We start from the raw sequence: 70,481 nt of genomic DNA, 5'->3' as shown, positions 1-70,481 counted from the left end.
ACTAGTTTAGTCTGCCTTTAAACATCATAAAAATGGAATCATAACATGAACTCTTTTGTCTGTCTTATTTGGCTCAACATAGTGTCTTTGGAAGTGATCTATACTGTTGCATGTAGCAGTCGTTTATTCTTTTACACTGCTGTGTAGTATTCCATTGCATAAATATACCACAGGTTTTGTATTCCTTGTGTTGTTGATGGACATTTGAGCTGTTCTGATTTTTGGAAGAACTGTTATAAACAATCTTTTGCATGTATCTTGAGGGTCATATGCAATTATTTATATTGCAAATATGTAAAACAAAACTGTAAAATCAGTGGATCACTGAGACATATGTTTAGCTCTAGTAGATAATTTCAAATATGAAGACTTCATAATGTTTGCATAGAAAAATCTCTAAAAATCTAAAAAAAAAAAACTCCTAGAAAAATAAGTCATTTAACAGAATCTCAGGATAGAAAAACAGCATGCAAAATCGATAATATTTCTATATGCTAGCAATAAACATTTGCAATTTGAATTTTTTAAAAGTACTAGTGACAATAGAATCAAAGAAATGAAATGCCTCAGAATAAGCTTAGCAAAGGGTGTTTACTTTATAAACAATTACAAAACAACAATGAAAAAACCTAAAGAAGGTCTACATAAATGGAGAGATAAACTGTGTTCATGAACTGGAATATTCCACATTATTAAGATAGCAGTTATTTCAAATTTGATCTGCAGATGCGGTGCAATTCCAATCAAAGACCTACCAGGCATTTATTTGTGGATATTGATGAGCTAATTATAAACTGTACATGAAAGAAAAAGGAACAAGAAAAGTGCTATTAATTATCTATTGCTACTTAACAAATTATCTCCAAAACTTAGAGGTTGAAAAGAGTAAAATATCTATTGCCTTAAAGTTTCTGTGTCAAGAGCATATGAAGACCTTAGCAGCTTTGTTGTGACTCAAAGTCTTTCTTGACTGGAGTGTCAGCACAGACTGGGGTCAGGTCAAGTTCAAGTTGTGGGAGAATCTACTTCCAAACTCACTCACTGGCCGTGGTCAGGCCTCAGAAAATCTACTTCCAAGGTCACTTACGCAGCATATAAGGACTGACCAATGACATTGAAGTTACCTTGTTTCAGAATAAGGAAAGACAAAGAGAGACAGAGTAAGAGAGAGAGAGAGAGAGAGAGAGAGAGAGAGAGAGAGAGAGAGAGGACCTCCAGATAGAAGCTACAGTCTTTTTAATAGTCCCCAAACAGAACAGCACATAATTTCCTTCATATTTTATTCATTTATTTCTCTCCCCTATAAAGATCGCATTTACTCCATACCAAAATTCTCCAAAATTTTATCTCATTATTACATCAGCTCAAAGCCTATAAGCTTATTATATATATATATTGGTCCAGGTGTAGACAAGTCTTCTCAGGCATAGGTTCTTAATTACAGCTTCTTGAGTACAGTTTTTCTCAATCTGTAGAACTGTGAGATTAAAGAAACAAGTGACCTGATCCCCACATCCAACATAACAGTGGTTGGACGGGCACAGAATAACATCGATAGGCATTCCTGTTCAGAGTGCGGATGGTGGGGAGAACGGGGGGGCACAGAGGGGCCGCTGGACCATAGCAATGTTGAAATCCAGGTAGAAAATGTTGGACAGTCCTTATGACTCAAGGTCTTGAGACATAGTTTTGAGAGAATTCTCACACCAGAAGCCTCAGTCTTTACCTAACCAAGCTAATCTTGGGAGAGACACACCATCACCTTTGCCATATTCTATTTATTACAGGAAAATAACTAACTCCAGCCCCACTTTTAGGAGAGTGGACCAAACAACAGTGGGAATGCCGGGAGGCAGGGATCCCAGGGCCGCACTGGGAGCTGTCAGTCTATCACACGAGTCACCAATGGGAAGAGAAGATTTGTAAATCTGTAAATTATATATTTGACAAAGGACTTACATCATATATATATATTTCACAGTCCTCCTCCCTTGATGGATGGGATATTTTGGCATTCCCTGCTCTCTCTCTCTCTCTCTCTCTCTCTCTCTCTCTCTCTCTCTCTCTGTGTGTGTGTGTGTGTGTGTGTGTGTGTGTGTGTGTATATATATATATATACATAGACATAGACATAGATAGATATATGTATGCAATATATATTGAAATAAGAAAACAAATAAATGGACAAATAATTTTAACATACATTTAATCAAAAGAAGGAATATAGACAGCAAATGAGCACCTAACAGTACTCTTAGCATTGTTAGTAATCAGGAAATACAAATTGAAACCACAATAAGATGTCATAACATGCTAACTAAAATGGTTACAACATGAAAGTCTGATCACAGAGAGCGACTAGAACTCTCATGGACTGCTGATGAGAATGTAAAGTGAACAGTTTCTTTGGGAAACAGTTTGGCAGTCTATTTTAAAAGTTATAAATCTGCGGCCGGGCGTGGTGGCTCAAGCGTGTAATCCCAGTACTTTGGGAGGCCGAGGCGGGTGGATCACAAGGTTGAGAGATCGAGACCATCCTGGTCAACATGGTGAAACCCCGTCTCTACTAAAAATACAAAAAGTTAGCTGGGCATGGTGGCGTGTGCCTGTAATCCCAGCTACTCAGGAGGCTGAGGCAGGAGAATTGCCTGAACCCAGGAGGCGGAGGTTGCCGTGAGCCGAGATCGCGCCATTGCACTCCAGCCTGGGTAACAAGAGCGAAACTCCGTCTCAAAAAAAAAAAAAAAAGTTATAAATCTGCCGTGTGACCCAGCCAGTCCATTTCCGGGTATTTACCCAAGAGAAATGAAAGTGTATGTCTGTACAAGGACTTGTGCATAAGTGGTCATAGCATCTGTAATTACCAAAGCCCTGGCAACCTGCATTCGTCCGCTAAGGCTGCCGTAATAACAGAGTAGGTGCAGGGACTGAGCGGCTTACACAGCGCCAATTTATCTTCTCACAGTTCCGAAGGCTGGAAGTCTAAGGTCAGGGCGTCAGTAGAGCTGGTTTCTTCCGAGGCTTCTCTCCTTGGCTGGCAGATGGCTACCCCTCAGTTTGTGTGTTGTCTGGGTCCTAACTGCCTCTTCAGGTGAGAACAGCCCATTCATATAACCTGATTTTACCCCCTTTTTTTTTTTGAGACAGAGTTTCGCTCGTTGCCCAGGCTGGAGTGCGGTGGTGCAATCTCGGCCACTGCAACCTTTACCTCCTGGGTTCAAGCGATTCTCCTGCCTCAGCCTCCCGAGTAGCTGGGATTACAGGCACGCGCCACCACGCCCAGGTAATTTTTTGTGTTTTTAGTAGAAATGGGTTTTCAGCATGTTGGCCAGGCCGGTCTTGAACTGCTGACCTCAGGTGATCCACTCGCCTCAGTGTCTCAAAGTGCTGGGATTTCAGGCGTGAGCCACCATGCCCAGCTTCATTTTACCTTAATTGCTTCATTAAGGTCCTAACTCCAAATACAGTCCTCTCTGAGGTACTGGGGATTAAGACTTGAAAATATAAATTTTGGGGAAAGACAGTTCAGTCCATAACACTCCACTCTGGTCCCATTCTGAAACTGATGCCCTTCTTACATTCAAAATATATGAACCCCATCCAAACAGTCTTAAAAGCTTAACTACATCTAACATCAACTCTAAGTCCAAACTTTAGGTATGTATCATCTATGTCAGGTATAGTTAAGAATCAAAGTATAATTTACTATGAAGAAAAATTTCTCTCCTGCTGTAAAGCCAGACACATTATCTGCTTCCAAAATACCATGCTTGGATAAGTATAGGACAAACATCCCCATTCCCCATTCCAAAAGGGACAAATCAGAAAGAAGAAAGAAGTGACAGGTCTCAATCAAGTCTGAAGCCTAGCCAAAAAAAAAAAAAAAAAAAAAAAAAAACAAAATCATTAGAGTTTAAAACCCAAGAATAATTCTCTTTGACTCTGTTCCCTGACCTCCGGGCCCACTGTGTCTGGCTATTTTGCTGAGATCGTGTTTTAGAGAATTGTCCTTGTCAATATTTACATCGGTAGTTAACTTTATTATTGCTGTGTACTATTCCATTGGAAAGAGATACTATACTTTTTAAATCCATTCTATCTGCTGATGGACATTTGATTACCAGCTTTTTTCAGCTATGAACATTGTGCGTAAGATTTTATCGTGACATGTTTTTATTTCTCTTAAATAAATGCCTAGAAGTGAAATTGTTAGGTCATGCTGGAAGACTATGTCTGGCTTGATAAGAACCTGGTAAATGTTTTTCATGTAGCTGTCCAACACACACCTCCCAGCAGCATGTCAGTCACAGCAGCTTCATGTACTGCTCCACAGTTGGGATTGTCGGGCTTTTTAAATTTTAGCCCAGTGGGTGTGTGATAGTAGGCTTCACATTGCAGTGTTACTTGTGATGAGTTTCTGGTGTGGAGTAGCTTGTTATGTGTTAATTGGACACCTCTACATCTTCTCGGGTACCGTGTCGATTCAATGTTGGAGCAATTTGAGGTGGAGATGTTTGTCTTCTTACAGTTTTGAGTTCTTTATATATAGTCAGATATATATATATATATATATATATATATATATATATATATATATATTAAAAATACATTCTCCCTAGCTGTGGTTTGCCTTTCCATTTTATCTAGCGTTTTTGGAAGAGAAGTTTTTAACTTTGATGGGATCTAATTTGTTTTTCTCCCTTTCTTTTCGACGTTCATGCTGTTGGTTCTTGAAGCCTTTGCTTTCTGCAAGGCTCTGACGATTGGCAGCTCGTTTGTTTTTAAGAAGCTCTGCAGCTCTCCAACTGTGATCCATTTCAAATTAACATGTACTACAGGGTAAGGTCAGCACCGGATCACTTTATGTTTCCACAGAACACCTGGTTCTTCCAGTACCATTTATTGAAGGCTCTCCCTATTGAATTTCCTTAGCCCCTCTGTCAAAATTCATCTGACCAGGCATGTACGGGTTTATTTCTGGACTTGATATTCTGTTTTGGTGTCCAGTTTGGAGCTATCATGAATAAGGCCACTAGACATTATTGGACAAATCTTTGCGTGGGGTGTGTGTACATAGGCCCCCATTTACCTTAGGCAGATATCTAAGAGCGGGAACTGGGGAGGGGTGTTCCACAGCATAGACACAGGTTTAACTTCAGAAACCGCCGAGCTTCTCCCCAGTACCGACGCCACTCACACCCCCACCCACAGCCCGCGCTCAAGGAGCGGCTCTCTATCCGATGACACAGAGCAGTACTTTTCATTTGGGACTTTAGCTGTGGACAGAAATGTGAAATGACATCTCACTGTGGTTTCGATTTGCATGTCTGACACGTGAGGATATTGCCATCCTTTTTTTTTTTTTTTTTTTTTTTTTGAGACGGAGTTTCACTCTTGTTACCCAGGCTGGAGTGCCATGGGGCAATCTCGGCTCACCGCAACCTCCGCCTCCTGGGTTCAGGCAATTCTCCTGCCTCAGCCTCCTGAGGAGCTGGGATTACAGGCACGCGCCACCATGCCCAGCTAATTTTTTTTTTTTTTTTTTTTTTTTTTTTTTTTTTTTTTTTTTTTTTTTTTAAGTAGAGACAGGGTTTCACCACGTTGACCAGGATGGTCTCGATCTCTTGACCTCGTGATCCACCCGCCTCGGCCTCCCAAAGTGCTGGGATTACAGACGTGAGCCACCGCGCCCGGCTGCTGCCATCCTTTTAAGGTGCTTATTAATCATTTGCATACATTCATTTGTAAATGAGTTATCAATAAAACACATTTTGCCCGCTTTTTCATTAGTCTGTCCATGTTTTTATTGTTGGTTTGTGGTAATTCTTGTTACAGGCAACATGTTCTTGACCGAGCGAGTCCCCCGTCAGATTCCTGTACTATGCGGATCCCACCGTCTGCTGCTTCACGCCTGTGTTTTTTGCTGAGCAGGCACTTCTAACTTTTTGAGGTAGGTATTGTCATAATCCTCATTTTTGCAAATGGAAAACCCAGGCAAAGAAGTGCAAGGACTCGCTCCAGGTCACACCTCGAGGGCGGTGGTCCTGTGAGCTGAGTCTGTGCGTCCCGGCCGTGGAGCCCGCAGTGCGCGGCCGCTCCTCCCGCGGCCAGGCCAGGTTGCACGGGTCACCCTGTTGCAGGCAGCTTGGGTTTGTTTATCTGCAGAGTGAGCGCACCACAGCCGTCCTGGGAATTTCTGAGGGTGGAATGTTAGAATTTGGATGCTGGGCTCAATGCTGGCTTTCAGTGAATGGCATCTTTTGAGATTGTTGTGATCAGTGGCAAGATACTAAATACATAAAAAACACAACGAACTGTTCCAAATGCTACTTCATTGCAGGGCTGGTGGTTTTCCTGCCTCAGCAAGACTGCTGGCAGGCGCTTCCAACGTGCCCTCAGCTGTCCTGGGCACAGCTGGGGACACGGAGGTGAGTCTGCCAAGCGACAGGATAAATGGAGTCTCAGCGAATAAATTTCAAAGTTAAAATAGCCAAAGGGGAAAAAAATAAAAAACAAAACAAAACCACCACCAGCCCACCCGAGGACTGCTGGCTGGAACAAATCATCTGGGCCTTCTGCCCGGCGGGGAGCCTCCATCTGCAGATCCACAAGAGGCTTCCAAACTGTGTCAGTTCATTTCCACACTGCCATGATGTACCCACTTCTCAGCTAAGCAGAAAGCACTGATGTCTGCGGCAGATTGCAGTGAGGAGACCGGCCCCTGTCCAGGACAGCACGGACACTCTACCCCATCCATGGCCTCACCGGGGCCGGACACCAGCCAGGCTTTGTCCAGCTCGGAGGACTGAGCCCTGAAGTCGGCCCCCGTCTCCAGGCCCGCGCTGATGAACAGCCCAGGACCTTGAAGGCCAGGCTTTCCTTCTCTGCTTCAGCTGCAAACAGGGGGCCTAAGGAAATGGAGAGACCCCTGCTGGGGGCAGCCCCCAGGGCTGGGGAGAAAAGCCCTGTGAGTTCCGCCCTCCACCCAGGCCCTCACTGGCGCTCAGGCCCCAGGCCCACCCCGGGCGGCCCTCCTCTCCTTCGGGACTGTGCCTCCTCTCCCAACCCTCTCCACCCACACTCCCCCAGGCCCCTCCAGCGTGGGGTCTGGGGCCTGCACCCACCCACGGACACCCGCCCCGCCTTTGCGCTTTACGGTGGGTTCTCACAGGGGCCTGAGTGTTCGTCTTTCCCCACAGGGCTGTAAGCGCAGCCTTTCGTGAGACTTTCATGCACACATGCGTGCATGTGCAGTCAGACGCACGGGGCGTGCTCACAGCCTGGGGGCCCAGGTGAGCGGCACAGTGCAAGAGTGTGGCGTTTTGAACAGATTGACGCACATGTCACATTTACTCTCATCTAAAAACTGTCTACCTATGCACACACAAACGTCGATTTTACGTGTATGTAAACAAGTGTGAATATGTAAGATAACACATACCTCTCCACATCCCACCTCCCCATCCACACGGCCTATGGAATCCCCTTCACACCAGCGGTTGAGGCTCCAGCCCCCTCTGCCCAGTGGGTGCAGGACCCCACAGAAGGGACACTCTGCCCAGTAGACGCGGGACCCCATGATAGGGACGCTCTGCCCGGCAGGTGCGGGACCTCACGGTAGGGACACTCTGTCCAGTGGGTGTGGGACCCCATGGTAGGGATGCACCGTCATTTCCTTCATGAACGAGCATTCATTTTGTTTCCATGTTTTTTGTTATGGAAAGCATGCTGCAAACCCACTTCCCCGTGTATCTTCAGTCTCACCACCATTACCATATTGCTCTCAAGAAGCTGGTGGCGGAGCACAGGCGGGGGAGAACATTTGTCGGGTCCGCTGGGTCTGCAGCGGTGTAAGGTGGCGTTTTTCCTCATTGTATTTCTGTCCAGACGGTGTGCCTGTGGTCGTAGTGGGGTCTGGCGTCTCCTACCTGGTAATTGCTATTCCTCCCTCTGGATCCATCAATGTTTGCTTCACACAGTCCTGCACCACAGGATGCCATTTTGGGCAAAGACAGATGGCATACGCAACGATGGCCTCCTAAGATTATAACACCGCACCTCCAGCATGCCTTCCTATGCTTAGACGTACTTAGATGCTGCTGATGGAAGAAGAGAAGTCCAGCTTTAAGGCATCTGAACCAGTTTTATTCAGAAGTCTTTCTGAGGACTCTAGACCAAGGCCTCCAGCCTGGAAGCAGCCCCTACGAGATGTCCTGCCAGCCCGGCACAGGTGCCAGCCCACTGTGGAGACGCAGGTGGCGGGTTCAGGACACACACAGTTGCGTCGAACTTGCTCAGAAGTCCCCTGAGAGCAGAATCCCATCGAGGTTCGTGTGCAGGAGGACACCAGGTTGCAGATGACAGCGGCACGATCACTAAGTCGCAGGCGGCTTTACTTTACGCGTAGGAAAGACCAGGAAGGCACTGACTGGGGTGGCAGACGGTGGGTGACGTGTGCTCTGTCCTGTGTTGCCTTCGAAGCATCTCTGGAGCGCGGCACATAGGGGCTTTGCGAAATGACGCTGGCAAGCAGACAGGAGCCAGTGAGGCTCCTGGGGTTTGCTACTTTGTCTCCGTACACACAAATAGCATTGTGCTCCAGCTGTCTACAGGATGCAGCTGTCACAGCTGCGCAGGTGTGCGGCTTGGGAGCAGCAGCGCCGCCATCCAGCCTGGTGAGGCTGGCTGAGCCGTCTAGGTGCGCGTCAGTGCACTCCACGACGCTGGAACAAGGACATTCACCTAACGATGCGTTTCTCAGGACGGACCACCGTCGGTAAGTGACACATGACTCTAGGCGGGTGCTCGGACGTTGGGTGCATACAGATGGGGCACACACCACATTTATACTCACCTCTGCAAATGCACAAACACAATGGCTTTTACATGTATGTAAATGTCAGAAACACATCCCTCTGTGCGCCCCTCCTTCCATCCGCACATGGCCGTGTCTTCTTCCCTTCTTCTCCCCCAGCCACGGTGGTGCTTCATCACTCTGCAAACATCCACCCCAGTGATAACATCATGCCCTGCTGTCTTAGTTGACATTTCGCTGCCTCTTGTGATTTTGAGCACCTTACATAACTTCCTAGACAGCTGGATTGGGTCTCCTGTGAACTGAGATTTTGCTGTCCTGTGCCCGTTTTTCCCTAACTTGTTGCTTTGTTTGTGCCACTTAGCGGCTATTCTCTGCACCTGGGAAACGGGAGCACTTCCGCCCTCTCCCCATGGCCGGTGCTCTCAAACACTCTGTCCAAAGCCGACGCGTGTCTCCCGTTTAGTTCACCATCTCCAGGGAGAGAGAAGGAAGTTCCTGACACTAGAAGGAGGCCTTGTACCTGTTTGCCATGGGAATTCCGAGTGACCTAGACAAGTCACTCTGTCCAATGAGAGACAAGTATCTCCACAAGGTATAGGAACTTAGGACAGAGAGGGGAAGGCCACGTACAGGGACACAGGGCTCCGAGACCACAGCCTTGCTAATAACACAAATACTCATGTGCGGGGTGCCACTGGAGCATTTCCCACGGGAGCTCACTAACCACCCCCCCACTCCCACCCCCTCCCTGCCTCCCTCCGTCTCACATACTTTCCTCATCAGGTGGCACACCCCAGATGTGTTCAGGCTCCTGCCTCTGGGTGGTGTGGCACTGCCCAAACTGGGCCATGTTTGCTCACCCTCCGATTCTGAGATGCTACTGTCCAGAAATTTGTGTCCCCTGAAAAATTCATGCTGAATCCTCAACTCCCATCCCCAGGTGATGGTGTTAGGAGGTGGGACCTTTGGAGGGCGATTAGGTTGTGGGGGTGGAGCCCTCACAAGTGCCATCAGAGTCACTGTAGGAGAGCTCTGAGAGACCCCCCATGCCTCTTCCACAGCGAGGCGCTATCCATGAGTCACATGCGCTCAGCACCCTCCGGGTGGCTTTCTCTCCTCTCCAGAGGAGCAGAGGGTCTGGTCATTTTCAGAGTCCCTCTGTTGCTGCTTGTTTACACATGACACATACCCGCTGAGCACCTTGACAAAGGGACCTCAGACATGAGGTCCTCAGAGGTGGCTGACGCTAGGGCACTCACACCCCCTCAAAAATCACGCAGGAACCATTAAAAGCCATTCAATACATACTTGAGAGTAGTATTTGGGGACCAATCGGAGGCGACGATTATTCACACAAAACCTGCGCTGTGTGGCCAAGACTGGGGGACGCTGCCGTGCTGGGAGCCCGCGTGCGGCTCCAGGGCTGGCAGCGGGGACGGCACACGGCGGCGGCAGGTGGGACAGACGCCCTCCTCGAGCCTTTCCCTCGCGACATGGTCCCCTCCACCCCAGAAGGCGTGTTACTGGAGATGGAGTCTGGAAACTGAGAAACTGATGTGGAGCAAGCTTTCCTGAGCCCACGAAGCCAGCGGCCAGGGAGAAACAGGGAGTGTGGAGTCCAGGGACCTTCGAGCCTGGGGCCAGCTGTCCTCCTGTGAGCCTTCCGACAAATTCCTCTCGCATGGATTTTAACACACAGTGCTTCCTCCTTCTCTCATGGAAGGGTGTTCATCAAGACCCTAGAAGGCTCCCTCGCCCTTGGCCGAATCTGCCCCATTCCAGCAGAGCTGTGCCACCTTGCTGAGGTTTAACATCTGGCTGGCACTGAGCCTGCGGTTCCCCGCCAGCTTTCTAACTGCGGCAGGGATGGGTATAGAGGTCTCTGATTAAGGCAATCAGGTATAGAAACTGAGAAAAGACGTGTGTGTCAGTGCAGGTGAACACGTATCACTGACAATGGCTGGCATTTTGCCGCGGGAGTGGGCATGGCTGGCATCAGCTGCTGTCCCACCACCTGGGCAATCACCCTTCCTCACAGCCTCACGGTGACAGCTGAGTGATGGGGAGATGAGGAAGCCAAACAGGTGGCAATGCTGGTGGCGTCATGGCGCCGAGGAAGCTGCCAGGACTGGGAAGGTGATGGGAGGCTTCCTAGAGCCCACAGTCTAAATACATGCAGAAGACACTGACATGCACACACCTGCAGACTGCTACTCACAAAGCGGCTGGGACCAGGCGAGCCCACGGAGGGGCGCTGGGGCTGGAGGTCTAGAAGAGCGTGCCAGTCTCTACTCTGCCCAAGCTCCTGTGTGGCAGCTGTCTTCTTCACCTGGGACTGTTCCTTCCTGCTGAAGACCAGAGGCTGATGTCCCCACTCACCAGTAAGGAAACAGGCCCAAAGAAACGGTTTTGGTTTTGTTTAGAGACAGGGTCTCTGGCCCAGGCTGGAGCGCAGCGGTGCAATTATAGCTACGCAATCTTTAACTCCTGGGCTGAAATGAGCCTCCTGCCTCAGCCTCCCATATAGCTAGGACTATAGGCATGTGCCACCATGCTCAGCTAATTTTTTTATTTTTTTATTTTTTTTGTATAGAGGGGGGTCTTGTTCTGTTGCCCAGGCTGGTCTCAAACTGCTGGCCTCAAGTGATCTTCCCGCCTCACCCTCCCAAAGAGATGGGATTACAGGAGTGAGCCACTGTGCCCAGCTCCCCAAAGAAAGGGACTGATTCAGCCGGACCCTCCAGAATGCAACAGCTCACCGGCCGGGGTGTTTGCTACTGGCCAGTCTGAGCTGCAGCCACAGCACTGAGCACCGTGTGTTGCAAGCCCCGTGGGACTGCAATAAACCCTACCTGAGGGGGACTGCAGGGAACCACCCGATCACCAGAATTCACCCAAATACCGAACTGCCCCACAGCTTCCTCGAGGCCTGCTTTGAGGAACCCACTTAGGAAACTAGAAAGACTCTCACGAAGGGACGGCATGGCCCAGAGGAGCCCCGCCCTCTCAGGATGCAGACGGCACGCAGCTGGCTGCCGGGAACCCTGCCACTCGCCTGCAGATACGCCACGAGCGCCTGAAACAAAGCAGCAGCCTCAGCGTGCAGCCCAGGGCAGAGCCGGAGACGGACGGTCTTCTGTCGCTGCAGCGCGCCTCTCTCCTGCCTCCCACGGGCCCCGGGCTCAGACGGCCCTCACTGCAGCGTGGGAACCATGGAGGACAGCGGGTTTGTCCCAGGCAGGCCGCAGCCAAGACCAGGAGCTCCATCAGGATGACAGGCTGAAAATCCACACACCACTCACGAGAAAACGAGGCGGAGCTGACATTCGGTTCTGCTTCAGACCTCACCTGGCCTCTGTGAGCATGCCAACGAGGTGACGTCCACCTTTCAGCAGGTTCTCAGCGGTGGGGGCAGCAGGTCCCTCATCTACTGAGGGGCTTTAACTCTGAAAATGGGAACAGCTGAAGTCCTGGGCCTGGGCATCTCCTGGTCTGAGAAATACTCTTCCCTTGGAGATGGATATGAAATAGGAACTTCGCTGTTTTACAGCCATTATCGGTTACTGAGCTGGGCCCACAGGACACAAACCCCTTCCCACGTGGGTCCCATTCTCCACTGAAATGGACCAGTGTGCACTGCTCTCGTAGAAGGCGCCTCCTGCAGAGTCACCGCCTGCTGTCCGAGCTCTTACGCCTTGGATCTGTGGGGAGCTGCCCTGACGTGGAGGCCGAGGACAGCACGAGGCCCGCTTCCCTGACAGACACACACAGTGCGAACTGGCCCAGGGACCAGAGGGGCGGCCCCGGGGGAGGTCCCCCAAGTGCTGCCAGCAGGCCCAGCTGTGCGTGGCCTCCTACTCCGGCAGACAGCGGCTGAACACATGCTGTTTGCTATCAGACAAGCGTGGTTCTCTCAGCACGCTGACACAGGCACACACAACACACATACAGAGATCTGAGGGACTGCAACATTTACCCAAAACTGCAGGAATGAGATCACTCTGCATGTGATGTTGCTTTCTTTTAATTGAAGTGAGGGCACAACCTGGTCACGTCAGAGACGAACAGCCTCGTCCAGGTGGCTGAGCACATTATTGTCTTTCTTGGTTAACCAGGTCCTCATTTCAAGGGACTTCCAGGTTCTTTAAAACCACCTGAATCGGTCCTGAGCAGCCTCATGCGAGGCTCTGCACCAAGGGCTGGGCCTGCAGCAGACGGCATCTCACTGGATGTCATCATCATCAAAGAGATCTTCAAAATCTAGGGAAATAAGCAGAACCACATATTTACACACACAAGAGTAAGCAGTGGAGAGATCACTTCAAAATGGATTCTATGGTAGTTAAAAATGCAGAGTCCACAGTCAATGATCCATGAAACAAAAGACTTTCTCATTCAGACTTTCGGTTTTATCCAACCGGGCTGGTGGATGTAGTCGGAGGGTGGAGTGTGAGTGGGACAGTCCTAAGAAAACGCAGGCAGGGCTGTCTTGGGTCCCACGGACGTCATCTCACAGCCACAGCTCAGCACTCAGGACACGCCAATGCCGCGTCTGCACCCGCACAGTGGCCCAGGTGCCGCCCTCGCTGCCGGGCTGGGGAGACACCAAGCTGGGAAGCACGTGCTGGGGCCCTGGGAGCGGAGGGAAACCTGCCGCCGCCGCCGTGAGAATGAGAAAGCCGGGCTGGGGTGCGGAAAGCCGGAGCCTCCAGTAAGGCAGTGGGAAGACAGTGAAGCCCGAAAAACACCGTGAAGGCCGCTCCCGCCGGAAGAAACGCAGCAAACACGTGTGCACTGCCCTGGGTGATCAACATCAGCGTCCCCCACCCCCAGGAAAGATTCTGTCCTTCTGTCTAGTTTTCTGCGTTTTCCAAATTTCCTTCTACAAGCAATGATTATTTTCACAATGGGAGGAGACGATAAAGCTAAAAACCCACCCACATGTACTGTACTGAAAATGTGCAGTACGAATTATGAACTAGAAAAAGGATGTTCAACTCCTGGATAGTTAGACAGAGCAACGAGGCAGGAGCCTGCTGGTACCAGCCTTCCTGGGGAGGGTGGCGTCCCTGCGGCATCTCTGGCCACCGCAGAGGGTCCGGCTCTCCCCAGCCACACTGACCTGCCCCACGTCCTCACTGCCTCCTGACTGCTGTTTGTGGCTGTCGCAGTTCCCAGCCCGGGCTGACTCCACCCCTCCCAACCTCTGCTCTGCTGTCACTCCGGAGAAACCTCCCTCTGCTGTCCTCCCGGAAACACGGCCGTCCACACATCGCCAGGGCTCTCGTCACGGTCCTGACCCTGCCTGCTGGCTTGTCCGGACTCACCGCGATTTTGTAAAACACAGCAAAGGAGAAAGTGAATCTTGTTCATGGCTAGAACCCCGGTGCCCAGCAAAACCCAACCGTCTGACGACAAAAAGGACATGGCAGAAGCCCTCTCCAAAGCCCACAGAAGTCTCTCAAAGAAACGGCTCCTTCAACACATGGGGCTGTCACAACCCGACAGGACAGTGAGTACTTTGTGAACTGAGCAGGTGGGCGGCAGGGGACAAGAGCTCTCCCGCGTTCCCCTCCTGGCCAGCCGTGGCGCGAGGAGACGCGTGCTCACACTGCTCAGGATGCCGGGCGCTCACCCCACAGGTCGGGCCTGGGTCCCTCTCAGAGATGCTTTCCCGCCAGGATTCAGGGGCTGACTCTGAAGTCACGTGAACTCAAACACTAGAACACAGTGATCGCCTCTAAACCAGTGGACTGGCAGGGGATGAATGGGGCTTTGAAAGAGATCATCAAAATGCACGCGGGTTGTGCCAGCATCAGCAACTGCCCAGTCCTGCCCAAGTGCAGAAGCTTCAAAGGCGCCTGGTGAGCTCGTGTTTTCACAAAGCAGCTCTGGGGAGCACCCCGTGGCTTCGCACAACTGGTTCCCTCTGATGGCAACACCCTTCTCCGCCCTTGCTCTGGCACAAAGAATGGAAAGAAATGCTATTCAGGTCTCCAGGCTCACCTCCAATGTCACCTGCCCCAGTTGACTCCAGCTGGTGGCAGCCGGAATGCTGCCTCAGGGGCATGACCAGGCACCCTAGGGGAGCCTGCACCCCCACTCAGCAGCCTGGCCGCTCCCCTCAGACCATGGCTGCCGACGACCTGACGAAGCAGCAGGGATGTGGGATGATGGGGGCCTCTGGTAAGATAAGAAACCAGTGTGGCAAGCTCAAGCCTAACTGTGAACTAGTAGCAGGAGCGTTTTGTGGAGGTAAGCACCATGGATGAAAACAGGATGGAAAATGCCACCTCACCCTCCGGAGTAAGAAACCTATCTTGTTTACTTACTATTTGAACCCTTAGTAAAGCTTAATATAATCCATAGGAACAGGCCTTAGGAAATCAGAAGAGAATGAGAGCAATGTCCCCTCTAGCAGGTCTGAAGATCTTACAGAAACTTTGCTTTTCACTGTTTATCTGGTTCAAGCATGTTCTGGGTGACTAGCACTGAGGCCCTGAAGTCACAAGGGAAGTGCGTCGTGGCTCCTGATTTCAGACGCACTGGGGAAGGACAGGAGCTGCAGGGTGGCTATCCCTCTGCAAGGGCAGCTGAGAGCGCCAGAACCCAGGCCGGCGAACACAGGTGGCCTGGGAGAAGAAAGGAAACCACCACCCAGAGAGGGCAGACAGGGAGACAGACCGGGTTGCCATGGCCACGTCTGGGGCAAGGGGCCAGACCCGGCTAGTCTGAGGTGTCTGCAGGCACGTGTTACCACGCTCAACCTCAATTACTGGGCTGCAGGCTGGGAACAATTTCATGCTACTTTTCTCCTGAAAAATAGTGCTGCCTGCCAGTGCGCCCAGCCCACGTCCTTCCACAGAGACTACACTGCCTTCTGAGAGTGGCGCGGGGCCTTTACTGTCTTATGATCCAAATTATTCATGTCACCAAGTTGCTTCACTGCCTCCACCTGGAGAAGAAACATTTAGATTAAACCTGGCGTCCCCATCCCAAGCATCCTTACCATTAAAAAAGTCTGCGTGAACAGCCTTTTCATTGGCTGCCAAGTCCATCAGGAGCCCGGTGCTGCCTCCCGCCTGGGGATGGAAAGGCAAGGTCACGTCAGTTGTGTTTTCTGAAAGAGTGGCCGGTGCATTGCAGTGCCCGCCACCCCCACAGAAACGGAAGAAGGGTGAAGGAAAACAGGCTCCACTTGGAGTCAACATTTTCTTTCCAGACAAAGGAATGTGTACGAGGGGAGGGGGAACAAGAGGGAGGAATTCAAAGGAATTATTTTTATGGTTTCTCAAGGGCTTCTGTTCCTTGATTCCTCCTTGCCTTTAAAAAAGAAACCTACCATTGCCCTAAGCACCACGACTTCTCTGTAACCACAGAAGTTTCTGATCCCCGCTGGACGTCGCCACAGAGGCCACAAACATGCGAAACTGAGCCCATCACCTCAGCTCAGGATCCCTTCCCGCTCCTGTCTGGAAATGGAAGCACTTCTGCGAGGAAACTGACCTGCTCTGCCTCTGAGGTCCCGGTGCCCGCTGCCATCAGAGACCGTCCACTGCCACAACTCCACGGCAGTGAAAAAACCATGTCACAACCCAAACTGGACAATCTGAAGCCCTCAGCATTTTGGATCCTGTTTAGAGTCACCGGGCGACAGAGCAGAGTCCTCTGACGGCAGCACCCTGGACAGCTGGCCCCAGGTCCTGCTGCTGCCCTGACCCGGCATTCACAAGGCCGCTTGGTCCACCGTGCCCTGGTCCCCACGTGGCTGAATGCTCCTGTTCCCTTTCACTGCTGCTCTCAGAAAAGCCAGGAAGCTCAACTTCCTCCCCTGGCATCTCAGCCTCCTCCCCGCCCCCATCACCACAGGTAGCCGAGCGCTTTCTACCACTTAAACACCGGGCTGAGCTTGTCCCTGCCAGCATCTGCCTCACTGACACCTCCTCAACTCTCGTGTTCTCCCTGCTCCCTCTCACCGCGACAGAGCAAGTGGGAGCCTCTCCCTCCCCACTGTAAAGCCCTCTGGTGGCTCCACAGGGCTTAGGGCTGTGACTTTCAAACAGGACTGAAGCTTGGGTTTACTGCAGGCGCTTGGGGAGCGGGGCGCACAGAGCCACCCTCTTCAGCGTAGTTCCAGACAGTGTCATGACCCGGCCCCGGCCCACCGCCTGCGCCCTCCCCGGCACTGCACGCTCAACCACGTTAAAGAACACGCTATTCCCTTCCCCTGGTGAGCCGGTGGGCGGCCCCCGACACCGGCCTCTGCTCCCGCCGGCCTTCATCCCCGCCTGCCTGGCAAACACCAGTGTGTCCCACCACCCGGCCAGAGTCCGCGCCTCGGCTGCGGCTTTGCTGAGCCCCTCCAAGCCCTGAGAGCGGTGCGCCCCGGCCTCCGATGACACCTGGTATCTGCGATCAGCCTCCCCGCCACGCTGCTATCTCCACAGGCACAGGGGCTGCCTCTGACCATCTCCGCACCCGCTACGTCTTGAGAAAGAGCCCACGAGGCCCTGCCACGCAGGAGCCGGCCTGCCACTCCGAGCTGGGCCGTGGCGCTCTCCTGCCGCCCACACACCATCTCAGGGAACGCTCGCATCAGACGAGGCCACGCTGCGCCCACGACCGACCGCCGCGCAGAGCACACCATGCCGGACGTGCCCTTTCCGCTCCGACAGGAACGGCGGCTACGAGCGGCTTCTCGACCCAGTCGGCGCCCGGGCCCGGCTCAGCCCTGCCGCACTCCGGTCAGACGGGGAGGCCCGGTCGGAGAACCACCGTCGCTCCCGGGCGGCACCACGGCCCGGCGAGGCCCGCTTCCTTCCCAAACCGCACACGAGGGGCGCCCCGCGGGCCCCGTGGGTGCTGCCGCCACCGAGGAGCCGAGAACGCAACTCCTGGGACCACAGGGTGCTGCCCGGGGCCCTGGGGCACCCAGCGGGCACTCGGCCCTCCGGCCGCCGCCTGACCCCGGTGCTCGCAGAAGCCGGGACCCGCGCTCCGCGGGGCCGGGGGCCTCGGAGCCGCGCCATCGCCCGCCCGCCCGCCCGACCTCCCTTCCCCGCTCCCCGCGCTCGAAGACGCCCGCCCGGCCCGCGACACCTCGTCCAGGTCCACGTAGGGCCCGGCGCCCTCGGGGAACATCTCGTCCACCGCCGGCTTCATCGCGGGCCCGCGGCGCTCTGGGCTCACTTCCGGCCGCGGGGCCGCTTCCGGCGCGCGCCACGCGGCAGGTCTAGACGCCGGAGGACCGCGCCTCTGTGGTGCCCGCCCGCGCGCATTGCCGTCCGCGGTCTCGCGTCCCGGGTGCTCGGGGCCACTGGCGCGCGCGCGGCCTCCGGCGTCCGTCTCTGCCCTGCCGAGGGCGGCGTCTGCAGCACCTCGGACGGGCGGCCGCGGAGAGAAGAGGCCGCCGGCCGCGGGAGCAGCGCCCGCAGAGCAGGCCTCAGCCACGCAGCCGGAGCCAGAATAAACAGGGAGGCAGGCTCCGCCGCAGAGACGGCCGGGGTCACAGGAGTCACGGGGACCACAGGAGTCACGGGGGTCACAGGAGTCACGGGGACCACAGGAGGCACGGGGACCACAGGAGTCACGGGGGTCACAGGAGTCACGGGGACCACAGGAGGCACGGGGACCACAGGAGTCACGGGGGTCACAGGAGGCACGGGGGTCACAGGAGTCACGGGGGTCACAGGAGTCACGGGGACCACAGGAGGCACGGGGACCACAGGAGTCACGGGGGTCACAGGAGTCATGGGGGTCACAGGGGCCACAGCAGTCACGGGGGTCACAGGAGTCACGGGGACCACAGGAGGCACGGGGGTCACAGGAGTCACGGGGGTCACAGGAGTCACGGGGACCACAGGAGGCACGGGGACCACAGGAGTCACGGGGGTCACAGGAGTCATGGGGGTCACAGGGGCCACAGCAGTCACGGGGGTCACAGGAGTCATGGGGGTCACAGGGGCCACAGCAGTCACGGAGGTCACAGGAGTCACGGGGACCACAGGAGGCACGGGGGTCACAGGAGTCACGGGGGTCACAGGAGTCACGGGGACCACAGGAGGCACGGGGACCACAGGAGTCACGGGGGTCACAGGAGTCATGGGGGTCACAGGGGCCACAGCAGTCACGGGGGTCACAGGAGTCACGGGGGTCACAGGGGCCACAGCAGTCACGGGGGTCACAGGAGGCACGGGGACCACAGGAGGCACGGGGGTCACAGGAGTCACGGGGGTCACAGGAGTCACAGGGACCACAGGAGGCACGGGGGCCACAGGAGGCATGGGGGTCACAGGAGTCACGGGGACCACAGGAGTCACGGGGGTCACAGGAGTCACGGGGACCACAGGAGGCACGGGGACCACAGGAGTCACGGGGGTCACAGGAGTCACGGGGACCACAGGAGGCACGGGGACCACAGGAGTCACGGGGGTCACAGGAGGCACGGGGGTCACAGGAGTCACGGGGGTCACAGGAGTCACGGGGACCACAGGAGGCACGGGGACCACAGGAGTCACGGGGGTCACAGGAGTCATGGGGGTCACAGGGGCCACAGCAGTCACGGGGGTCACAGGAGTCACGGGGACCACAGGAGGCACGGGGGTCACAGGAGTCACGGGGGTCACAGGAGTCACGGGGACCACAGGAGGCACGGGGACCACAGGAGTCACGGGGGTCACAGGAGTCATGGGGGTCACAGGGGCCACAGCAGTCACGGGGGTCACAGGAGTCATGGGGGTCACAGGGGCCACAGCAGTCACGGGGGTCACAGGAGGCACGGGGACCACAGGAGTCACGGGGGTCACAGGAGTCACCGGGGTCACAGGAGTCACGGGGACCACAGGAGTCACGGGGGTCACAGGAGTCACGGGGTCACAGGAGTCACGGGGACCACAGGAGTCACGGGGGTCACAGGAGTCACGGGGGTCACAGGAGTCACGGGGACCACAGGAGGCACGGGGACCACAGGAGTCACGGGGGTCACAGGAGTCACGGGGACCACAGGAGTCACGGGGACCACAGGAGGCACGGGGGTCACAGGAGTCACGGGGGTCACAGGAGTCACGGGGACCACAGGAGGCACGGGGACCACAGGAGTCACGGGGGTCACAGGAGTCATGGGGGTCACAGGGGCCACAGCAGTCACGGGGGTCACAGGAGTCACGGGGACCACAGGAGGCACGGGGGTCACAGGAGTCACGGGGGTCACAGGAGTCACGGGGACCACAGGAGGCACGGGGACCACAGGAGTCACGGGGGTCACAGGAGTCATGGGGGTCACAGGGGCCACAGCAGTCACGGGGGTCACAGGAGTCATGGGGGTCACAGGGGCCACAGCAGTCACGGGGGTCACAGGAGGCACGGGGACCACAGGAGTCACGGGGGTCACAGGAGTCACCGGGGTCACAGGAGTCACGGGGACCACAGGAGTCACGGGGGTCACAGGAGTCACGGGGTCACAGGAGTCACGGGGACCACAGGAGTCACGGGGGTCACAGGAGTCACGGGGGTCACAGGAGGCACGGGGGTCACGGAGGCCACGGGGGCCAAGGGCTGCGCCTTCGGACGTGCGTCTGGAGAAGACACCCACCTGGCCAGTGCGCAGACGAGCAGCCGCGATGCAAACCAAGCCCCCTGAGGGGCCGCTGCGCGTCGGGGGCGGGAGGTGCAGCCGGGCGGCCCCGAACCCGCAGCCCGGGCGCCCGCGTGGCCCAGCACTCGCTTCCGGGCGCAGGCCCAGAGGGCGGAAAGCAGAGGCTCCCAGAGGCGTCCGGACCCCACGTGCACAGCAGCGTTATTTCTAATCAGTGGAAGAGGGGCCGCGGCCGCCCGCTGTGGGTGAGCGCGAACGTGGCCCGCGCGCCCCGGGGGCACTACGCCGCCTTTAGAAAGAGGGGAGCGCCCACCCCTGCCGCCACGCACGTGGACGTGGGGGACGCGGCGCCGGTGAATGAACCACTGCCGACCACGCTGCGCGATTCCGCCCCGCAGAGGCCCCTCCGGGAGTCAGGGCCGGGGAGACAGAGGCGTAGAGGCGGGCGTCGGGGTCCGGGGAGGGGAGACGCGGGGTCTGTGCTTAGTGGGGACGGAGTTTCAGCCTTGACAGATGAAAACGGTCTGCAGAGGGAGGTGGTGATGGCCGCACAGCCCCGCGAAGGTGCTTAACGCCGCTCAAACATGGTTAAGATGGAAACAATTCGTGAAGTTTTACCATAATTTTAAAAAAGACTGTGAATGAGAGAAATGGGAGGAAAAGCAGAAGGAAGGGGAAAGAGGAGGGACACGCTGGAGGGAGGGGGGGAGAGGGCAGCGGGTGCTCCCACGAGACTTTGTCAGAGATTCTTTGCTCAGCCGGACTCCGGACTCCGGTGGCCCCAGAACCGCCTCCCAGGCCCATCTGTGCACGTCGTTGTCGGTTCCGTTTCCGCAGAGAGCCCTGCTAGGTGGGTTCAGTCAGTCCCCACCCTGGATATGGGATCCGGCTCCTGGCCCCGCAGCACCCCAGGGGGATATCTGATCACCCAGGCCTGTCTTCGGCGAGAGCCCTGCGGGGTCGGTAGTCCAGGCCAGCATCCCCCTACTGCACTGGGTTCGTCCCGGTGATTTCCCATCCCCGACCCCACCTGCTGCTCAGCCGCAAACCCCCTCTGCCTGTGCTGTTCTGAGTTGAGCCCGGTCCCCCTCCCCTACTGCAAGACCCCGTGGCAGTGGTCCCCACACCCATCTCCAGGGTTCAGAATAACTTCTGAAAGTTTCCAATAATGTTTTCTTCAACGGGTCTGAAAGGCGGTGGGGCTGGGGGTTAGATTGTAGAGAACAGGAGGGGCCAGCACGGGGGTTCCAGGGACAGGGATGGTTGAGCTGAGTTGTGCGAGGGAGGGTGGCCCGGGAAGGGGCTGCCCGGTCTGAGTGGACATTTTGGGGTGTGGGGAGAAGCAGGAGTGGACATCGGGTGAGGCTCGTGCCTGCCAGTGTGCGCCTCCCTGAAGGACCCAGGTGAAAGCCAGTCGGGTGGAACCGGGACTGGGCAGTGGCCAGCAGGAGTGACCAGTAAGTGGAGGTCTTTACTAGCGAAGGGGTGGGGCCGTGGGTCTCCGGGGTCCGCTTGTACACCCTGCAGGGATGGGGGGCTCACCACCTGCGCAGAGGCCATCCCATTGCTGGTGGCGCATCCCTGAGACGCCATCCTTGCTGCCTGCCCAGCCTTCCAGTGCCCCAGGGTGCCCAGGTGACGCCCCTTCCAGCATCCTTAAAGCCTTGCCGCTGCCCCTGACGATGACAGATACAGGTGGAGCCTCTCACTTCTGTGTTTCCTGCTGCCTCCTGGGCACTCCTCGCAGGGCGCGTTGTGGTGTGGGTTCACCTGCTGCCCAGCTTAGTGGCCTGGAGCAAGGGTGCCTGGAACTGGAGTCTGGCTCCCCTCTAACCAGCTGTGTGACCTTCACAAGTCAGGCAGTGACTGGAGGTCTCTGCCTCAGCTTCCTCACCTGTAATCTGGGGGAACTGCAGCACCCTTCAGGGTCCCTGTGGGAAATGGATGAGACCCAGAAAGCCAGTCCTGGGTCTTGAGCCTGCTGAAGATATAAGATCCCTGGTGTGGACGGAAATAGTGCACGCATTTACAAGAGTTCATGAAAGTGCTCCCTGGGAACCCAAATAAGGCCAGCTTCGTTTGTGAAGTCAAGTAAACGGGAACTGAGCGCAGCTGTCCTGGAAAGAAAACCCGCAATGCTGGCTGTGCGTCCTCAGTCCGGAGTTTATTGAGAACAGGCCTGACCCCCCGCCGGAGCCAGAGCTTTACGGGGACTCCATGCCTGCGGAGGCCTGACCTACGGCAGCCTGGCGGGGCGGGCGGGCACCAGGCTGGACACCAGTCAGTCCTCCTGATAGGGGACGTGGAAGCCCAGGGTGCTCCCCAGGGGGAAGTGCGCGAAGAAGGTGCGTGCCATGTCCTCGATCTGGGGGTAAGCCCCCAGGGCCTGGAAGTGCTGCACGTAGTTCCAGAAGTCAGAGGTGGAGAAAGGCCAGTAGGGCATGGGCGGCAGCTCCGCGTAGGGCTCTGAAAGACACATGACACCTGCCTCGGGGGCTGTCCCCGTGGCCCTGCCTGGAGACATCGTCCTTGGAGGCCTCAAGGCAGGTGATGGTGCCCAGCTGTGCCCACAGTGATATGACATTCCCAGAGTGGGGGCCCGTCCCCTCGCAGCAGTGGGGTGGTGACCTGGGTCCTTGGGACGCCTGGTCTGGGAGATGGAGGAAGAGGAAGAAGGGGAAGGGTGGGGAGGCCTGTCTTGTTTGAGGAGGGGGTCGCGTGGGGAGGGCGTGGGGCACCGTCAGCAACCTGGTGGGATTTCAGAGGGAAGCACAGACGCTTGCCTCTGCCTCCCCGGACACAGGCTGTCCTAGAGCCCAGCCAAGGGCGGCCCTGAAGATACGGGACTGACTCGGGGCTCAGGGCTGGGAGGGCCTGGGGGCTGGAGCCCAGGATGAGGGTGGGAATGTCAGAGGGTCAGGGGGCCCCAGCTCCCCTGCCCAGTGTGTTCCCAGGTGGCTGGAGGGCAGGGTGCCCGCTGGAAGACCCTCTGCTCGCACAGCTCCAGGCTGGCTCTCCGGGGCGTGTTTTCCACGCTCAGGCCCGAGCTGAGCCAGGGCTCTTGATGCGCCTGCCCGGGGTAAGAAGCCTCTTGCTCTCCCAAGCAGTCTCTCCCCGCGCACGCCAATTACTCATGCAAATGAAAGGAAAGACATTGGAGAAGTTACCTCCTTCCTCCTGCACAGGCTTGGTCCCTGCAAAGGAAGAAGAGCTGTCACCCAAGAGGAGCCCCCAAGTGCCGGCTGGGCCCACCCCACCCCATCTGCAGGGCTCGGGGGTTTTGCAGCGGCCCGGCAGGAGGGGAGAGAACCGGAGGGCTGTCCGGGGTGGGTCCAGGTGGCTGGGTCCCTCCAGAGCGGCCCCTCACCTGCGAGAGGCCCCAGCAGCAGGCAGAGTGCCAGCCCCAGCGCCACACGGGCCCGCATCTTCCCAGCGCTTCCTGCTCTGCGACGCAGCCCACCTGCGGCAGGAGGAACCCAGGAGGGGCGAGACCACCCGGCTTCCTCCACCAGCCCCGGTACAGGCGGCCCTGGCGAAAATGGCAATGGATAAAAAAATAATCTTACTGTTTTCCTAGCAGTTTCAGTTTCTGTGGTTTCAAACCACTATTTGGAGATGAACTCCCTGCCTCAGTTGGCCTTAATTTCCACGACTTAAGAAATTGCCCCCCCATCCCCCACCCCGCCTGGCCTCTGCGGAGCTCACCTCGTCTATCCGCTCAGCGGCCGTGCTGCCTGCTCAGGGGTCCTCTTTATAGAAGGACTGGGGATGAGGAAGGACACGTCACCTGCCCGAACAATCACACTGAGTATTTCATCCCCAGTGGGACTGTGGGCCTCTGCCACCCTGCTGGCAGGCAGATCAGAGCGCCAGCTTCTGGGAATCTGATCCAAAGATCAAATCAAGAGAAAAACATCTTGGCTAGGCCGTTTCTGTAATTGTTAGGACTGAATTCAGCATTGGCACTTGAAACAAAGCCAGCTTCCTCTCCACAAGGAGAGAACCTTCATCCAATATCAGGGCTGGCTGAGGTTTCCTCTCTCATGAGAAGGAGCTGAATAATTCCAGCACTGCCCCTGCTTAGAGCCACAGGCAGGAAGAGCCCCAGGTCAGGGGGACCTGCCTGCGGGACGTCCATTGAGCAGAGCCTGGGGTCAAGATGGACTTCCGTCTCCAGGTGGAAGCTCCTCTGCCATCCAAAGCATCAGCCTGCAGCTGGGCAGGAGGCTGTCCCCACCCCGGGACACCAGCAACTGGCACCAGGGGTCTCTGCGGGTCAGGCCACTCTGACTACACAGCAGCCCCACTGACCACGTGGGTCCCGGAGCTCACCTGTCTCTCCTCCTGGTCCCACCCTGTGGGGTCCCACCACCCCACTGAATTCCGGGGGCAAATGTGGTGTGGCAGCTTCCTCTGTCATTCCTGGTCACCCTGGGGGCTCCACCCTAGGGAAGCTCCTCACCCACGTGTCCCTCGGTTCTGGAATTCAGGGTCCCCAGCATTATCACATGCTGCCCACATATCCCACAAATGATTAAGGACTCATTTTCTTCCCAAACAATGCCATACATTTAACCAAAGATACCCAGAGAAGTGGTTAATTTAATTCAGACTGTAAGGCAGCTGCCCGCAGACTCGACTTTGAGTTTCATTTTCAGAAATCTGGAGCCTGTGGCTGCAGGAGGTAATGGACTCTTTCAGGACAGTTATGCTGGGAGGTTTCAGATGCCCCAGGAGGACTCGGGGCTCAGCATGCTCTCCCTCGGAGCCCACGGGAGGCACCCACTCCCCAGCGATGGTCCTCAAACTGTAAAAATGGCCCAGGGATCCTGTTAAAATGCAGCTTTTATTCACCAGGGGGTCTGGGACTCTGATCCCTGACCGGCTCCCGGGAGCTGCAATGTTGCTGGTCCCCAGCACACTTTGGGCAGAGGCAGGGGCAGCGGTCTCAGCCTGAGGGGGTTAGAATCCCCTGGGGGCCTGGCCTCGGAGTCCCTGGAGTGCTTGATAAGATGCAGGTCTCTGGCCCCCCTCCCACTCAGAGTTCTGATTCAAGGCGTGGGGGCCTGGGAATCTGCATTTCTAACACGTCTCTAGGTGGCCCTGGGCACGTCCAGGGCCGCCATCTCAAGCAGTGGCTCTTAACCCTGGCGCCACATTGAGGCCACCTGGGAGCTTCTGAAGAGTCGGGATTTCCAGCCCCTGAAGGTGAGATTCTGATTCAGTGGGTCCAGGTCTCCGCGGTTCTGAAATCTCTCCCGGTGACTCTGCAGGGTCCCTGCTCCCCGACCCCGGCCCCTGCCCCGCACAGTCCTACCCATCGTGGATGCATCGGGGGCCTCTGGAAGTCTCACGGGGCGGAGTGAGACGAGGCTGCCACACACACGTGGCCTTGGTGGGTCCCGGGCCAACCAGGCAGCCGCCAGGCGGTCAGGCGGTCTCTGCTGCCCCCTGCTGTCCATTTTGGGAACACCAAGCCTGGGCTAGGCGCGGATGTCACGGGGGCAGGGGTGCCCAGGCCTGTGCCCAGCCCGCCTCTGTTTCCTGGAGGAACAGACCAGGCACAGACACTTGTTCATGCTTTGAAGTCCTAAAGCCACGGTCTCCCCGGACGTGGGCTGCGGAGGGCTGTGCCTCCTGCCTGCTCCTCCCTGTCCCCTGGTCTTGGTCTTCACGGAGTGCCACAGCTGGGGCGTTTATAAAAGACAGGGTTTGTCCAGCTCACGCTTCTGGAGGCTGCGGAGTCCCAGACCAGGCAGCCACCCCGGGGCAGGGGGCTCGTGCTGCTCCACAGCACGGCTGGGAGTTGAAGGGCCCCGGGCGAGGGGGAGCGTTGCTTGCTTCATAACAGCTGCACTCCCAGGAGGGTCGACCCACTCGTGACAGGAAGCAGCAACCCCTCCTCACCCACAAATCCCTCCCGAAGGCCCCATCACGACACCACCATGATGATAACCAGATTTTGATGAGTGTCTGCAGCAGACAGACCTTATTCAAACCACCCTCCTCCCCTCAGCTGCCCACGAGGCTTCCGTGAGCTACTGGAAAGTCCAGGCTGCTCACGCATCTGGGCTCAGAGCCTGGGCTCTGTCCTCGGACTCGCTCCCAGGTCCCCTCTCGCCATCAGGGCTGAGGAACGTGCCCTTGCTTCGGTGCTAGGGCCCTTCCCAGTGCCTGGAGCCTGCCCTCCTCTCCCAGAGCCCAGGACCCTCAGCCAACCTCCTTGGCAGCCCACCCTACCCCTATCCCCCTGGCCCATGTCCTCTGTCCGAGGAGGGGACGAAGCCTCCTTGCAGCCCGCCCCACCCCGTGCCCCTGGCTTGTGTCCTCCATGCCCTCGGTCTCAGCAGGGGCCTTGGCCTCCTGCCTGGCTGTGCCCGCCTGCTTCCTCTCCAAGCCTGGGTTAGTGCCTGGTCCGGGTCCACCCAACCAGTCCGTGCCAGCGCCTCCGTGTCCTGCAGGCCAGCCACCCCGCTGTCCTCGCTGAGCCACAGGGAACATGCCCTCCCCACACTCACTTTGCCCACTCGCTTCTCAGCTGCTGCCTTCTGCCCCCTCCATAAACCCGAGGACAAAGCCCAGGTACCAAGGAGTGAGGGTGAGGGTGCCCTCCGAAGTGTCCTGTGCCAGTCCCACCCCACCAGTGACGACTGTCCTCGTTATTTTAATAAAATAGCTAAATGTCTTGAATTCTAGTGAACTTGAAAAGAAAGAGCTTTTTTGGATTAAAACTAAGCTGGCTTGGAAAGGGCTGCTTACAACGAAAAGCACTAAAAACTGTCACATTAGCTATGGGGGTGACAGCTTTGAAAGATCAGAACCGAAACCGTGAAAACCCAGCCTGACCTGACGGGATTGCAGATCATGGGGTGTTGGCAGGATCTTCTCAGGAAACAAAGCTGGGGGTGGTGGGATTTCAGAGGTGTGCTCCCGGGGCGCTGTTCTCAACGGAGTCCGCACAGCGGGGCCTCCTGGGGGACCACGTGGGCCGGGAGATGGTCAGAGCAAAGCTGCCCCACCATGTCACAAGACTGTCCTGTAAGTGTGGCAGGTTTGAAAGCTAAATTGTTTAAGGCCCATTTGAGTCTTATGTTAAAGAAAGATACAATTCCTTCCTTTAAGCGACCCGGAATTTCTGGCCCGGCCCCAGTGCAGGCTGTGAGAGGCTTCTCCTGAGACAGGGGATCCTGACCTGGGGCCGAGTGGGGGTGGGGCTGGGGGACCCCTGGGGACCCTAGCTGTCCTGAAAAATACAGGATGCCATGTTAGATGTAAGTTTCAAATAATCAATGAACACTTTTTTTAGTATAAGTGTGTCCCAGATATTGCCAGGGGCATACTTCTGACAAGTGCCCTTGTCTAACTGAAATTCCGATTTTACCTGTTTTTCGTTTCTCTTTTTTTGTGTGAAATCTGGCAACCCTGTGCAGGACAGAACCTTGTGGCCCCGCCTGGCCGCTGGCTCCATGCCCAGGTCCAGCCGGAAGCCAGGCTTTGAGCACAGGCTGCTGGGGAGAAGGGACTCCAGGCTCCCCGTGCCCACGAGGGTCTTTTCTGAGATGCTTCCCCCTGGAACTGGAGCGTTACGGTCACTGCACGAGGTGAGAAGATGGGCTGCAGCCTGAACCTCCCTGTCAGCTGAACCCCCTGGCCCAGGACTCCCAGGGACTCTCGGCTGTCTGGAGCCGGCCTGAGCTGGGTTTGTCACAGAGAGAAGTGGACAGAGCCAGAAAGGCAGGCAGGCCACACTGCTCAGAGCCTCCCTCTTTCGGGCCTGGAGCCAAGGATGGGGACACCGGGTGGGGGAGCCCCAGCGGCCCATGACTCAGGGGGAGAAGCACCCACTTTCCACGTGGGCTGTGACAGGTGCCTGCATCCTGTGACACAGGACCCGAGGGCTGGCGCTTCTTGGTGGAAACAGCACCTGGGGGGCCAGCCAGGGCCTCGGCGCCTTGGTGGTGAGGCAGGAATGATCCCCTAGGCACGGGGCTGGGCGGGGGTGGCCTGGCCGGGCTGCACTGGAGGAACGAGCCCCGGGAACCAGAGAGTCCCTCGGCCCCACACCCTCAGAGCAACAGAAGGTGAGGTGCTCCCGCTCCTCCGCCCCTTTCCAGAGGACTCCGAGCCTCCAACGGCCACACGCGGCACACGTCGGCATTCAGCCAGTGTTGTCTTAGCCTGAAGAATGTGTGTGTGTGCAGTGTGTGTGTGTATACATATGCATGCATGTGCATGTTCCTGTGTGGCGTGGTGTGTGGGTGTGGCATGCGCATGAGTCCATGCCTGTGTATTGTGTGTGTATGGGGCCCTGCATGTGTGTGCTGTGTGCTGTGTGTGTGGGGGGGTTGTGGGGTGTGTGTGTGTGTGTGTGTGTGTGTGTGCATGCCTGTGTGCTGTGTCCATGTGCATATGTGTGTATGGGTGTGGGTGGTGTGCGAATGTGTGCATGTGTGTGAATGTGTGTGCTGTGTGCTATGTGGTGGTGTGTGAATGTGTGTGCCTTGTGTGTGGTGTGTGTGTGGGATGTGTGCATGGCCACGTGCTCTATCTGGAAAGTGACCCCAGGCAGTGGGAAGCTGGGACCGGGAGGAAGAGGGTGAGCCGTGGTCTCGGTGCTGCTGCGGGCGGCGGGGCACATGGGGGGCGTCTGACTCTCAGCCTAGAAAGAGGCTCTTCTCCACTGCACAGTCCTCCATCTCCACTGGCTGGGGGGTCGCCCCATGAGATAAACTCCCCACTTCAGGTCTGGGGTGCTCACTGGGCTCCCGCAGGCTTCCAGAGCAGTGACCTCGGAGAAGGGAGGAGGCAGACGTCGGAGCAGGGGCCGCGGGGGAGGCCAGGCCTGGGCGGAGCTGCTGCTACAGCTGAGACTGGAGTGAGAGGGACCATGAGGAGTGAGCCGGACGGGGGCCACCGCTGACCCGCGCCTCCCTCAGTCCTCCTGACAGATGGTCTCTGGGGACACAGGGGCCAGCCCCAAGGGGGACCCGGCGCCAAGCCAAAGACAGACCACAGGAGAGCTGCCTGCCAGAAGGCACCGCGTGACCCTCGGAAGGCCATCAGTTACCTCCTTGTTTGATAAAATACGCGGATGCTTGCTTCAGGCGACCTGTCCCCCCTGGGGGTCTCTTCCCACCACAGCATCCACCTCTTGGTGAGAAAGGTCTGCACCAATCCACCTCACGTCCCCAGCAGCTGCTCTGTCCATGGACTGTCCCCTGAAATCCTTGGTTTTCAGCAGGGTCCGCGCTGTTCTCATCATCCACATTTCCCTGCAGAGGAAGCAGGTTCTCTAAGCAAAGCCACCTGCCCAGAGACGCCCAGCAAAGGCTGGGGTGGGAAAACGAGCATGTGAGGGTCGGACCACCTGCCTGGCCTCTTCCAGGACACTCCAGGTGTGCCCTCTGTCACCTGCACAGAGGCCCACTCAGATGCCCTGGTCCGCCAGAGCCCCGGGACTGCAGGCCGCTGACGTCCCCAGACGCCTCCCAAACAGACCGTGTGGCCCATCCTGTGAGGCCACCTCTGCCAGCGCCGCTGCCTCCCCGACAGGGCAGGTGTCCGTCCGTAGGAACGGAGCAGCTCTCTAAGCTGTGGCCCTCAAGGATGAGCAGCGGTGAGACGTCTGGACAGCTTCCGGGGTGCGCGGCTCCAAACTTGCTCACGCCCTGGGTCCTTGACCATGGGCCTGGATGCCGCCTTCCAGGAGAGGAGAAGGCAGAGGAGCCCGTGGGACTCCTCGTCGGAAGGGAAGGGAGCTGCTGTCTTCCCAGCTCTTGCTTCCTTCACAGCTGGCCAAGCACACGGCCGAGGCTCCCGGGCAGCCCTTGGGGTGGGACCACCCACCCCTGGACGTTTAGCAAATGGGCATTTGGGATCTCCAAAAAGGAAGGAATTCCTATCACACAGCCCGTACGGATTTGTCCGAGAGGACCTTTTCTCCCTGCGGGAGTTACCACCCAGAAGAAGATTCCGGAGGAACACAGTGAGGAAGGGCTAGTGCCAACCCGCAGTCCAGGACACTGTCATCCTCTGCCACTGGACACGTGTCCCCTGCCCACGACACATTCGCCCCCTGTGCCCACTGGCTCTCACCATCCTCTCCTGAACCTGCAGATACAGGTCCCAGTCCAGGGCAGGATGCCGGGAGGTGCAGAGAACCGGGGTGCGTGGGGGAGGCGGCCCCTGCCTGGTGACATCCAGGCCCTGCTCGCTGGACAGGGGCCGGCCAGAGGCCTGTCCACAGACCACGACGCTCCCTGTGGCCCGCCTCCCTGAGTGAGGCACATTGAGATCTGTTGAATGTCAACCCAGCCTTTCACACACTCCCATGAACCCCAAGTTCCCTACAGGGACATTTCCCCAGAAACACAGTGGGGAAGGGCAAAAGGCGGAAAACGGTTTGGCTGTTTGCCAGGTGGGGGGTGCCCAGGTTCCTCCCCGGGGCCCTGGATCCCTCTGGGCCTGGCTGGGGTGGGGGCCTCAGCGGGGATCAGAGGAGCAGCAGGGGCCCTGGGAGCAGGGAGGAAGACCACAGCTCGTAACCGCTCCCTGGCTGGAGGGAGGCGGCCAGTCCTGTTTTTCTTGGGAGGGAGACTCTCCTGCCCATGGAGACAAAAATGGATGAATTGGGAATTATAAAGCGGGGGCTGGGGGGCTGGGGGCGTTCAGAGCTTCTGCTACTTTCTTTCGTTACCTTCCTATCCATGCACAGGACACAGGACAGTCACCATCTCAAGTGCACAGCTCACTGAATTCCACTCTGTGCACGCGGTCACCAGCACCTGACCGTGGTTTGGGCCATTTCCAGTGCCCAGCGTGCCCTTGACTTTTACTGAGAAAGCCGCGCCCCACACGCAGACCCTTCCCTCTAGTCTGGTGCCTGCATCTCTGCCTTTGGAGAGAGCTCAGTGGACTCGCAGTCAGCGGACGCCCGGACCAAAGGAGACCTCCTCCACCCCTCCCTGTCTCCGCGGGCGGGGAACAGGGGCTGGGTCAGACCCTTGCTGAGGTCTTTCCAAGTTCTGATTATAGGGGCTTTCAGGGAAACAAAGTCAGAAAGGGGAAGGAAGCGCACTGGCACGCCAGAACCAGGAGAGGGCAGCCCTGGGCCGGCAGCCTCTGCACCAAACCACAGGTCCCCGTCGGGGGGCAGGTGAGGCGGGAGGCGGCGCTGCCTGCGGGGCAGGGGGCGGGCCCAGGCGTCCCTGTCCGGATCTGCTGCCCAGCTCCAGCGGCTGTGCACTGACAGGTCCCCGCTTGCAGATGAGAATGGAGGCTCAGAGGTGAGACCCGATGGAGGAGAGCTGTGGAGGCCCCCAGCTAGGTCCCTCCTCTGGGAGACGCACTCTCCCACTCTGACCCCAGTCCCTGAAACACAGCCCACCGCTTTCCCGCCAGGGTAACTCAGCCAGACCCAAAGAGGCTCCTGTCGGCTCTGCACCGTTTCCAGTTCAGGATAGTGGGGTGTCCTGGTTTCTTGTGAGATCTCCGGCCAGCTCCTGGGGTCTGGCAAGCAAGTGACAAATAGCCGGGCTCACCCCAGCCAGGCTGCGTCACTCCTGCCCACCCAGAGCCTGCATCCTGTAAAACCGCACCCGCCTCCCAGGCCCCGGAACGTGGGGGTGAAGGAGCCGTGGGCTGGGGCTCTGTCAGAGCACCCTCCCGCCTCTGGCCTGGCCAGCTCCATCCCAGACACTGCCTCTTCAGCTCCTGAGCTGCGCTGAGGCCACAGATGTCTTGTGTGAGAGCGTCATGGCTTCTGGCTCTGCCTCTTACGAGCTGTGGGACCCTGGGCAAGTTACTTGACACCTCTGTGCCTCAGTGCCTCATCTGTGTTAGGTGGCAGTGACCCTGGGTTGTGCCTGGCACACAGGAAGCCCCCAACAAAGATTTGCCTCATCGTCGGCAGAGCTCACCACCTGCAGCTCACGCATCTCCCTGGCAGTGACACGCAGGCCCTGCAGTGGCCGGTGGAGACTGGGACTCCGGGGTTCTTCCCAGCTCTGTGACGCTTCTCAGAGGAATCACTGCCACCTCTCAGAGGCCTGAGACACTCCCATGGGTCACAGCTCGAGCCTGCCCCTAGCTGGGGTGGGTAGAAGGACTTGTCCAGTGGGGTGATGGAGTGGGGAGGGGGAGGGAGTCTCGAGGAGGGAGGGGCTGAGAAGGAGCCGTGCTGGGAGAAATGCAACGGTTCTTGGTTCTTCTTCTTTTTTTTTTTTTTTTTGAGACGGAGTTTCGCTCTTGTTACCCAGGCTGGAGTGCAATGGCGCGATCTCGGCTCACCACAACCTCCGCCTCCTGGGTTCAGGCAATTCTCCTGCCTCAGCCTCCTGAGTAGCTGGGATTACAGGCACGAGCCACCAAGCCCAGCTAATTTTTTGTATTTTTAGTAGAGACGGGGTTTCACCATGTTGACCAGGATGGTCTCGATCTCTCGACCTCGTGATCCACCCGCCTCAGCCTCCCAAAGTGCTGGGATTACAGGCTTGAGCCACCGCGCCCGGCCCCAACAACGGTTCTTCCACTCTGCCAAGAAGACACTTGGAGACACCAGGCCGACTGCAGGGAGGGAGGGGCTGAGCCTCCTTGGCTGGCTCACGCCCCAGGCTTGGAAAGGATCCCTGCCCGTGCGTCTGGCCCAGGCTGTGACAGGCTGTGCGACCGGGCAGGGCACTCACCATCCCCACACCTCAGCTTCTGTATCTGAGAAGAGGGTAAAATGACAGGTTTGTGTCTGGGAAGCTCCCGGCATCTGCTGCCAGCGCTCAGTGAGAGCCACAAGGTTCGCGACACAAGCCTGCACTCAGGGAGCACGGGGAGCCCTGTGGCAGGATCGGGGTTAGAAAGCACGGGCGCTGGATGGCATCGGCTCAGACGGTCCTGGGGTAGACAGACGTCTGTCCATGAAACAAGCAGGAGGCCACAATGGGAGCCGCGTTCTGAAACAAGGAACGTTACTGGTGATCAGAAATACAATAATCAAAAGTTTAAAAATTAGCAGAAAGGTAAGAAGATAACATAACTCTCTCATAAAACGGAACAAAAGGACAAAACTGTGGAAAGTTGCTCAGGAAAACAGGAGCGCCGGAGGCTGAACTCAGCAGAGTGGACGTCCACAGTGACCGTGAAGGTGCAGCCGGCTCCTCCCGCGGAGGGAGAAGAGCGTCCCGAGGACCGGCTCACTCTCCGCCCTTTCCTCTCTTCCTTTTCTCTTGCTCTGTCTCTCAAGTCAGAACGCTCACTCTGGGAGAGGCCAGACCCACCAGGAGGCACAGCTTTGGACATTTCAGGACACTGGACACCAAATAAAAGCCTGCAGGTGTCCAGCCTGCAAGGGCAGATTGCATAGAAAGGACAGGACCTCAGAAGGCATCGGGCCCCTCTGTGGTCACTCTGGCAGCTGCGACGTATGGCAAGATACCCCGAGTACTTCAGGGGGAACCTAGAATGTCACACCTAAAAAGTGACCTGCCAATCGTTAGGAGTGGAAAGGGAATTTTCAGACCTACCAGGAGTCAGCGTATTATTTCCACGTCCCTTTCCTAAGATTCTGCTGTGTTTCGGAGACACAGTGTACAGGGAAACTCTGGATACAGAAAACAGGTTGTGCAACTGGGCAGAGGGGTGAAAGGAGACCCCCAGAGCGGCAGGAGCACCTCGAGTCCGGAGAATTGAGACTCCAGAGCAAGGGGCAAAGGTCCGAACGGGGAAACTGCCAGGGAAAAGGAAAACGGAAACGGGATTATCTGGGGTACCTGAGCACCTGAAAATGCATTGCTAGCACTGAGAATTCTGTTAGGACATTTGGATTATACATAGGCATGTGGAAAGCTAACGTTTTATTTGTTTTTAAATAAAAGCAAGGCAATAACTAACTCCAGGAAAATAAAAACGTGCAGAGAAAGAAATACCGTTAGAATGCACTACCTAGCTCAGTGTTCTATTTTACTTACATGATCATGATCCCATGAGGCATGAATATTTATTTAACCTGAATTGTGATATGGCTGTGTTGGCAGGAAGAGGAAAGGAAGCTCAGAGTGGGACAGCAGCAACTGAACAGATAAGGTCTAAGACGGCTGAGAGAGTGCGGCATCATTTACCTATTCCAGAGTGACAGATGACTCCCAGAGCACACTGGCTCACATAACAGACCCCAAATAACAAATGTGTACTATTTCCTGAGCGAGTCAGGAATCCAGGCACAGCACCGCTGGGTCTTCTGACTCAGTGTCCCTTGCAAGTTATCAGCTGGAGGACAGTCACCTGAGGGCTGGGGAAAGAGCGCTTGGCTCACCCGCCTGTCACCAGGATTCAGATCCCTAATGGCTGGGGTCTCCTTGCCACATGGCCTCTTACCGTAGGGAAGCTCCTGTTGGGGTCACTGGCCTCTCCCAGAGCAAGGGTTCTGACTTCAGAGAGAGACAAGAGAGAGAGAGCAAGATGGAAGTCTTTTTGTAACCCATTACATTTACCATACGCCACATGATTGATCCACCGTGAGGCCGCGCCCCCACTTAAGGGGAGAGAATTACACCAGGAGCCAGAGGCCAGTGGGGACCATCACGGACGCTCCTTCACCAGAGATGAGTCCATGCTGTCCGGAGAAACAGAACAAGTAGCGTATCAATAGGGTGTGTGTGTGTGTGTGTGTGTGTGTGTGTGTGTGTGTGTGTAGAGACTTATTTAAGGAACTGATCCACGCAATTGTGGAGGCTGCAAACTCAACGTCCACAGAGCAGGCAGCAGGCTGGAGACCCAGGCAGAGCTGATGCTGCCATCTTGGGTCTAGAGCCTGTTTGGAGGCAGGATTCCTTCTCTGGGGAAACTCAGCCTTTTCTCTTAGAGCCTTCAACCGACTGCATGAGGGCCGCTCCCATTATAAAGATTGATTTGTTGTAATGTAAATACTAATCTCACTTTTTTTTTTTTTTTTTTTTTGAGACAGTCTCGCTCTTTTGATAGGCACCAGGCTGGAGTGCAGTGGCGCGATCTCAGCTCACTGCAACCTCCGCCTCCCGGCATCAAGCAATTCTCCTGCCTCAGCCTGCTGAGTAGCTGGGACTGCAGGCGCACGCTACCACACCCAGCTAATTTTTGTATTTTAGTAGAGATGGGGTTTCACTACATTGGCCAGGATGGTCTTGATCTCTTGACCTCACGATCTGCACGCCTCGGCCTCCCAAAGTGCTGGGATTACAGGCTTGGGCCACCGCACCTGGCCGTTAACCTCATTTTTAAAATGCCTTCACATTGACATCTAGACAGGGGTTTGACCAGACAACTGGGTACCACAGACTTGCCCAGGTGACACTTAAAACTAGTGCCAGTAAACCTGTTCTTTGGAAATACTGTACGTAGGTGGAGGCAGGAGAGCAGCTAGCAGAAGGCGGGTGGGTGCTTCTAGGAGGTGGCGTGGGCATTGTGGAGGGTAGGACTCTGTGCTGTGGGTGCAGGGGCTGAGTGGGCACAGACGAGCTGGTGAGGCCCTGGGCTCAGGAAGTGCAGGGTGGGGCTGAGATTCCTCTGTATGCCCAGCCCCTGCGCAAGTGCTCACCTGGATGTGATGCCTGGATGCCTGCAGGGGTGGGCTGGCTTCCGCAGAAGGGGAAGGGCTCGAACAGCGGGAGCCACAGCGTGGAAGGAGACTGAGAGAAACAAGGAGGCAGGACCCGAAGCTGCGGGCCGAGCCTGAGCCCACAGCCATGGGAACGGTGCAGTAACCACCATCTGGGTTGCAGGCAGCTGGGGAGGCCAGAGAGCTTCCCCCTGTGCCAGGGAGGGGGTCTGGCCAGAAACAGACCCCAGGGGATGGTGAAATCTCCTCCCCCAAATTCAAGCAGGCGCTGGTGTTTAGGAGGCTTACAGGCAGGCCGGGGGCTCCAGAACCCTGCCATGCCAAGGCTCCTAACTGCGGGAGGGAGACCCAGGCTGGGCCAGTTCTGTGCAGCCTGCAATAGATCCATTGTTCACCCCTATTCACAGCCACATAAAAGCCGAATTTATGGGAACCAGGGCTCAGCGTGTTTCTCAGCCTGGCTGAGGCATCCGGGGGGCGGTGTGGCCCCGTCAGAGGCCGTTGGGGGCCCCCTGGGCTCTGCGGGCTTTGAGGGTCTCTGCCGGGGGTCGGGCACCAGCCCATTGCCCTCCTCCCTCTGACTCTTTGGCTCTCGGTCCCTGGTGTTGTTGGAAACTCGGAGATGAAAGAGCAGGTTGCCTGTTTCACTTCTGGCTCCTTGTCCTAGATTCGTTGATTCATCCCAGAAGCAGGTATTGTGAGCCCACAGGGTGGGAGTCAGAGGCTCGGAATTAAAGGGCTGGGGATGTCTTTGAAATGTGTGCTGAGCGCTCTGGATGGCTGGGAGGCTGCCCTCAGGCCCAGGAGCCTTGAAGGCAGAGCGTCCACCCTGCTCTGCTCTAGGGAGACGCGGCCGCTCGCCCCACAGGCAGGCCAGATGATGTGCGGGCTGCAAAGGGAGACGTCGGGGTTTTTTGTAATAGAAAAAAGAAACCAAAGACAACTGCCCCTCCTGTCCCCTCCAGCTCCCCTCTCTGAGCAAACGTTCAGTGTTACTGGCCCTGTGTGGACAGACCCTGTCCCTCCCCGTCCCTCCCTGTCCCTGTCCCCCTGAGGCCGGGCTGAGCGCTGCAGGCTGATGAGACCACACGCATTCATCCACCCTGCATCTTCCCATTCAAGGATACATTCTGGGCCTCTGCCAGGTCGATATATATTAGACTCATGCATTATTTTTGTTAGGAAAAAATTGGGGTAGGGTTTTTCATTTTGGACGGAGTGCCCACAGGAGGTCTCGACAGACCGGGTCAAACCAAAACGAAGGCACCCGTGCTAAACGCCACATAATGAAACGAACACTTGAAAGTCACAGCGAGATCCCAAAACAGACCAGTATTTCCTGAAAGCCGGAGACTCCGGTCCACCTGAGCCAACCGATACGCACGCCTCCTCCGCTGTAACCCTTACACGAAAGCTGTGGCCGTCCGCCTCTCGTTCTGATTCTCTGTCCCACCTTACCAACCCTGCTGCTCTGCCATCGCCCAGCGGGAGCTCTTATTCTGTCTTGTAGAAGGGAGGCTGCCCCGATTCACGAAGAGTGAATAAAAGCCAATTAGATCCATGAGCAGATGTGTTGTCATTGTGTGTTCTGACATCCTCACAGCTGAGAACCCTAGTATGGGGCTGCTCAGCCTCACCCCGTAGACAGCCGGTGGGACAAGCCTCCGTGCCCCGCAGGCTTTCAGCAGCACGTCCGGCCTCCGCCCACGTGGTCCAGGAGCCTCTTCAGTCCAGAAAACCCAAACCGTCTCAGCCACCGCCGCACCCCGCTGGGGCCGTGCACAATTGCGTGCACACACCCATGTGCATTGGGCAATCTCCCGCGGACGCCTGGCCAGGTGACTTCCGGGACCTCACCGCTCTCAGCGGCGATGCTGCAGACTCCTTGAAATATACTTGACACTCGTGATTTTGCTGTTATACCGTTGGCTCCTCCCAGTGGACCTGCTGCGGAAAGCCAGGCTTGCCTGGTCCGGGTGCCGAAGCCGTGGGACTTGTGCAGACCTGCCACCGTGATCGAGAAAGCCCAGCGGTGTGTTCACAGCCACGTGATTTTTGCAAAACAAATGAAATAAAACCAAACCTTGATGTTTTCCGGCAACCCGTCAAGCCCGTCGTCTTTGCTCTGCCTGCCCCGGCGTGGCTATGTAGTGGGCTGGCTGTGGGCATCTGGGGACCGCGTTGGCTCTTTACCACGGGGTTGGTGGGACATCCTTATGAGGTTTGCAGTCACTTCTGAGCAGAGCTAAGCCACTGCAAGCTGTCCCAGGCCGTGCTCCCGCCCACCGTGCTGGCTGGCTGGGGACAAGGACAGGAAGGAGCGGGCCCGAGGCCACGTCACGCTGTGAAGGTGTTCCACAGCTCGTGGTACCAGATGTGTACACGTAAGGAGGGTGGGCTGTGTGTACAGGAGCCAGAAGCCACTCTGAAAAGCGTCTGCAGAGGAGGGAGCCTCATGCAGTTCTTATCAGCCCGTTAGCACAAGGCAGCCGGCTCCTGCCACAGGTCAGGTGCACAATTAGAAACTCACCATACGCTTTTCCCCATCATTTGCAAAATGAGAAATGGGCAAAATAGAATCCCTGTGTGTGGGGCAGAAAAGTCCAGGACGTCTGAATGTGAGGTACATGTCACATGCGCCCTCCCGCAGCACCACATCTTGACATGTCTGGGGCTTCCAACGCAACAGAAGCGAAGTTCACGGAGTGGTGTGGGGTCCCTGATTAGGCCGCACGAGGCGCACCCTGACGGGGAGCCTGCGAGGCTTCTTGCAGAGGCACGCAGCCGAGCCCCGCCGTTCCACCTGCTCACCGCCCTGCTGCTGCCGCGGCACCTCATCCCCACCCAGGAGCGCCCAGATCTATGCGGCCAGCAGCCACTGGGTGACAGACGCTCCCGCCCTTCCCTGAACCCCTGCGGGGTTTCTGATGGGGCTTCTGACGGCCTGGGACAAAACCCCGAGCCTCAGTCCTGCCTATCTCTAGGGCCTCCCTGGTCTCCCCTCAGTCCCTCAGCGCCAGAGTCCTTTCCTGCTCCCCAGCCTTGGTCTGGCGGTTCTGTCTGCACGCTCCTCCGCCCGCCCCTGCCTGATGCCCGCCTGCCTGATACTCAGCTGAAGCATCAGAAACCCAGGGCTGGCCGGGCGTGGTGGCTCAAGCCTGTAATCCCAGCACTTTGGGAGGCCGAGGTGGGTGGATCACGAGGTCGAGAGATCGAGACCATCCTGGTCAACATGGTGAAACCCCGTCTCTACTAAAAGTGCAAAAAATTAGCTGGGCATGGTGGCACGTGCCTGTAATCCCAGCTACTCAGGAGGCTGAGGCAGGAGAATTGCCTGAGCCCAGGAGGTGGAGGTTGCGGTGAGCCGAGATCGCGCCATTGCACTCCAGCCTGGGTAACAAGGGCGAAACTCCGTCTCAAAAAAAAAAAAAAAAAAAAGAAACCCAGGGCTAATTTCATCAGGTCTGCTGGCTCTGCTTGCTTTTTAAAATTATTTGTTTGTTTGTTTGTTTTTGAGACAGAGTCTCACTCTATCAACCAGGTTAGAGTGAAACGGCGCGATCTCGGCTCACTCCAACCTCCGCCTCATGGGTTCAAGCGATTCTCCTGCCTCAGCCTACTGTGCAGCTGGGATTACAGGTCTGCACCGTCACACCTGGCTAATTTTTGTATTTTTAGTAGAGATGAGGCTTCACCATGTTGGCCAGGCTGTTCTCAAACTCCTGACCTCAGGTGATCTGACCACCTCAGCCTCCCAAAATGCTGGGATTAGAGGCTTGAGCCTCCACGCCCAGCCTCTGCTTGCTGTTGATCACTGGATTTTGTTTTGTTTTGTTTTTCCTTCCCTTTTTCCATGAAGCTGAAATCCACAGTAGTTGAAGTTGACGCCCTCGGACACTGAAACTCACCCTTCACTGGCCACTTTAGAGATAACGTTCATAGGACACCATGGTAACCACTGCTTCTGCTGCTTTTTGGGAACTTGGGCCAGCTTCAGTTCCGTTCAAGCCAGGCGAGACCACCAAACCTTCCACAGTGCAGAGACCATGGACAGCTACAAAAGTGTGGTGTTTACCAAGGACTCTGCCTCCGGCCCTGGCTGAGCCACCTGTGGTCCTGTGTGGCCTCGTGGTCCCATACGTGGTCCTGTGTGGCCTCATGGTCCTGTACGTTGTCCTGTGTGGCCTCGTGGTCCTGTGCTGTCTCTATTCCCCCTGTTCACATTTGTCCACTGTCTGACCTCCCACTGGAGTGTCTGCTCCAGGAGCAGGACGGGGTCTGGCCAGTGTCCTGTGTTGGACTTGGCACCTGGCTCACTACAGTGACCGGGGGCAGGGTGGCGTGGGTGGATGGGTTGCTGCAGAGATGGCCACCTGGGTGGACCCGGGTGATGGGACGCAGGAGCAGCAGGCAACGCTGGCATGGGTCTGTGACGTCATGTGTGTGATGTCATCCTGCGTGAGGGAGGAGGACTGTGACCCATGCACCACCGCCAGGCTTCTAAGGAGGCCGGACCCTCAGGCACCACAAGGACACAGAAGCTGCAACCCACAGGGACACAGGGGTGCGACCCATGGACCTCCTGGGAACTCGGCGCCAGCCACCCCTGCTGCCTGTGTGCACATCAGAGGGAGGGTCTACTCTTCACCCTTGACCCCTGAAAAACACCTTCATGCTGCCAAGGAATGCGTCTGAATTCATGTCCCGAGCTGCCATGGCAAAGGGCTGCAGGCCAGGCAGTGTAGACAGCAGAAGGACTCCCTCAGCTCCGGAGGCTGCAAGTCTGGGATCAAGTGTGGGTGGGAAGGGCCGGCTGCTTCCGCGGCTGAGGGAGGACCTGTCCCGGGTCCCCCTCCTCGGCTTGTAGATGGCCGTCTCCTCCCTGCGTCTCTTCACAGCGTCTTCCCTCGGTGTTTTTCTCTGTGTCTAAAAAGGGGACATTTGGATTAGGGCTCATTCACCCCGATGACGTCACCTTTACCTTTACCTCTTTACCTCTGTAAAGATCTCGTCTCCAAATAAGGTCAGTAGATGATGCGCTGGGGATCAGGACCTCAGCATATGAATTTTGGGGACACATCAGCCCAGAACACAGCATCTGGCCCACCTTGCGGGGTGCAGAGTAACAGGCTCCATCGTCCGAAGGCCGGTGCTTTCTCTCCCCTGCCTCACGCGACGGGCTGAAGCACAGCCCTGAGGTCCACATCCTCACCCCTGGAGCCTGTGGTCACCACTTTAGATGGCAAAGAGGACTTTGTGACTGAGTTAGTGATTTCCAGGTGGGAGGTGAGGCTGGACTAGTTAGTTGGGTGGGCTCTAGATGCCATCACGGGTGTTCCTGTAGGAGAGACACAGAGGGAGAGCAGACACACAGGAGGCCACGTGCCACAGAGCCCAGGGTTGGGACAATGGGGCCACCAGCCAAGAGCCGGCCACCACCTGATGCTCTGGGTCGAGCGTGGCCCTGCAGGCCCCTCACTCTGCCTGCTGGTCTGAAGGGCGTGAGGAGGAGGATAAAGAGCGTGGGTAACTATGAGTAACATTAGTGATAATATTGGCATTACTATTTTGACATTTTTGTATGTATGTTGTGGGACAATTATGTTAACATTGTCAGGAACCAAGATTTCCCACAAAGGATAAAAGAGATGCGGGCACAGAAGGACATTCATGTCATCAACAATTTGAATTGGAAATATCGAGATGAACTCAGGACCTAGGTGGGACAGGCAGCGTCTCGGGTGGACGGAGGCCACAGCAGCACCCAGAGTCCTCTGCCCGCGGCTCCTTCCTGGGAGCGCCTCCCGGCCAGGATTCCCTGAGCACCCGCTTTGTGCCAGCCCTGGCTTCTGGAACCACTCTGGACCCACACGCAGGCGTCTGTGGAGGGTGTTGCCCATCTGTCAATGCCCGGGCTCCTGCTGGGCAGATGTACTTCTTCCCACACTCCAGGGCCTCGGCCCATGAGACCAAGCTGCCTCCTCCCGCCGCCTCCTCCCTCCCCGCTCCTCTCCTGCGCAGCGATGCTGCCTGCCCCACCTCCCCACGCCTTGCCCACCGCCCCCGCCCCCGCCCCCCGCTCCGCTCCCCGCTCTTCTCCTGCGCTGGGCCGGTGTTTGCCTTGGTTCCAGAATCGGCTGCTCCTCTCCCCAGAATCACCCTGCCCGCTCTCCTGTCCATCCACAGCACATCCAGATTTCCAGGCCCGGAGAACTCCTTCCTCTGTGAGCGAGCCCAGCATTGCTCACTTCTCCTCCCATGCCATCCCCTCCTTGCGTGCGTGCCCCCAGTGGGGGCGTAGGGGCTGGCGCGGGTGTGGGAGGGGTCACAGGGAGGGAGCCAGCCTTGTCTCTCTGTCGCATCCCCAGACACCCCGCATAGGGCTGTGCAGTGCCCGGGCCCAGCCTTCCATCGCATTCTAAATGTGACATCTGGGTAATGACCCTTTACTTCTCAGACACATCATTTTTTCCTGCCCTTGGGGGTGGGGGAAGCAAGTGTCGGTTCCAGAAAATGACGAGGTTACAAGGAAGCAACAGGAAACCGCCAGCACGTTCCCCCGCGGGCCCTGCAGGCTGGACTGCCTGACTCCTCATCTGGTTACGGCTGTGAGCATGAGGTTTCCTGTGCCTGGTGAAAACCAGCGTCTCTCTTGCGCTCATCTCCCGGCATCCCAGACCCCCGGGGCAGCTGGGGTGGCAAAGCAGCACAGAGGCCCAGGAGTGTTCTGCTGAGACTGCAGCTGGGCAAGGAAGAGCCTGGCCCTGGACTGAGCGGAGAAGCCCGGGGTGGGCCTCGAGGCCACGGGAAAGAGGTGGCTGCTGTGTCAGCGTTGGCACGGGGGAGCAGCCCTGGAAGGTGAGGCCACTGGGGGGATGGCATGTGAGCCTGGCTCATGGGTTCATGGGTGAGCGGCAGGGGCCCGCCTGTCTGGTGGAGGAGCCCCAAGTCCACAGGGGTGTGGCTTTGGGAATTGAGTTCTCCCCTCAGGGCACTGGGTTGAGTTGAGCAGCACTGCCAGGCACGGACCACAGAAGTCACAGGCTCGCCCTCAGCTGGTTCTCTGCGGATCCTCACGTGGGCCTCTTAGCTGAGACTGATCAATTCCTCCGCACCTGCCGTCTGCTTTTTCGCCAGCTCTGGGCAGTGGGTCTCACGGGAGCAAGGCTCAGAGCATGGTGCTGAAGCCCGAGCCGGCTTGCTTATGTCCACACAGCTTTCCTTCGGCCACTCCTGCCTTCTGCAGGGCAGGCTCTCTCTATGCTCCTCTGGTCAGTAACGCCCATGAGAACAAATGTTCAAGAAATGCTACACGCATGAGCTATGGCCACAAAGGGGCCATTTCTTAATCTTCAGAAGGAAAATACCACCTCCTGGCCGCCATGCTGATGGGACGAGCACTTGGGCAGGTCCCTGAGAGGTAAAGGCGGTGCGGTCATCATGAGCCTGCGTGTTCGTACGTGCTGGACTCTTCCGGAGCAGGGGCTCACACAGGGCAAGGAAACGAGTTCTCGCTGGCCACGGCTGGAGATCTTCCCTTCCCCGAGTCAGCCTGCCCGCCAAAGGGGGTGCACACGTGCACACATACCTATGCACAGCCAGACACATACATGCTGAGATATACACACACACACCACACACCTACACACATTCGTGCCTGCATGCACACACACATGCATGCACACATAACCATGCACATGTACACACCTACGTATTTGTGCACTTGTGCATGCATGCACATAACTTGTACATATGCACATGCACAAATGCATGCACACCCATATATATACACACACGTACACACATGCACACATACACACATACACATGCACACCCATATACACACACACGCACACATATGCACACGTACACACATACACATGCACACACACATGAGCACATACATACACATGCACACCCATATACACACATACACATGCACACACACATACATACACATGCACACCCATACACACACATACACATGCACACACACATGAACACATACACACATACACATGCACACCCATATACACACATACACATGCACACACACACATACACATGCACACCCATATACACACATACACATGCACACACACACATGCACACCCATACACATATACACATGCACACACATACACACATACACATGCACACCCATATACATACATATGCATACATATACACACATATGCATGCCCACACATATACACATATGCACACACATGCATACATACACATGTACACATGTGTACACACATGCACACAATGCATACACATGCACACACATACACATGCATGCATATACACACATGTGTACACACGCACACAATGCATGGATACACGTGCACACACATACATATACACACATGCACACAATGCATGGATACACATGCACGCACATATACACACATACATGCACACACGTGCACACAATGTGTGCATACACATGCACACACGTACACACATGTGCACACACATGTACACACATTCGCACATACACACGCACACATATGTGCACACACATGCACACACTGCATGCATGCACATGCATACAAGTACACATATACATGAACATACATGTATACACATGCACATACATGCACACAATGCATGCATACACATGCACACACATGCACACGTGTGTACACACGCATACAATGTATGCATACACAGGCACACACATGCACACGATATACATGCACACACATACATATATACACATGCACATATGTGTACACACATGCATACAATGCATGCATACACATGCACACATACATACAAATGCACACATGCACACAATGCATGCATACATGCATGACTATACATGCTTGCACACATACATGCATATGCACACACATACACACGTACACATGCACACACATACATGCATACACGTGCACACACACATGCACATACACACATACTCCCATCACACCTGTCCCTCAAGGTGAGTTGACTGTATTCCTGCATCAGCCTTCCAGGGCTGCTGTCCCCTGTGCCAGTGCTGACACAGCCACCACCTCTTTCGGTGGCCTTGGGGCCCATCCTTGGGGTTCTCCACTCAGCCCAGGGTCAGGTTCATCCTTGCTCAGCCACAGACATGCACACACACATGCACACACACACACACACACACACACAAACACACACACATACACACTCCCATCATGCATGTCCCTCAAGGTGAGTTGACCTGCATCTGTCATCTGACGGTGGCTCTTCGTTCATCCGTCACCCACAATGTGCCTGGCCCTCTTTTTAAGCAAAGAACAAAACAAAGGCTCTGCTCTTCCATGTGGTGGGAGCCAGGCACTGTCTTAGCTACAGCCTCCAGTGTGAGCACGGCCCACTCGGGGCTGCAGGGCCTCCCCAGCACAGGGCACAGGGCGCAGGGCACAGGGCAGGGCCCACTTGGGGCTGCAGGGCCTCCCCAGCACAGGGCTGGGTGTGAGACACAGGGCAGGGCCCACTCGGAGCTGCAGGGCCTCCCCAGCACAGGGCACAGGGCGCAGGGCACAGGGCAGGGCCCACTCGGAGCTGCAGGGCCTCCCCAGCACAGGGCACAGGGCGCAGGGCACAGGCCAGGGCCCACTCGGGGCTGCAGGGCCTCCCCGGCACAGGGCTGGGCGCGGGGCACAGGGCAGGGCCCACTCGGCTGTGGTTCCACGAGTGGACAAATGACTTGGGTTTCCCCGGACAGAGAAAGAAGGGAGCTGTGGCCCAAAGGCGGTGTCAAGTTTAAAGAAAGAAAAACAAATCTGGGGAGCTTGAGCCTGTGCGTGTCCACACCCCGCCCCCTGCACCCCCACTGGTGCAGAGGCTCAGCTGAGGTGGTGCTTGAGTCTTGGGTTTTCAGGCAGGTGGGTCTCAGCACTGAGGAAGGTCCCAGCTGGAAGGACAGGACAGTAGTGGAACCGGGCAGGGACCAGGGTGGGTCCGCTGGCTCAGGGTCAGGGTACTGAGGCCTCTGCATGCCCCTCTGCCAAGCCCCAACCCCGTTCCACACCTGCCTGCAGCCCTTGGACCCTGTGTCAGGGCTGTGCAGTTGGTCTGGACCAGCCCTGCTGCTTGCTGGGTGGAGCAGCTGATGCCCAGGCTGTGCCGCCGGGAGGGGGATGCCCAGGCCCTCCCACGTTGTCGGCACCGGCGCCCAGAGCAGGGTCCACCATTGGAGCACGGGCCCTGCTTGGGAAGGTGCTGCCCCTGAAGCTCAGCTCCCTGCAGAAGAAACCGGGAGGGGGTCCCAGGCCTGAGGGAGACTAGGGGTCTCAGCCTGTACGGAGCTTTCCTGGGAAGGGGAGGGAGGGCCAGGCTGCGGAGGGGTCCCCGAGGCAGCGGCCTTGAGGGTCCAGTGAGGGCAAAGGAAGGGGCTGTGGAGAGGAAAGGGGCATCCAAGGAGGGGCCCTCGGCTCTGGGACCAGTTCAAGGAGCAGAGCAGGCAGCAGGCAGGACGATGTGCCAGGGGCGAAGCTACAGGGAGGCCCCAGGATCCCCCCTTCCCAATGTGGGGGTTGAGAGAGGGTGGGAGTTGGGAGGTGGACATGGTGCAGGGACTGTCTAGGAGACAGGGGGCTCAGAGTCATGCAGGAAGTGTCACGGGAATGGGGGTGACATGCTTTGGCTCTGTCTCCCACCCAAATCTCATCTCAAAGTGTAATCCCCATGTGTCAAGGAGGGACGTGTAATCCCCACCTGTGGAGGGAGGAGGTGGCTGGGTCGTGGGGGTGGTATTCCCATGCTGTGTGCGTGTGTGTGTGTGTGTGTGTGTGTGTGTGTGTGTGTGTGAGAGACCAGCTCCAGGCAGGGCCAGGTGGGGACAGGTTTTCCTCCCTCCTGCGTGCAGCTGCCTCCTTGCTGAGGGGCTGAAATTCCCAGGCCTCTAAGGGCAGCGTCTTCACTGCCCTGGGGCTTTTCTCATCCAGGCTCACGCCGGTGCCCCGATCCTCCCTACCTGTGCGTGGTGGGCGGGCTTTACCTGCAGCTGGCCTCCTGCCCTCGTCTTCCTCTGACCCCTGTCCCCCACCCCCTTCCATGGAATCGCAGAGCAGGGTCTCAGCAAACTGGCTTTCTGGGAATGGATTTTTGGAGGATTTGCCCAGAGTTGCTGGGTGGCCCGATGGCTGACAGTCTCTTTCTGATGCAGTGTGAGGCCAAGCTTTCTCCTGGGGAGGCCACGCAGGGAGGAAGAAGAGGGCAGGCAGGGACATCTATGCAAAGGTCCCTTGCCCAGGCTGCCATCAGCCCAGCCATGCTGTGGGCGCCGCCCTACCCCACCCACCCCGGGGGTGCCCTTTCCCTGATGGGAGTCACAGACAAACACCAAGTCCAGTCTAGGGGCCGGGAGGGAGGACGAAGCCAGGAGGGGTCTGTAGCCCGGCTTCAGACCATCAGAGGGGAAACTGTGGGCACGGCCGAGGGAAGGGGGCAGGAGGGAAGGGTCAGACGTGGGAGGCCCGGGGTTTCTAAAAGAGGAAGCCACCATCTTGGACTCCTCGGGGGCCAGCCTCCATAGGTAAGAGGCTGAGCAGGACCCTGGAGGAAGATGGGGGTGCCAAGGGCGGGTGCAGGGGGCTGTGGCTCAGGCCAAGCACCTGCCTCATATTCCTGGGGGTTAAGTGTCCCTGAGGCCCCGGGCAGGGACAGAAGGACCAGGGCTGAGCACAGGGTGGAGAGAGGGCCTCCTTGCCACATGTGAATCGTGTCCCTATAAAGGTTTGTTCAACCACCTCCAGAACTGCAGTGAGTCACCATATTTGGGGATGAGACGTCGCAGGTGTTGATAGTTAGGCTCAATGAGGCCACAGTGGAGTGGGGAGGGCCTTACTTCACTATGACCAGTGTCCTTAGGGGAGGCAGGCCGGAGACACACTGCGGAGGCTGGGTGAAGACGGAGGCAGAGGGTGCAGTGATGTGGCCACAATCCGAGGAGCCCAGGGTCACCAGCAGCTGAAGAGACAAGCCAGGACCCTCCCCTGCTGCTTCGGAGGGAGGGCAGCCCTGCAGCACCTGGATCGTGGACTTCCGGCCTCAGGAACCAAGAGGGAACCAGCTTCTGCTGCTCCAAGGCTGTCCCCAAAAGCTCTCGAAACACGAGCTACTTTCCCCAAGAGTGCACAGCTGCAGCGTCTGGAGAGCCTCCTGGCATTTGCAGGGACCCTCATGTGGCTGCAGTTTTCCGGGAGTGGGAAGCATTCTCAGGGATGACTGGTGGGGAGTTGGGAGGTTCTTGGCCTTGAGAGCCTTTCCAATAGTTGGGGTGTGCAGGGGCCGGTGCCCAGAGACCCTGAGGTGTACAGACATCGCCACCATCCCCTGACCCCGAGGCAGGAGACTCAGCCCCAGAACCCTCCTGTCTGCTCCTGGCTCCAGCTGTCCCCCTTAGACCTCTCCGGGAAGGGACAGTGACAAGGCTCCATCAGGGACAGCCCCTCTGGATCCCTCCTTGGCTTCCTGAACCCCAGGGCATCCTCACCCTGGACTTCCTCACCCTGGGCAGTGGTGGCCTCCATGCTGACCAAGCTGCAGGCTCCAGGAAACCAGTCAGGGTGAGCCCCAGCTGTGTGGCCAGAGGCAGGCCTGGGCTCACGGACCTCAGTCACCCCTGGGCTGCCCCCTTTTCCCACCATTCTAGAGCCCCTGGGCAGCCTCTGCAGCAGCTGAGAAACACGCTGGGGCTGAGAATGCGCGTCTCCGAAGCTTCCGCCAGCCTTGACAATGCCGCCACGGTGAAACTGCTCTCACGGCCCCCGTCCAGCGCGGGGAAGAAGCCCATAAATCCAGAGTTCAGGGGCGGGAGGCTCTGCGGAGGGACGAGGGCCGAGGGCTGCTCCCTCCTCACGGCTGGGCGGCTGCGTGGCACGGGCCTCTCCCGCCGGCCGTGATGCCCGGGTGACGGGTGGGAGACCCAGGATGCATCAAGTGGGTGCTGCTGGCACAGCTGGCACCAAGCCTCACAGAGCACCTTCCTGCTTTCCTCTACTCATGACTGTCCACCTCCACCTGCGGCACTCACAGGACGTAAGCAGAGGCCACAGGGCACCCAGGCACTTGGGGTCAGCTGTTCCCACAGGGTCAGTCCCTGCCGATCCACTGCACAGGGATGGCAAATAGGGCAAGGCCGGGCCATGACCAGCGAGGGAGGGGCCTGCACGGGGTGGCCGGCACAACCGTGCCCAGAGTCTGAGGCTGCGGCCCCAGCACTGGCCACGGACTGCCCGAGGGGCAGGTCCAGCATCTCAAAGCGAGTCAGGGCTGCCCCTCCACCTGGCCGGACCCCTCGGTGTCAATACCCGACAGATAGTGGCCTCCATGGAGGCGATCTCGCCTCGTGTGACTGCCGCAGCCCCCGGGCCAGAAGCTGCCAGCCCATTCACAGCCACAGTTGCCCACCTTCTCGGCACCAGGGACCGGGTTCACGGAAGACAATCTGTCCGTGGATGGCGGAGTGGGGAAGGCTCTAGAACACCAATGTCCCGCCTGCTCCGGACCATCAGGCATGAGTTAGATTCCCACGGGAGCAGGCAGCTGAGACCCCACGTGCGCAGTCCACGGCAGGGTGTGCGTGCCTGTGAGAATCTAATGCGGCCGATGATCTTGCCGGAGACGGGGCTCAGGTGGTGACACTCAGCCACCCGCTGCTCACCTGCTATGAGGCTCAGCTCCTAATGGGCCAGGGACTCACACTGGTCATCAGCCCGGGGGTTGGGGAGCCCTGCTTTACAGGATCTAGTGCTTAGCCAGCCCCACCCCTTCTGGTCCTTGGAGCCCAGAGCACAGCCCCAGGGGCCCGAGCAGGGCTCCTTCTAGTTACTTCTTCAGCTGTGGGGGTCATGGGGTCAGAAGCAGCTTGGGGCCAAGGCAGCCCTTGAGGCCCACAGGGGCATTGTGATGTGGGCACCCCAGGACTGCAGTCCACACGCAGTTCCGGCACCCCACATCAGGCCTGGCCTCTCACGTAGGCAGCTCCCAGCATGGCCTCTCGAGCATGGTCTGGACCTCTGATGGGGTCCTGTGGATGCGGGGCTTTTGGGGACTGAGTCCCTGGCACAGCTGGGGTGCAGCAGAAGCTGACCCTGAGGGGATCAGCCGACGGGCCTGCTGGTGACTTACCTCAGGAGGGTCGGGCCCGACAGCTCCTGGTTGGGGTATGTGCTCCCTCCCTCTGGAAGGGCAGCTGGAGCCAGAGTCCAGCCTCCTCCACCGTCAGCGCTGTGGCCTCTGGCAGGTTACCTGCCCTCTCTGAGCCTGTCCTCCCCTGACCCCAGGTAAGGACGTCGCCCCTGAAGTGCCGTGGAGGATGCGACAGTGGTGCTCCTGGAGCCCTTGGTAAGCACCTGAGAAACTTCAGCTTTCCTAAGACACCCCGGGCTCCATCTCTGGCCTCTGCTTCTCTCTGTGCCTCCTCTTCTGTCCTCCCTGAAACCCTCTGCCCTGCCCCAGGCTTTGTCTCTGCCACTGAGTTACGGCACAGCAGTGACCAGCCCAGGGGTGGTGACTTTGTGAGGGCTCCCAGCTCTGCAACTGAAACGTGACTGATTCACCTAGGTGAGTCGAACTTCCCGGAGAGACCCCAGTCCTTCCCAGGACGTGAGGCCACCTGGCTGCAGTGGGCTGTGGCCACGTAATGGGGTCAGGGGTCTGGACCCACCACCCTGGCCTGTGAAGTGGGCTGCCTGTGCCCTCCTGGAGCCTGGGCACACTCACTTCCGGCTGTTCTGTTCTACTCACCACCTGTAGCCAGAGGAGCTGGCATGCTGACTTGCAAACGGAGCTCCAGCTGCCGTCAAGAACGCATCCACTTTAGGCCCTGGAATCCCTGCTGCGGCTGACCTTGGGGCCTCCTGGGTCTGAGTGGAGGACCCACTCCCTTCTCCCACCTCTGCCCCAGCCGCGAGACCAGTCCCTGCCAGCTGCTGGCTTGAGGCACAGGAACAAAGGTGGTCCAGGGTCAGGGCCCAGGGGTCGGGGACAGGGGTCAGGGACACAGGAACAAAAGTGTGGAGGTCCCATGGGGACAGGGATCCCTTGGCCAGCCGGGAAGGGCGGCTGTGCCTCACCCCCTACCTCTGAAGCAGTACGCGCAGGCTGGCACGTCGACTCACAGTCCCTTTCGCTCTCAGAAGTGTGGTAGGCAGGTGATCAGTTAACGGTGTCTCTAGGGGTTGGGATGTGGAATTGAGGCCTGTCAGCTACGGGAGAGGCCAGGAAGCTCCCCACAGCCAGCTTCGCTCCCCTTCCCAGTGCAGAGTTCGACTCCATCCTCCTTGGAAGCAAGCTCCAGTTTCTGAAAGGACCTGCCAGGCCCCAGGTGGGCAGGCATGGGCCCTTTCTGCCTCGCGCACAAGCTCTGCCGTCGGTGGGAGTGCCAGCCAGGGACCCAGAGTCTGTGTTCTCTCTCCTGTCTCAGAAATGCAGGGAGATTCTGAAGAGCTTCCGGGGAGGCCGAGGGTTTGTTTCCTTTAGTCTCAAGTGGCCGGTGGTTAAAGAAGCGATTGCAAGGTGGTTCATTAAGTGGAGATTTATTTGACCACTTTCTTAAGTCAACATGATTGAGTCCATTGAGAATCGGATTTTCAGGGCTGACGCAGAAGGCTGTTTACACAACTAAGATAATCATGAGAAAGTGAATCCGTGGTTCATACATGTTAACTTCGTTTTGGTGAAAGGATGAAAGACGCCACTACGATCAAACTATTTTCTTGTTGCTGGCTTGGTTTTGGGGGGTAGTTCCCTTAATCATGCCACGTGGTTTCAAGTACTGGTGGCTTGCTTGGATTATTCAAAGGAAACCATGCTATTAATTGGACTGTGCAGGAAATACTAAGTCCTCTCCGACATGACACGGGGCGGCTGCTGGGGCCTCTGTCCTGTGCGGAGAACACACTGGCTGCTCCAGTCCAGGCTCGAGACCTCTGTGTGTCGCCAGGCTGCCATGGAATAGCTGTCTATTTCAGAGAACAAACTTACAGGCCTTGAGCATTTCAGTCTTCACCTGCCAATCTCCTTACACCTTAAACGTTTCTTCCATCCGTTCCTGCGAGGTCCTCTTGGAGGAGAGCCTGTTCCGGAGGACACATCGGCTGGCCAAGCCTTGGCCGAGGAGCCAGCGCGGTGAGAGACCGCCGGGGCTGAGTCTCAGCGCTGCAGAGGCCGTGCCCTGGCTTATCTGAGTTGGACTGTGGACTGAACAGCCCCGGGTGGCAGGCAATAGGGCTCAGCTTTCTATGCTGTGAACAAATGGCCACAAATCTGGCACTTAGAACGCCACCCCTTACCCTCTTCATTTCCGTAAGTAGACATTCCAGGCACGGCTTAGCTAGGTCCTCTGCTGAGGGTCTCACAGGACACAATCCAGGGTCACCCGGGCTGCGTTCTCATCTGCAGGTCAACTCAGGAAGGAAGTGCTCAGCTGATGCAGGTCGTCAGCAGGGTCCACATCCTGTGCCTGTGGACTTCACAGCAGCTGCTCTTCTAGAGCCACAGGAGAATCTCTCGCTCTCCCCTGCTAGGACTGGAGTCTTACACAACGCAACACAACACAACATAATTGCAGAGTGACGCCCATTGCCCATGTCACACTGTATGACCTAGAAGCAAGTCACGGTCTCCACCAGTCTCAGGAGGAGCCGATTATACACAGTTTCACTCCCTGGGGGTCACTTTAGGCTGTGTGGCATGCAGTGAGTAAAATAAAGGAGCGTTTTTAGCCAGGAAGGACAAGGAGGATTTGATGCCAGCCATGCCAGAGGCGGCTGGGAGCTGGAGGGAGAAGGGTCTGGAGGGCAGTGGTGAGCAGGGCTGAAGGCTCAAGGCTGAGGAGTTTCGACTTTGTGTTATAAACAGCTGGAGACAGTCACTGTTTCTGAAGCTGGTTTTTTTCTTTGAATATTGATATGTAGGTAGGTGGATAATGGGATTGACCTCTTGGATTTCTTCTAAAGGGTGGTCCCGCCCCTGCCCCACCTCCAGTCACGCCTGTGCAGTGGCCTGACACCCACTGTGCGGTCCTCACCAGCACCCCGGCCTGTCCACCTCCTCGGGTAATCACGTAGGGGCAGCGTCCATGGCTTCAAGTTCTCCGGGTCGCCCAAGCCTTAGGGAGAATGAGCTGGGGAGGCTGTGGCAGCCGCACGGCCCCGCTCTTCTGACGTGGAGCCTTCTCGTTTGCCCAGGCGAGGCTCCTGTCATAGCATTTCAAGCGTCCCTGCCGTGGGAGTGTTTAGGTGAATGGGGTATCCAGGAATCCAGGAATCCCACCGCACACACGATGGTCAGCTGCCTTGGACTCCTGGCTCCCCCGGGCTGGCCTCACCTGCAAGGACAAAGCAGCCCTGTGGTACGAAGCCACCCTGGAGGGGGTACTGGCAGGTTCACACCTCTCCTGGGTGCCCTGTGGAAGGAAAACAGACGTTCTTCCTGGTTCGAGTTCGTCTTCGGCACACGTGTCCGTCCCGTCCCGGCTAGGACTGGTGCAGACTCCAGCCTGCCAAGAGGGAGAGGATACCTGCCAGATGAGACGTTCAGGGGAGACTGGCATGATCTCCGTGCTTAGGTTCCAAGCATTCTTAAAATAACAGAGGTCTGAGAAACAACAAAGTGATCTTCTAGTTCTTAGTGTATTCACGGGAGTTGCTGATAAAGACATACCCAAGACTGCGTAACTTATAAAGAAACAGAAGTTTAAGGAACTCACAGTTCCACGTGGCTGGGGAGGCCTCACAATCACAGCAGAAGGTGAAAGGCAGGTCTTACACGGCGGCAGGCAAGAGAGAATAAGAGACAAGTGGAAGACGAAACCCCTTATAAAAGCATGAGGTCTCGTGAGACTTACTACCATGAGAACGGTATGGGGGAACCGCCCCCTGATTCAATTCTCTCCACCAGGTCCCACCCCCACATGTGGGAATTATGGGAGCTATAATTCAAGATGAGATTGGGGTGGGGACGCAGCCAAACCATATCCCGTTGCCTCCTTGGAATGTTTAGAAGGCCCAGAATAACTCCAAATGTTTCCTTCCCCCATTTGGTGTGTGGGGTTTTCCCCCAAGATGGAAATACTGTTACTATTCAGCCATTACAAATGTAATATATGTTTGAAGTTAAATGTTCAGATTTTACAGAAATGTATAACATAAAAAAGAAAGTCCGCCACAATTCCACTCTCATCTAGTTAATCACTGTTACAATTATCGTGTTCTGTTGTGGTGTACAATTTATTTTATGTCCCTGAACCCTGCTTTCTGTATTTGCTCTCTGACCTGTACGATTTACCTAGTGCACCTTGGAAATTTTCATATGTGTAGAGACAGCATTTTAGGGTTTGTTGTGGCATCGACTGAAGGTGGAGTTGAAATAAATTTAGAAAAGTGGATTTTTAACCTGATAGTGTGAATTTTTTCCTTTAGAATTTTTTCCCTCTTACTTGTGTTCAGGTTTGGAGACAAGAGTACAGTTTTACTAAAAATGCAACGCAAGTGAGCAGGGAAAAGTTTCTAATTTATTAAACTTTCCTGCCTAAATCTTAAAAATTAGTAGAAACTAACATAATGATCAATGGGCCCCTCCTCACGCTTCACCTGCCATCTCCACTTCTGACCTCACAGCTTTGGGAGAAAGGAAGGGGCGACAGGGCAACACGGGGGTGCTGCTCGGGGTCCCACGCGGGGAGGCATAGCTGGAGATCTGCTTCCTGTCTGCTCAGGGCCCCGGGACAGCCTGGGGCGGCTGCAGACGCAGACACTTGGAGCTGTCGGCAGGATTCCCTGCCCTTCCTGAGGCCTCCTAGAACAGGGCCATGGGAACCCATTCGTGGGGTCCAGGAGATGCTGAAGTGAAGACAGCCTTGAGCCCCAGTCATGCTGAGAGGAAGGTCACTATAAATAAACCCATTTGATCCTTTCTGAACAGTCGTATAACATCCCCCTGAGTCGAGGTATATCTTTAGGGATGGCCAAGAAGCATTTAGTCACTTATTCCGTTCAATCCAACACGTGTATACTGGATGTCTAAAACGTGGCAAGGTCTGTTCCAGTGATTAGGAATGCAGAGGGAACAAAGGAGTGTAGCTGCTTCCCCTTGTAGAGCTTTTATGAGTGTGTGTGTGTGTGTGTGTGTGTGTGCGCGCGCGTGTGCGCCTGTGTGTAGGGATGACAGCTAAAGAATGAATATAACACATAGAACATTAGTCGGTGCCATGGATGAAAACAAAGCAGACAAATGGATCAGGAGTGACTGTGTGTGTGCGTGTGTTTGTGTGTGTGTACGCATGTGTGTGCGTGTGTGTTTGTGTGTGTGTATGCGTGTACGTGTGTGCCTGTGTGTGCATGTCTGTTGGGAAGGTGAATAGGGATTTTTAAATAGGGTGGTGCTCAGGAAAAGCCTCTTGGCCATACACGAGCCAAGACCTAAGGAGGTGTTGGGGAGAGAATCCCTGCAGCAGAGGTCAGGAGACAAGCATTCCAGGCGTGGGGAACAGCAGGCACAGGGGCCCTGAGGTGGGGGCCTGGGCAGACAACAGCTGAGTCCTCTCTGTTCCGGGGAACTGAGCAAGGGACAGAGTCGTGACATTAATTCAAGGGTAAACAGAGGAGGGATCCATTAGGGCAGGCGTCCCCAAACTACGGCCCGCGGGCCGCATGAGGCCCCCTGAGGCCATTTATCCGGCCCCCTGGCGCACTTCAGGAAGGGGCACCTCTTTCACTTGTGGTCAGTGAGAGGAGCACAGTATGTGGCGGCCCTCCAACAGTCTGAGGGACAGTGAACTGGCCCCTGTGTAAAAAGTTTGGGGACGCCTGCATTAGGGCCTTCAAGGCAGTTTTTGACATACGTGAACCGCACATATTTAAAAGTACCTTGGTCATGTTTGACACACGTATGACCCATAAATTCAGCACCACAAACAAGGTGATGGGTGTGTCCATCACCACCATAAGCTTCCCGTGTTCAGTAACCCTTTCCTTTCATCTTTCCCGCCTGAGATAAACTTTTAAAATTCAAATAAATATCAGTGAATTCCAGCATCATTTTAAGCTCTTCTTTCAAAATCGAATAACTAAATTCTAATAAACTGATAGATCCGATAAACCGAAAGATCTTCGCGTCTTTGTCCTAAGTCCGTTGATCATACATATGTGGGTTTATTTTTTGCACGATTCTGCTTGATTGATCTGACTATCTTTAGGCTAATATCACAGTCTTGGTCACTGCAGCTTTACAGTAAGTCTTGAGGCCAGGTAGTGTTGGTGCTCTTCCTTCATTCTTCTTTTTCCGGTCGTTTTGGCCATTCTGGGCCCTTTACATTTCCAGGTGAATCAGCTTGTCAACGTCTTCCGATGATCCTGACAGGACCTCTGATTAAGGCCGCGTGGACAGTACAGATCACAGTGAGGAGGGTTGGCATCTTGACAACACTCTCTTCTGGCCTGTGAACATGGGGTCGCACTCCACGTTTCAGTTTTTAAACTTCTCTCAGCAGTGTTTTGTGGTTTCAGAGTATTGGTTCTACACGTTGTCAGATTTGTCCCTAAACATTTCATATTTTGATGCTATTGTCAATGAAATTTTAAAATTTCAACTTCCAATCATTTGTTCCCAGGATATAGGAATCCCAGTTGACTTTGATACGTTGACTTTCTATCCTGCTACTTTGATGACTTAATTACTTGTTATAATAACTTTTCTGTAGTCTCCACTGGATTTTCTACACAGATGATCAGGCTGTCTATAAAGAAAAACAGTTTAACTTCTTTTGCAATCTGGATCCCTTTAATTTCTTTTTCTTGACTTATTAAGCAGATGAGGGCCTCCCATGTCATGTGGAATAGACAGGGAGAGAGCAGGTGTCCTCACCTTAGTTCTGATTTTAGAGAGAAAACATGGCTATTTCCCGTTTAGGTGTGATGTTAGCTGTGGATTTTCATCGATGCGCTTTGTGGGTTGTGAGCGTTCTATTCTGTCACTGACTTGCTCAGAGCTGTTTTTTGTTGTTGTTTTCAGAGATGAATATTGGGTTTTGTCAAATGCATTTTCAGCATCTATTAAGAGAGTCATATGGTTGGTTTTTTTCCCCTTTTTAAGTTTAATATCGATTTTCAAATGTCAAACTAAACCAGCATGCCTGGGGGAACCCATACTTGGTAATAATGAGTTAATTCTTTTTATGCATTATTGAATCCAGTTGACTAAAATTTGACTCAGAATTGTGAGGTCTGTAGTAACCTATATCAGAAAGATAGTAATTTGTAGTTTTCTTGTTTTCTTTTTGTTTTTGCTTTTGAGACAGGGTCTCCCTTGGTCGCCCAGGCTGTAGTGCCACGGTGCCATCTCTGCTCCACTGCAGCCTCAACCTCCCAGGCCCAAGTGATCCTCCCACCTCAGCCTCCTGAGTAGCTGGGACTACAGCTGTGTGCCACCAGGCCCAGATAACTTTTTTGTAGACAAGGTTTTGCCATGTTTCCAGGCTGGTCTTGAATTCCTGGGCTCAAGTGATCAGCTCTTCTTGGCCTCCCAAAGTGCTGGGATTACAGGTGTAAGCCACTGCACCTGTCTTTGTCTGATTTTAGTCACAGGGTAACACTGGTTTCCTCGGATGACTGGGGAAATGCTCTCTCCTTTTCAATATTCTGGGGAGTTGGTGGAGTTTCCTCCTTCCATATTTGGTTGAATTCTGTGGAGAAGACATCTGGACCTGGAGGTCTGCTGGTGGGGAGGCTTTTAATTATAAATTCAATTTGTTTAACAGATACATGGTTATAAAGGCACATATTTCAAAATTACAAAAGTTTGGGTGAGCTTTTGTAATTTCGGGAATTTGCTCATTTTATCTAAGGTGTCAGATTTATTGGTATGAAGCTGTTCATCATGTTCCCTACCCTTCCAGTGTCAGCAGCATCTGTCATGATGTCACCTCCTCATTCCTGATATTGGTCATTTGTGTCTTCTCTCTTTTCTCCTCATAAGTCTGGCCAGAGATTTATTACTTTTATTGATCTACTCTAAGAACTAGCTTTTGGTTTTATGGATTTTTCTCTATTTTTTTTTTTTGTTTCTATTTCACTGATTTCCACTCTAATCATGAATCTTTTTCTTCTGTTTACACTGGATTAGTTCACTCTTCTTTTTCTAGTTTTTTAAAGTGGAAGATTAGGTCACTGATCCAAAAGCTTTCTTTCTAAATCCTACACTGGCAGCACCTCACATTCCAACATGCTGTGATTTCACTTTCACTTACACTGTTTTGCTTTTGATTCCTTCTTTGAGGCATGGGTTATTAAACAGTGTGTTATTTAGTTTCCAAATACTTGTCAATTTCCAGCTATCCTTCTGTTATTGAATTATATTTCAATTCCATTTTTCCTAAGGGACATGCTCTGCATTCCTTGGATGCTTTCAAATTCAAGCCATGTATCTATATGAGTACATTTTATATATATATTTTTTTCTGAGATGGAGTCTTGCTCTGTCTCCCAAGCTGGAGCCCAATCTTGGCTCACTGCAACCTCCGCCTCCCGGGTTCAAGTGATTCTCCTGGCTCAGCCTCCTTAATAGCTGGAACCACAGGTGCACATTTAAGTATTTGTTGGTAGAGACAGGGTTTCACTAAGTTGGCCAGGATGGTCTTGATCTCTTGACCTTGTGATCTGTTCACGTTGGCCCCCCCAAAGTGCTGGGATTACAAGTGTGAGTCACCACACCTGGCCAAGCCATTTTTTAATGATACAGAATATGGCCTATATTGGTTCAAATGTGCACTTGACAAGAATATGTATTCTGGTGTTGTTGGGTGGAGGCGTCTCCAAATGTTAGCTGTCAGGTTTTTTGACAAGGGCATTCATGTCTTCTATGTCCTTACTGGTTTTCTGTTTACTTGGGATTTTTTAAGTGTGTGTGTGTGTGTGTGTGTGTGTGTGTGTGTGTGTGTGTGTGTTTGAGGGAAGGGGGCACTGAAATGCCCATTAGACATTTTCACTTATATCAGTATTCTGAATAATGCTGCGGTGACCATCCTCGTACGTTTCCCTGGTGTCTATTTCACTCAGGTGCATTTCTAGAAGTCCTTCCGCCTTGTTACAGAGCTTATATTGCAGAAAGCTTGTTCCCCTTCTTGTTTCTGCCAACAGTGTGTGGGCATGCCCATCTCCTCAGCCTCCCCAACTGTAACGTCCCACCAAGAAAGTTTACGTCTTCTGTCTGTATTACGTGCTTCCTGTAACAATCTCTAGCCTGGGTTTCTTTTTATTCCCCACCTTTCCAGTATCTCCAGATTGTGAGGTCTCTGAAAGGCAATCTCTCTGCTTTGGAGTTGTCAAAGTGCTGGGCTGAGGATCCTGGTCTGGGCACCTTCGGGGGAGATGATGCATTCCCATTACAAAGCTTCTGCGAGGTCTCATGGATGCTCTTCCACGATGCTGATCTCATCCTGGTGAGATCTCATTGATTCTCACCCTTGCTCTGTGCAGCCCTCTTTTCTCACGGCCCCTTACTGGGGGAAGTGCAACCCAGACATGTGGAAGGTATCCAGCTCTACTCTCCCCTTTCAGCTTTCAATGCATCCTGTACTCAGAAGGCTTCCCCTGGTGTCTGCCACTGTCTGGGACCCTCTTTGCAAGCATCATGAAGACAGATCCCAGGAGCTCGTGCTTTAGATGCTGAGGATGTGACAACCTGGCTTTGCAATTAAGAAGCCTGCAGGGGCAGCTGAGGGCACAGATGAGGGCACCAGCTGACAGCCCAAGAGAGGAGCCACCTGCAGCCATCAGCAGGGATTAAGAGGATCCCTAATCTTCCGGGGAAGATTGTAACAGATATAGCAGAAGTGTTCACAGTGCCCAGGCCTCCAAAGATGACTAGGCAGAATCTTCTGGAAGGTCATGGTTTCACATCTGTCTGTGTGAATAGTGAGTCAGCTGTGGCAGAAATGGCCCAAGTGATCTTGTCTCTCTGCAACTACTGAGAGCACTGGACTTGCCCAAGCATGAGCTTCCCAAGCCCCGCTGGTGGCTGCAGTGGCTCCTGTCTTGGGGCTGGTGGCTGGATCCTTGCAAGTGTCTTCAGCCACTACAGTATGGCTTGAGCGACCAGGGAGGTGCCCCTTTCATTGGAGAAGAAACGAGCAGAGAAAGAAGCAACTCTGGGCAAAGAAGCCACGTTCTGAGAGAAACCCGGGTAAGCGTGCCTGCGTGGCCACGTCCACCAAGGGGAGGGGAGTCAGCACCACGGATGTTCCAGAATAAGATTAATCAACACGTGGGGTCAGAGGGCCCCTCCAGGGAGGTCAAGTATTTCAAGCCAGCCGGCACCTTCAACCTTTCCACCGTCAAAACTTCCCAGAGGGGGATGCTGGGAACAGCGAGGAAGTGCAGGCAGACGGTTTCTTCTGCTCTGTTTCTGCTCCTTTAAAATAGCTCTGTATGTCCGGCAGCTTGCCTGGGTAACACGGGAGGAAAACACAGTGCATTCTTCAGATCACGAGGCCAGCTCGTCAGCCGCCCGAGGAGGCGGCACCCCCTGGACGGGTGCGTCTCCCGCTTTGTTAGGGGGCCGCCATGGGGATGGGGCCACGGGACGGGCTCCGGGAGCAGCTGGGGTAATGGAAGCTCTTGGCAGAGGTTTAGAGCCGTTTAGACCCAGAGGCAGGCTTGAACCAGGCCACGAAACGACTCCCACGTCGTCCAGGTGGGTCTTGAGGCCCGGAGCCCCCGACTGGGTGAGTGAGGCTGCCGAGCCCCTGCAGCGTCCCGGGCTCCAGGGCAGGGAGGGTCCTCCTGGCCGGGGCGCCCGGGCGAGCACGAGGGCGGGAACGCCGGAAGCAGCCGCCGACGCCGGAAGAGGAAGCCCAGACGCAGGAGCCCGCGCCGCCCGACTTTGTCTGCCGCCCCCTGTAACCCAGGAGGATCCAGTGCAGGATGGGAGCGGCCTCCCCCAACCCCATGCTCGGGGGTCGGAGGGGGGCTCCTGCTGCACGCCCGCCCGAGGGAAGGGCTGTCTTGGCCGCAGCCGTGCCTGCCCTGGGACTGGGACTGCTGACCGTCCGTTGGGAAGCCCAGACGGAGATTTATGGAAAGCGGTTTCCACCAGTGAGGACCACATGAAAACAGGATCCATAAAATACCGAGTGAAGAAGTAAGATTGCAGACAGATTCACATCGATTCTTTTTTCTACGTGCATGTCCTCATTTTTTAATTCCTGTCTAGAAGCCGAGCGTCTCCTCCTCCCTAAAGGCACCCCCTCCTGTCCAGGCCTGTGCTGCTTCTCCCTCCCCACGCCGCCCAGCTCCCCAGGGACTCCCGAGCCCACTGCTCAGACCGGGTCTAAGGCCCTGCCCTGGGGTATCCCAGGCCCTTGCGTAATCCTCACTCCTGGGGTGTGGGCTGGACCGAGTGACTCCTTTCTAAAGAGCACAATACGTCGCTTCCTGGATTGGGTCACAAAAAGACAGGCTCTGTCTTGCTGGTCCTGCAAGTGATCTCTTATCCTCTCCCCGCCTCCTCTCCCTCTCTCCCTCACTCCCCCCGAGGGTGCCCAGTGGCCACCTTGTGAGCAGCCCTGTGGAGAGGCCCACGTAGAAAGGAACAGGTGCCTCTGGTCACAGCCCACGGGAACCCAGATCCTGGCAGCAGCCGTGGGTGTGAGCTCAGAAGCAGATGCCCCCTTACCAGTCCTGTGGTGACTGCAGCAGCAGCCGATGCCTGAATTACAGCCTTGGCAGACACCAAGACTCCACAAGCTAAGCTGCGCTCGGATTCCCGACCCACAGGCACTGTAAGCTTATAGGTCTGTGCTGGATCTGGCACAGTGGCTCAGGCCTGTAATCCCAGCACTTTGGGAGGCCAAGACAGGTGGATTGCTTCAGCCCAGGAATTGAAGACCAGCCTGGGTAACATGGCAAAATCCTGCCTCTACAAAAAATACAAAAATTAGGCAGGTGTGATGGTGATCATTTGTGGTCCCAGCTATTCAGGAGGCAGAGGTAGGAGGACAGCTTGAGTCCCGGAGGTGGAGGTTGTAGTGAGCTGAGATCACACCTCCGCACTGCAGCCTGGGCAACACTGCAAGACCCTGTCTCAAAAAAAAAAGTTTTAAGCTGCTACATTTTGGGGTAATTTGTTACACGGCCTCAGATAATTAATACATGACATGAAACTTCCCTAACTCTGCTGTTTTAAATTATTTTAAATTATTTGTTGGTGATGATGGAGTCAGTTGTCTGGCTGCATGAGAACCAGACCAGCCAGGGGAACTGTCATATGGTGCCAACAGTGGGTACTTTTGCCCGCAGCCACCCAGCGGGCTGCCTGCCCTGCCTCCGCTGCCTGTTCCTGCACAGCCAGCCTTCGCACACACTCCCTCCAGCTTTTCATCCCAGCCCAGCACCTGGGCTGCACCGGCTGTCCTTGCCCGCCTCTCTGCCCTGCACAAACCAGGCACATCCTCTCTGCCACGGCATCCTGGGCCTTTCTAAGTCAAGCTCTGCCTGCCAAGGCAATTTCCAAACCCGGAGGAAGCTGCTGGGAAGCAGAGGGCCAAGCACCCAGCCAGGAGGGGTGGGGCAGGGCTAGCATGGAGGCTCCTTGGGGGGGCAGGAGAGTGGGGTGCTTGAGGGAAGGGAGAGCAAAGAGGGGGGCAAAGGGAGCCGGGAGGGGAGACGTGGCTGTGGCGGCTGAGACACTGCGCTGAGTGGTCCTGCCAGGGAGCGGCTGCTCTGTGGGCCCTGGCGGCTTTCACAGGTTTAACGAAGCCTCCCCAGGACCTCCGCCTTGCCAAGGGCTCTGCAGACCGACCCGGCAGGTATTCCGCAGTGGGTGTCACCCTGATTAAAAAGAAAACTGAAAATCTCCACAGCTGCCTCACCATCATGAGGGATGGGAGCCCTGGAAAGCTTCCACCCATACTCCCCAAAGCCACATCTCAGGCAGCCCTTCAGCCAGCAGGCCCTGAAACAGTGCCAAGCCCCGAGGACGGGAGGGCATCACTGGGGCTGCCTTGACAGGGTCATGCCGTGGATGGAGGGGAAAGCCCCATTCGTCCATGTCCCCAGAGGCAGGACCCTGTGGTGGCACCTCTGGGATGATGCCCATGCCTGGGTTTACCGCCTGGAGGAGCCACTTGCCTGAGGGACTGACCGTGTGACAAAGGCCCATGACGATCCCCTCCTGCTGTCCATCCTCTGCCTTCTTCCCTCGTGTGTCTGGACCTGGGACTCGCCTCTAACAAGACAGTTTGGCCATGAAGACGGGATGTCACTTCCAAGATACATCTGTAGTGACCCTGGCTTCTGTCCTGCCTGCCCTGGTGAGTGCTCTTGCCTGCTCATTCTAATGGGGCTGCTGCCATGTTATGAGCTGCCCCATGGAGAGACCATGTGGGTGGAGGAGGACTCCAGCCCACAGCCCACAAGGAATAAATTCCTGCTGAGGACCCTGTGTGAACTTGGAGGTCATTATCCCCAGGTGAGCTTTCCGATGAGAGCACAGCCCTGGTCAGCAGCTCCACTGCAGCTTCAGGAGGGCCCTGGAGCCAGAGGCACCCTCTCAGCTGTGTCCAGATCCCCACCCCACAGAGGCAGCAAGGGAAGAGGTGCTCATCATTTTATGCTGCTGTGTTTTGGAGCAATTTATTATGTAGAAATAAATACAGAGGTTCTGAGACCTGAAGAAGGGGAAGGGTGTCAAGGAGCCCCCTTCGGTGAGGGAGGCATGGTATGGATGGGCGTGAGAGGCTCAAGCTCTGCATTTCCAGGTCCTTTGACATAGACACTCCCTTAGGGGCACTTTGGCCCCAGTGCCCAGGAGCAACTGCCCCATGGAGGGTGAGTTTCACTGTTTCCCAGTCATTTCCTAGATGAAGGGAGAATTTCACAGGTACCCAGTCCCTTCCTAGAGGAAGGGTGAGTTATACAGGTACCCATTCAATTCCCAGATGAAGGGTGGGTTGCACACTTACCCAGTCCTTTCCTAGAGGATGGGAGAGGTGCAAGATTACCCAGACTATTCTTAGATGAAGGATGGGTTGGACGCTTACTTAGCCCTTTCCTAGATGGAGGGTGGGTTGGACAGTTACCCAGTCCATTCCTAGATGAAGGGTCAGTGGCACGGTTACCCCGTCCCTTCCTAGATGAAGGGTCAGTGGCACTGTTACCCAGTCCCTTCCTAGATGAAGGGTCAGTGGCACTGTTACCCAGTCCCTTCCTAGATGAAGGGTCAGTGGCACGGTTACCCCGTCCCTTCCTAGATGAAGGGTCAGTGGCACTGTTACCCAGTCCCTTCCTAGATGAAGGGTCAGTGGCACGGTTACCCCGTCCCTTCCTAGATGAAGGGTCAGTGGCACTGTTACCCAGTCCCTTCCTAGATGAAGGGTCAGTTGCACGGTTACCCAGTCCCTTCCTAGGTGAAGGGTCAGTGGCACGGTTACCGAGTCCCTTCCTAGATGAAGGGTCAGTGGCACGGTTACCCAGTCCCTTCCTAGGTGAAGGGTCAGTGGCACGGTTACCCAGTCTTTTCCTAGGTGAAGGGTCAGTGGCACGGTTACCCAGTCTTTTCCTAGGTGAAGGGTCAGTTGCACGGTTACCCAGTCCCTTCCTAGGTGAAGGGTCAGTGGCACGGTTACCCAGTCTTTTCCTAGGTGAAGGGTCAGTGGCACGGTTACCCAGTCCCTTCCTAGATGAAGGGTCAGTTGCACGGTTACCCAGTCTTTTCCTAGGTGAAAGGTCAGTGGCACGGTTACCCAGTCCCTTCCTAGGTGAAGGGTCAGTGGCACGGTTACCCAGTCCCTTCCTAGGTGAAGGGTCAGTGGCACGGTTACCCAGTCCCTTCCTAGATGAAGGGTCAGTGGCACGGTTACCCAGTCTTTTCCTAGGTGAAGGGTCAGTGGCACGGTTACCCAGTCTTTTCCTAGGTGAAGGGTCAGTGGCACGGTTACCCAGTTCATGAAGTGCTTTCCAGAAATGACGCACTTGGCTCCTTCCTTCTACTTCCCAAGTTGACACCCCTGCTGAGACTGCAGGTTTTGCTCTTCATGTGAGGCTGCAGACGGAAGGTGAAAAGGTTGGGGTGCAGTGGAGTGGCGCTGTGAGAAGCAAGCAGCGCCGCATGGGTGGGGATCTGGCTGCACAGCAAGGACCTGGTGCTCGCGGTTCTGGGGCCGTTCCCCCAGGCTGGAAGGAAGCGGAACCTGCTGGCCTGGGAATTTCTTCTCTCCATCCAGCATGGTGGGGCTGGCAGAGGGTCCCTCACACTCCAGCCTCCTGTCTTAGGAGCGGATACACCACGCAGGGTTGGCGGTAGGCAGGGCCTTTGCTCCGGCAGGTGCCGCAGTGGGAAGAGGTCTTGGTCTCAGTTGGCTTTGCACCCTGTTCTCACTCAGCCTCATCCCAGAGTGACCTGGGGTGCAGGTCGGATCGGGTAGTGAATAGATCTCCCGAGATTTGCCGATTTTCCGAAGGGGAGATTCCCGCACGTCTCTTGTCTGCCGCCATGTGAGACCAGCGGTCCATTTCAGTCCTCATTTACGTTCTCGTCAAGCTTTGGTTTGGGTGCACTGTGCTATGTCTACCTCTGACCGTTGTCTGAGTGATTCTCTTTTATGATTTCCTAAAAGAGAAATGGCTGAGCAAAGCGATTTTTTTTCTCCTGTACCGGCAGGTGTCCTCCAAAAAGCACGTGTCGACTTTCACTCCTAAGCGCACCGTGTGACGCCCATTTCTGAGCGCATCTAATACTCTGGCCGTACGTGGGAACAGAAACCTGGGCTGCTGTTGTCTTAAAAGCCCTCTTCACCTTCACTGATCTTGGTCCTGTTTTTCCCATTTGCCCCATTTTCCTCCTCTTTAGAGATCTCATGTTTTCAGCAGATTTGGAAAAATTCTCATCCGAAATGGCTCTGGGAGGGGCCTCTTGTACCTCACACCCCAACACGATGTTCTTTCTCTTCCTGGTTTAGTAAGATGTTTTTCTTTATGTATTTGTTTATTCAAAATAAACATTGATTTTTGTAAATGTCTTTTAGCAGCTATCACTCTCAGGGAGATTTTCTTTTTATAACTGCTGACGGGATACACGTTTTTCAACCCATTTCTAACTTAAATCTCAGCTCACAATCTTCTCAATAAAATCAAAGAGGAATAGAATCTTTGTCATGCAAAGCCCCTGAGAGTAGTCCAGCTCCTCCGGCCAGGGTTCGGTGGCGAGGTGGCCTCTTTGCACAGCCTGCGACCTATTCATCAGTCAGCCAAGTCCAGGGTGGCGGCTCAGGCCTGGGACTGTGGGCAGCTCGGGGGTGGTGGCAAGGTGGTAGGGATGGCTGGGGCCTGGGAGAGCTTCACCCAGAGTTAGCCCCCTCAATGCCCCTAATGTCCCATAAAAGTGCACAGTACAGATGGTCCTGTCCGCTGGGCCAGCACTCCCCAGTCCCCCACACAGAGAGCCTGTCCCTGTGGAAGCCACCGGGCCTCGTTGGGCCTGACCTGGGCCAGGGTTCACATTCCCACCACACCCTGTGGCCAGAAGAGGAGAGGAAACAGGTGTGCTGGGTTCGGGGTGCAGGCAGGCTGGTTCTGAGGAAGACAGGGCAGGCCAGTGTGAAAGGAAAATGAATCTCAGGACCCCCAAGTCGCTAAGCCAAGGGAAAGGTCAAGCTGGGAATTACTCGGGGCAAACCTGCCCCCGATTCTATTCCTAAGAAAGACAGCTACTGAGATAAGACAGCTGCACACCTCCCTCACAGCTTGTCCACAAGGAAACTCCTTGCAGACGAAGACAGACAGAACTCCAAAATCATCCCCCTGCTCACTGAGGTAAGTGCATATCTGACTGCGCCCTTGAGAAGGGCTAACCAGAAACTCAAAAGAATGCTCCGTTTGTCCTTTATCTTCCTGCGACCCGGTAGCCCCCTCCCTGCTTGGAGCTGTCCCGCCTTTCCAGACCAAACTGATGTTCATCTTACACATGCTGACGGATGTCTCACGTCTCCCCGAAATGTGTAAAACAAGCTGTGCCCGTCACCTCGGTACGTGTGGTCAGGACCTCCCCAGGCTGTCACAGGAGCATTCTTAACCTTGGCAAAATAAACTTCGTAAATCGGGTGAGACCTTCTGCTTTGCAGCAGGGAGGTGGCGGAGGGCAGGCGGGGAGCTGGCCTTCCCGTGGGCCCCAGCTTGCCTCCCGAGGCTGAAGTCTCATGGAATGGGGGCGTTTGGCATCTTGGGGGAGGTGAGAATTCGTCCAGGCTGAGGCGCTGACTTCTGCCCAGAAACTGCCACCCAGCCTCCTGGATGTGGCTCCACCTCACTCCAAGGACAATCACAAATCTTTAAAACATTATTTTTTGGAAATTCTTTCCAATACTAGGGAAAACAGTCAGATCTCAGACAATTTCCTGATAAACCTTGACCAGATACATTGGATGGAGGAGTCCGTGGCCCCTACTCCCCACCCTTCCCATTCCCCAAAGTCAGGGGGGCTTTGGGCATCTGGGTGGCTCTGGGACCAGCCCAGCCCTGGTGGCCCACCCAGGACCCACACTCATTGAAGCACACCGCTCCTCACCCGCCCATCCCGCTGACACTTGCCGCGCACTGCCTTGGCATTAGAGCGGAGGTTCCGAACCATGCAGCCTCAGGGAAGACAGAAAGCAGAGTGTCAGGCATGGGTGCCACGGGGAAGGCAGGAAAGGCTTCCTAAGGGGTGGTGCCCAAGCTGAGAGCTGGAGTGGAATTTGGCAAAGAGAGGAGAGGGAAGAAGTTCTGGGACAGGGGTCCAGAGGAGGAAACAGACGGGCAAGGACCTCCCCTTCCTGACGACCAACGGCGTGGCTGGTCGGCCTGTTCCACGCTGAGCCCTCTTCTCTCCGGAGGCACGTGTGCACAGCCCCCTCTGCTATCTGTCATTCTCACCCCAGTGTAGCCATCACTCACGACAGCAGCCTCATCAAAGCGCCTCTCTCCTCCTTCTTCTAGCTGTGAACAGAACTTGCAGAAAACGCTTTCCCCTCTCCCCGCCTCCCTTCTTTCTCTGTCTCTGTCACACACAGCAGGTGCCAGCATAGGTCTGTGGGCAGCGCTTGGCCCAGGTCAGGAGAGCCTGATGTCACTGCGAAGGCGAAGTCCCCAACTGCCTGCCCCTCTGCACCTGCTGTCCTTTGAGGAGCGGCCCGAGGCGCCTTTCTGTCCACGCATGTCTCTTCACCAGCTGCCAGTGTCTTCCGCGTCTTCCTGGAAACAAGTTTGGCGAAGGAATTAAATGACGCTGTTTTATTTCCTTGAAAATTCTAGTTTTGTTTCACACCCATTTTACTGGAAATAGACTATTTTTAAACGGACAGTGGCGAGGCTTCAGTGGCTGAGCTGGTCCGGCTCTGCGTCCGCCCAACTCTTGTGCTCAGTTGTAACCCTCAGTGCTGGAGGTGGGGTGTGGTGGGGGTGATTGGGTTAGACGGGTGGTTTCTAACGGCTTAACACCATGCCCTTGGGTGCTGCCCCCACGACCATGAGCGAGTTCTCATGAGATCCGTTCATTTCAATGTGCGTGGCGTCTCCTCCCCCCACCTCCTCCTGCTCTGGCCACATAAGACACACCTGCTTTCCCTTTACCCTCTGCCATGATTGAGTTTCCTGTGGCCTCCCCGGAAGCTGTCGGAACTGTGAGCCAGTTAAACCTCTTTCCTTTACAAACTACCTGGCCGGAGGTATTTACAGCAAGAACAGTGCAGTCAGGACCCCGTTCCTCCAAGCCAAGACATCGGAGAGGGCAACACTCAAGACCACGAATGGCCCAGCACTGCCTGTGCGTAGTTCACGGACCACACGGTTGTGTGTGCTTCGCACCGTGTGGCAAGCCGGCATCAGATTGGAACAACTGGTGTCTGAATATTTGTCTTAGTACGGATACAACGAACTGGAGAAGGCCCTGCATGGATTTCTTTAATGGAAACTATTTGTAAAAGATAAGCTGTAAACAAGGGACGTGGTTGGGAATGAAGTTGATCACTGTTCATTGTTGTTATTGACAAACACGGAGGAGTATGTATTACATAATTGTACACGACCACTGTAAATAAACAGCCAAGAGCCCACCTCCCAGGTCAAGTCCTCGAGCATGGTCGGAACCTCAGAATCCGCAGGCCGGCCTCCCCAGATGCCCTCCTTCTGCCCCCTCTGCCCCTCTCCAGTCACAGCCACACTCCGTGCCTGGTGGCCGAATTGTTCTTTAACTTTTGGGGCAAACACATCGTGGCTTTTCTAAAGTTTTGCAGTGTCCATTTGTATCCCAAATAGTGTGGCAGAAACTGTACACGAAAGCTTCATTCCATATTGTTAGAGGCAGAATGCCTGTTCCTAGGTACCGCAAGGAAAAATGAGCATTTTTTCATTTTTCTCAGCAAAGCAGTTTTACTTTCTGTAGGAATGGCACTGCTCGCTAGCCATCTTGCCACGAGAGTACAACGAACAAAGGAAAGGCAGGCATATTCACGCCTTACACATCAGGTCACTACCGCCATGTCTGATCTCTGTTGGTTGGAGCCGGACCTCACAATCTCAACGAAATGCAATTGGCTAACAACTTAAGACTTTTCTAAATAGGAAAAGGTAATGAAGAACGCAGGAAAAGAAGAAGTCCAGATGAGGAAGGGAGAGGAAGTTGCTTGCAAAAGGACTTGGACGGGTAATAGCATAAATATCTTGGTTAAAGTACAAGGATGTAGAATGTGCTGTGTGCCTATGAGCATGTCTAGGGCTACACAGGATCGGGCTTAACTAAGAGTTACTAGCAAAAAGCAAGAAGGCTTTGAAGAAAGTTAGTCTTCACAATAAACCATTATTTCTAACATTGATGATTATTATTTTTTAACAGGAAGGGAAGCTTTGAAGAGGAACTTTTTCCCTTCTACACATATTTAATCTTTTGCCTTTCTTCTTACTCTCATAGATAAATTTGGGAGACTCATCTATGTGGGAGCATGCGGTTATAGTTGTTCGTTTTTACTGCAACGTAATAACCCATTGAACAGGCATCCACTTTGCAGAACTGGATACTGCTCTTTTGGGATTCCCATTTTTGGTAACCACACGGGGCAGCCGAGAGCATTCCTATAGGTGTACTTCTGTAGGTGGATGGTCAGAAGTGCCACTGCAGGGCCACACAGCCTGTGTAACCTCAGGTTTCTAGACAAAGCCGAGGTGATGTGCCCTCACCGTGATGTCTGAAGCTTCCTTTCTCCAGCCTGGCAGCAGCTGATGTCTTCACCTTTCAAATTCTAGTCATTCAGTACATTGGATGGAGGGGATTTTTTCTTTGTTTTTATTCGAAACATTTTCAATTGAGGTAAAATGCACCTAAAATGTATCATTTTAACTATTATTAAGTGACACGTTGGTGTCACTCAGTATCTTCACATTCACATTTACTCAGTACCTTCACCTTCACAATCAGCTGGTACCTTTCACCTTCACATTCACTCAGTACCTTCACATTCACATTCACTGAGTACC

General features: G+C 55.6%; 1 protein-coding gene and 1 long non-coding RNA gene across 2 annotated transcripts; both read right to left on the bottom strand.

Annotated features, from left to right (window-relative positions):
• Positions 1 to 12,826: 12,826 nt before the first annotated feature.
• On the bottom strand, positions 12,827 to 18,022 carry LOC101029077 (COP9 signalosome complex subunit 9). The gene is made up of 3 exons (XR_005579623.2): positions 17,918 to 18,022; positions 15,828 to 15,900; positions 12,827 to 13,078 (listed from the first exon to the last, which is right to left on the bottom strand). It is a non-coding gene; the product is annotated as a COP9 signalosome complex subunit 9 (long non-coding RNA).
• A 4,507-nt stretch (positions 18,023 to 22,529) lies between these two features.
• Positions 22,530 to 24,024, bottom strand: OTOS (otospiralin). Its single transcript, XM_003936761.4, has 3 exons — positions 23,779 to 24,024; positions 23,579 to 23,605; positions 22,530 to 22,877 (listed from the first exon to the last, which is right to left on the bottom strand). Exons 1-3 carry the CDS (start codon positions 23,834 to 23,836, stop codon positions 22,693 to 22,695), a joined length of 270 nt encoding a protein of 89 aa, XP_003936810.2. The 5' UTR covers positions 23,837 to 24,024; the 3' UTR covers positions 22,530 to 22,692.
• Between the last annotated feature and the right edge of the window lie 46,457 nt (positions 24,025 to 70,481).

The sequence above is a fragment of the Saimiri boliviensis genome, chromosome 5, assembly GCF_048565385.1.
Source record: "Saimiri boliviensis isolate mSaiBol1 chromosome 5, mSaiBol1.pri, whole genome shotgun sequence".
NCBI classification, from domain to species: domain Eukaryota; kingdom Metazoa; phylum Chordata; class Mammalia; order Primates; family Cebidae; genus Saimiri; species Saimiri boliviensis.
The sequence above is the reverse complement of the archived record's forward strand: the minus strand, read 5'-3'. Positions and strand labels throughout refer to the sequence as shown.

Coding starts and splice junctions, on each gene's coding strand:
- OTOS (XM_003936761.4), bottom strand. CDS start 23,836: ATGCGGGCCCGTGTGGCGCTGGGGCTGGCACTCTGCCTGCTGCTGGGG. Junction 23,606..23,778: donor GCTGCTGGGGCCTCTCGCAG/GTGAGGGGCCGC, acceptor CTTCCTTTGCAG/GGACCAAGCCTGTGCAGGAG. Junction 22,878..23,578: donor GCCTGTGCAGGAGGAAGGAG/GTAACTTCTCCA, acceptor TGTGTCTTTCAG/AGCCCTACGCGGAGCTGCCG.